Source organism: Uranotaenia lowii, chromosome 3 (genome assembly GCF_029784155.1).
Source record: "Uranotaenia lowii strain MFRU-FL chromosome 3, ASM2978415v1, whole genome shotgun sequence".
In the NCBI taxonomy this organism is placed as follows: Eukaryota; Metazoa; Arthropoda; class Insecta; order Diptera; family Culicidae; genus Uranotaenia; species Uranotaenia lowii.
In genome coordinates, this window is record NC_073693.1 from 153727334 (window position 1) to 153789384 (window position 62051).

At 38.3% G+C, this 62051-nt stretch overlaps 4 protein-coding genes across 4 annotated transcripts; 3 read left to right on the forward strand and 1 right to left on the reverse strand.

Moving 5' to 3' along the window:
* The first annotated feature begins 17682 nt into the window (after positions 1 to 17682).
* On the forward strand, positions 17683 to 18568 carry LOC129752748 (zinc metalloproteinase nas-13-like). The gene is made up of 3 exons (XM_055748518.1): positions 17683 to 17779; positions 18172 to 18317; positions 18392 to 18568. Exons 1-3 carry the CDS (start codon positions 17683 to 17685, stop codon positions 18566 to 18568), a joined length of 420 nt encoding a protein of 139 aa, XP_055604493.1.
* Positions 18569 to 42078: 23510 nt separating this feature from the next.
* On the forward strand, positions 42079 to 43340 carry LOC129757711 (hatching enzyme 1.2-like). The gene is made up of 5 exons (XM_055755001.1): positions 42079 to 42229; positions 42296 to 42484; positions 42547 to 42867; positions 42923 to 43068; positions 43132 to 43340. The coding sequence occupies exons 1-5, from the start codon at positions 42142 to 42144 to the stop codon at positions 43279 to 43281; spliced, it is 894 nt and encodes a 297-aa protein (XP_055610976.1). The 5' UTR covers positions 42079 to 42141; the 3' UTR covers positions 43282 to 43340.
* Positions 43341 to 51165: 7825 nt separating this feature from the next.
* Positions 51166 to 52692, reverse strand: LOC129757239 (astacin-like). The gene is made up of 5 exons (XM_055754393.1): positions 52413 to 52692; positions 52160 to 52348; positions 51780 to 52100; positions 51571 to 51716; positions 51166 to 51503 (listed from the first exon to the last, which is right to left on the reverse strand). Exons 1-5 carry the CDS (start codon positions 52498 to 52500, stop codon positions 51342 to 51344), a joined length of 906 nt encoding a protein of 301 aa, XP_055610368.1. The 5' UTR covers positions 52501 to 52692; the 3' UTR covers positions 51166 to 51341.
* A 1060-nt stretch (positions 52693 to 53752) lies between these two features.
* LOC129751097 (astacin-like) lies at positions 53753 to 58187 on the forward strand. Its single transcript, XM_055746389.1, has 5 exons — positions 53753 to 53896; positions 53962 to 54150; positions 57192 to 57512; positions 57574 to 57719; positions 57920 to 58187. Exons 1-5 carry the CDS (start codon positions 53809 to 53811, stop codon positions 58076 to 58078), a joined length of 903 nt encoding a protein of 300 aa, XP_055602364.1. The 5' UTR covers positions 53753 to 53808; the 3' UTR covers positions 58079 to 58187.
* Positions 58188 to 62051: the final 3864 nt, after the last annotated feature.

Genomic DNA, 62051 nt, shown 5'->3' on the forward strand with positions numbered 1-62051 from the left:
TAGGACATCACATCCCCCCTTTTCTTAAAAGTCAGATACTTCAGCCACGTAGTCCTTTAGGTAACCTGGTTTCTGCAGTGCTCGTGTTGGTCGTTGTTCTCTCGTTGGTTGGGGTTCAAATGAAGATGTTTCTTGGTTGATTGTCTGGTCTGTTTGTCCGGAATCCTGAGACATCGGTTTTAAGTGAGCAACATTCCGATGATAAACTTTCCCCGTTTCTTCGGATTGCAGCTCCACGTCTGTATTCGTACGGCTTAAAATCTTGAGTTTTTCAGGATGGAAGTTACTGGACAATTTATGATCCTTCTGCATACGTTTTGCAACTACCACGTCTCCCTCTTTCAAAGCTGACGGTTTGGCTCCCCTTCGGATATCAACGGTTTCAGCAACTTGCAGTTTTCGTTCCCAATCGCGGTCTCTGATACTTTCATCTGTTATCTTTGGATCCGTGTATATAGTTGGAAGCTTATCCCGCAAGACTCTCCCAAACATCAAGGCAGAAGGAGCGGTCCCAGTGATTGAGTGAGGCGTTGAGTTATACATAAGCAGAAAGTTTCTAAGTTCCCATTTCCAATCAGCTTTAACAATTTCTTGACAAATCTTCAAACGTTTTAATATACTTCTGTTAAACCTCTCTACTTCCCCATTTGCTTGGGGCCAATAGGGTGTTGTTTTCTGATGTGATATGCCATATTCTTTGCAGAATGTTGCCAAAACTTCGCTTACGAACTGCGGCCCTTGATCCGTACGCAATGTTTCAGGTATTCCAAATCGACTGAACGTTTCGAATAAAGCCTTTATCGTTAAATCAGCTGTTATTTGTTTCATAACTACCACTTCGGCGAATCGGCTGTAGTAATCTATCATGACGAGTAAGTTGTGACCACTTGGAAGAGGACCTAAAAAATCTACTGCTACTGCTGCCCAAGGCCTAGATGGCATTTTTGATCTTCTCATAGGTTCTGGAGGTCCTGATGAGGATACCAACGTGCATGGATGGCATTTTTTCACAAAACTTTCTATTTGATCATCCATTTTAGGCCACCACACTTTCTGTCGCAGTCTCCTTTTCATTAAACAAATTCCTGGGTGACCATCATGTGCACACGCTAGTATCTGTTGCTGAAGCTTCGATGGTATAACCAAACGATCGCCTCGCATTATTGCGCCTTGGGAGGAATGAATTTCTGATTTAAATGGTTTAAAATGCTTTACGTTGTCAGTCCATGTTTCCGAGTTCAAATTTTTCAAAAGTTCCTGAAGCAGCTCATCTTCTCCTGTGGCTTGTACAACATCTTCTAAACTAATAGCATGAGGGACGGCATGTGTTGCTAATTGGTGTACGTAAAGTTCGGCTTTGGTATCGAAAGGTTCTGCTTTTGTTGACGAAAGACGCGATAAAGCATCTGCGAGGTTCGTCGCACCCGGTTCATAGATGACCTCATAGTCGAAAGATTGGATACGCAGCACCCAGCGTTCAATACGGGGACAAGGACGTGAGCGTGGACTAAATAAAAATTTCAATGCTTTGCAGTCTGAGATGAGCTGAAACCGTTTTCCTAATAAATAAAGTTTGAACTTCTCCACTGCCCAAACTAGTGCCAGAGCTTCTCTTTCTGTTTGAAAGTATTTTTGCTCTAGCTCCGTTAGCGATTTACTAGCAAAAGCAATTATTTTTGTTTCTCCGTGCAAGTTCTCTTGAAATAGTATGGCTCCTAAACCCGTAGGGCTTGCGTCCGCTACAAGTTTTGTTTTGTCATCTCGGTTGAAAAATGCCAAATATCCAACATTTGAAGCCACAGTTTTGATATTTTCAAAAGCATCACTTTGTTCTTGGCCCCATGAAAAAGTATGTCCTTTAGTCAATAATCTCCTAAGTGGTTCGGTTTTCGTAGCCAAGTGAGGAACGAAACGACTTATGTACGTAACCAGCCCCAGAAAGCTGCGAAGCTCAGAAACATTTTTGGGCTGTCTGAAGCATTGAATTGATTTCATTCTATGCTCCGTTGGACGGACGCCTTCTGTGTTAAGTACGTGTCCCAAGAATTCTAGCTCATCAACCCCGTACATACACTTTTGATGGTTCAGCAACACACCGTATTCCTTCAACCGAACTAATAATTCCTTCAAACGGACATCATGTTCTTGTTTGGAAGCTCCGAAAACAACAATGTCGTCGAGATATATTAGAAGCCCTTTTAGTCCCGCCAAAACCGTTTCCATAGTTTTTTGAAAAAGCTCGGGCGCACAACTCACCCCAAACATGAGCCTTCGATATCTGGTGTAAAGTAAAACATGAGGTTATCAATTAACAGTTTTATTTGTTTATTTTACCAGGGAATTGCATCAAACAAGATATGTTTATAAGTAATTAGAAAAGTTCAGAGAATAGCAAAGAAAGAATTTACCTGTAAAGCCCATTTTTGGTTATAAACGTGGTTATTGGACGAGACTTCTCTGATATTTCCAATTGATGGTAGGCGTCTTTGATGTCTACCTTTGAGAACAGCTTTGCACCATTTACCGAACCTAGAAGTTCATCCACCGTTGGCAAAGGATGAGTTTCTCGCATCACAGCTTGGTTTGCACGCCGCATATCAATGCACAAGCGAACATCCCCAGAATCTTTTAGAATTGGGACCATTGGTGATACCCATGGTGATGGACCTTTCACACGTTCGATAATTCCTTGAGCAAGTAAGACGCGTAACTTTTCTTCTACTTTATCGTCTAGGGCATACGGAGCTCGACGATATGCTTGCTGCACCGGTTGTACAGATTCATTAATCGGAATCTCTACGATAACGCCTTTAAATTTGGGAAATTCTTTTTGCGGTTCTTGCGAGACACTCGCTATGTCAAAACCAACCTTTAACACCTTTAACAATTTAGCCGTTTCATCGCCGAGAAGACACTTCTGACCATGCTTTACAACATAGAACTTTGCTTCAGCTTGATTTTCTCCAGCTTTGATGATTGCTTCGAAACTGCCGGTTATCTCCAGAGGACATTCAGATGCATAGCCTTTAAAAACCCTATCTTGCTTTGTGGTCATTCCCCAGACTTGAACATTACGTTTTTTCATCTGACTCCAAACTGATTCTGTTACTATATTAGCAGCCGCCCCGGAGTCTATAATCATAGGAATATCTACCCCTCCCACGACAAATGAAAACGTATTTTCTCCCATTGCGTAAAAAAGATAGTCACTGTTTTGCTCGTTGACTTCCTCATCAATAGCCCTGATTCGTTTTGGTTGCTGCTGAAAAGGGCGTTCTTCATTGTTGGGGCGCTTACTACACTGACGAGTATAATGGCCTTGCCCCGAACATCTTCTGCAGGTAGCATTAAGTGCTGGACAACCTATAAAGCCTTTCACATGACCACGCCATCCACAACCAAAACAGACTGGTACTGATCCCGATGCCCTAGGAGCAGTTATATTTCGTCGATACTCATTCGGATGACTAAAGCCTACGCGCGTCTTATAATCATTTCGAAATCTAAAAAGGTTGCGAATGGATTAAAAATTAAAAACAACTGCAATGAAAACAAAGTAATGAAATTTCTGAACCTTGGATTTTGGAATCGAGGATTTCTATCTATTGTCTTCGTATTCCATTTGTCAACTTTGTTAACATCACCAGTTATCGGGGCTCGAAACTCTTTGCTTCTACGTTCACCTTCCTCCATGCTGATGCCAAGTGATTCCACTTCCGCCAGAGACATATCTTTTTTAAGCAATTTCTCCTTAAGCTTCTGTGATGAACAAGTTTCAGCGATTTGGTCCAAAATCATTTCTTCTGGCTCTAGGTATTCACAGCGCTTAACTTGTGTTCTCAACCGTAAGACAAAATCAGCGAATCTCTCAGATTGTTTCTGAGCAATTTTCCGAAACAAATGACGTTCGTATCTTCGGCGGCGAAATGGTTCAAAGTGTGCATCTAACTTGGAAATTGCTAAATCGTAGAATGGTGGATCCTTGAGAACATAGGAGACATTTTCGATACCAGGTAAATTATCATAAATATCGCGAAGGTCCGATCCACCCAGATACAATAGTTTTGATCTCCTGTCATGCTGAGAATTAATTTTCTCGGACTCGAAATAAGCTTCTAGATCTCTTTTCCATTTACTCCATGCTAACGGCAGTTGAGCAGACTCAATAGTCGTAACGAACGGCTTAATGCGACTATCACTTCCCGCCCTAAAATTTAAAACAACAAAATAGGTACTTTTTCCCCAATAAAATTTAATCGAATCATATGGGCATCATTCGTCAGGCATTTATTTTTTTTTTTTACAAAAATTTAAGCTGTTACTGAGGGGGTGTATTTTTTTTTCGGAACATAATCGGAAGTACCTATCTCTGGTTTGAATCATTGAAGCAGCGTTAAGACTAATAGTGGATCCCCACCTTTGTTCCTCTCTTTGGGCGATCCCGCGTTTCAACATATTTATTTCAGTTTTTCTCTTTAAACACTGTTGACGAACCCGTCTAGGATTTTTTTTACCTTTTCTCTTTAGTAACAGCAATGCTATTTCTTGTTAAAAATCCAGCGAACCCGCTGTCCACGCAAATAGCGATCCCGCTAATGAGAAACATTCATGAACACTTACCAAGCGATCCCGCTTCCATTTGATTTTTTTTCCTCATCTAGTTAGACATGACTACGAACCCGTAGTTTGTAAGCAACACATAAGTTAGGCGACCCCGCGCTAATTACAACTTATGCTTTTTCCTTATCCGGTTCTATTCAGCCATTAACTATAAAATTTTACACTGTTTTATTTTTTTGCGGAATACAAATAATTGATAAGAGAAAAAAACCAAATTGAATGGCTCACGAAAATTTAAAACAAATAAAAAGGAACCGGCATTAACACATTTTTTCTTTTAATTTCGGTGCACTTGTTATTATACTTTCTCATTTCAATACTAAGACGATCCCGTCTTGGTGATCCCACCATGCAATGACCTCGATTCCGAGTGACAAACAATCTCATAGACGATCCCGTCTGGGTGATTTCACCATACAAACACGAATCCTTTTTCTTCACTCAACACGACGACAAAAGTTTTTTTTTTGTGATCTCACCTTTTACATCATGATTCTCAGCTAAGGTGTGGGAAAGAAATAAAAATAACCAACATATGTTCTGGTAGTGTGTGTATTGTTAAGCCCGTAGAGCTGAATTCCACGGGTGAGAACGAACGGAACGTAGCCTGCTTTCCTTAATAAGTAAAAAAAAGGTACTCACCAGTTCAGATGTTCATACCACCTTTATTGTGAGCACACTCACACCAGTAATCAAGTTGCTCTCCTTGTGTCAACTTTCCTTCCCCCAATCCAATCGTGTAACACCCACAATATTAGCAGTTTAAACCATTCATCCGTTTTTTCTCATCATCCTCCCTTTCCCCTTACACAGAGAACTTCTTATAATTTTACCCTTCACTAGTGATCTAACCTTTCCACCCACACACCTTCAGAGAAAAAAAAAAAACTTCTCACCACTAACTTCCCTCTCTCACTTTTTCTCACACTTGTTAGAGGAATTTTTCATGCCACGTTTTTCTGGTGGCGTAGCGCTGACGAATAATGCCCGTTTTAAAATAAAAAACCCAAATATTTTCGGACCGGTTTCATCAAATTTGGTCAAGCTCGATAATCACTTACATTTTCCTGCGTCGCCACTATGAAATACGGACTTTCTCGAATAATAAAACACGCGTACTTTTATGAGCGATTATAAGTCGGACCTTTATTAGTGCACGTCAGTTGTGAACTGCTCTATCTTCACTTACACTCTTAACCTGTTGTATCCTACTTTGGGTAGTCCTTACCCAAAGCTCACGCTTAGGACATCACACCGCCCTCCCTAACTACGTCTTGATTGACGGAGTTTTGAGGCTTCCTGTGCGGCTCTTTGTGCCTCGACCGATGCAATGTAAAAATTGCATAAAATTGGGACACACAGCGTCCCACTGCTACAACAAGACGCGTTGTCCCAACTGTGGGGAGACTCATGGGGAAGGAGCGTGCTCAGCAATAGAGCAGAAATGTGTCTATTGCGGGGGCTCACCCCATGATATCTCCCTGTGCGAGGCATTCAAGAGCCGCTGGGATAAACAAAGGCGCTCTTTGAAGGAACGGTCAAAACGTTCCTATGCCGCAATTTTAAAGAGCGCGGCGCCTCCGACCCAACCCCAATGCAGTAACATCTTCTCAGTGCTGTCAGTTGACAGTGAAGACACTGATTCCACTGATCAGGATAGACCAGTTATCTTCGTTGGAAACTCCCGGAAACGGGCAAAACCTGCTCCTAAAACCCCCAAAGTTCCGGAAAAAATACCCTCAGTTAGCTCTACAATAAATAATAGACAAAAACCATCAAGTTCGAGAAATGCCAAAACAGGCCCTCCTGGATTCCCCATGAAATTTGTACCCCAGAGTAAACCAGAAGTGGCAGGATCTTCGAAGTCTCCAATATCCAACGTAGTTTCGGGAGAACCAACCTCCCAAGCGGGAATTTTCAAGCTAACTGATATAGTAAATGGAATATTATCGTTTTTCAACGTATCTGAATCCATAAGAGACATTGTTTTCGCAATGCTCCCCTTGGCAAAGACATTTTTGAAGCAATTGATGCAAACCTGGCCCCTTCTTTCAGTGTTTATCTCTCTCGATGGCTAATTTACGCCGAGAGGTCGGAGATATCACTGTTCTACAGTGGAATTGTCGTAGTCTAATTCCGAAAATGGATCCGTTCAAACATCTTCTTCATGAAATAAATTGTGACATTTTTGCGTTGTCCGAAACTTGGCTTTCTTCTCAATCGAACATTTCATTCCACGATTTTAATGTTATCCGTCTGGATCGTTACGATTCTTATGGAGGGGTGCTTTTGGGGATCAATAAGCGCCACTCCTTTTACAGAATCCACCTTCCATTATCAGGCGGAATTGAAGCTGTTGCGTGTCATACAACTATAAGAGGTAAGGACTTATGTGTTGTCAGTTTGTACTGGCCTCAGAGAGTTGCAGTGGATCGAAATCACCTAGAGGACCTGTGCTCAGTGCTCCCTGAGCCAAGGTTAATCCTGGGCGATTTCAATTCGCATGGAACTGTCTGGGGAGAACAAATTGACGATAGTCGTTCTACTCTTATCTATGACATTTGTGATAGTTTCAATTTAACAGTTTTGAACACGGGAGAAAAAACACGAATACCTAAACCACCTGCAAGACACAGTGCAATTGACCTCTCACTCTGCTCAAATTCACTATCATTGGATTGCCAGTGGAAGGTAATCCCTGATCCCAATGGTAGTGATCATTTGCCTATCAAAATTACAATCACCAATGGGGTCAGCTCTTCAAACACAATAAATATGACATATGACCTTACAAGACACATCGACTGGAAAAAGTACACGGACGAAATAACATCAGCTATCGGTTCTACGAATGTTTTACCTCCTACCGAGGAGTACCACTTTCTTTCACGATTAATACATGAAAGTGCACTTCGTGCTCAAACAAAACCCATCCCAGACTCATCAGTTCCTCGAAGGCCTCCAAACCCATGGTGGGACCAGCAGTGTTCCAAGCTTTATAAGGACAAATCAAAAGCATTCAAAGATTTTCGGAAATATGGATCTCTCGCCCTTTTTGAAGTATATGTTTCCCTTGAAAATAAGTTTAAAAAATTGATCAAGGGGAAGAAAAAGGCGTACTGGAGGAATTTTGTGGGTGGCTTATCACGAGAAACATCCTTGAGTACCTTGTGGAGAGTGGCACGCAGCATGCGTAATCGATCATCTACGAATGAAAGTGAGGAATATTCACATAGATGGATATTTAACTTCGCACGGAAAGTCTGTCCAGACTCTACGCCTGTACAAAAAATAATACGGGATGTGCCTCCAGATAGGTGTGGTATGGATTCCAGCTTTTCGATGGTCGAATTCTCACTTGCCCTCCTCTCTTGCAACAATTCAGCTCCGGGTATTGATAAAATCAAATTTAACTTGTTGAAAAACCTTCCGGACGCTGCCAAATTTCGCTTGTTAAATTTATTTAATCAATTCTTGGAGCATAACATTGTTCCCCAAGAGTGGAGACAAGTGAGAGTTATCGCTATCCAAAAGCCCGGAAAACCAGCGTCCGATGCGAATTCGTACCGTCCAATAGCGATGTTGTCTTGTATACGCAAATTGATGGAGAAAATGATTTTGTTTCGTTTGGATAAATGGGTTGAAACAAATGGTCTCCTTTCAGATACTCAATTTGGGTTTCGAAGGGGCAGAGGGACAAACGATTGTCTTGCTTTGCTGTCGTCAGAGATACAAATGGCGTACGCAAAACGTGAGCAAATGGCTTCAGTGTTTCTGGACATAAAGGGAGCTTTTGATGCAGTTTCAATAGAGGTGTTGTCAGACAAGTTGCACTCCCGGGGTCTGCCTCCTCTCTTGAACAACATCTTATACAGCTTGCTTTGTGAGAAACATCTGAACTTTGCTCACGGAGATATTGCAATTAGAAGAACCTCTTACATGGGCCTCCCGCAGGGTTCATGTTTAAGTCCACTTTTGTACAACTTTTACGTAAGTGACATCGACAGTTGTCTCTCTGAAGGCTGCACTCTAAGACAACTTGCAGATGACGGCGTGGTGTCTGTCACAGGATCTTCCGAGTCTCATCTGCACAGACCTTTACAAGATACTTTAGACAGATTGTCTGTGGCTCTGCGAAGTAGTTCCAGCTCTGCGAAGTAGTTCCACCTCCTCGTGGTGCAGAGTGGAAACGTGTCTGCTTTATGCAGATGTACGGCCGAGAGAACTACAACCCCACCCCCCCTTATGAAGACCCACGCAACGACCACGGAAATCGAAAATGGAAAAACTATCGGAAACCGACTCCATTTGGTGAAGGTGTTATGCTGAACCGTGCCGACGTACCTGGAAGGCTGGCGGGTCGCTAAATCACGCCAGTCTCTAACGGTAGCCTGTGGGGCACCGGGACACACCCCACAGTATCCCAGTCCTTACTGCGCTAAGCAGGTCACTGGCGCAGTGGACCGTATACTTACCTCGCGACTCGTGGGATCAACATGACAACAAATAATAACAATCGAAACAACAGAACGCGGATGGATGTGAATGAGGCGGAGAGGGACACCTGTCCCAATCCGTTTGGTAGAAGCGGGCTAAGGCGCTCGCCGGTTAGGCAACCCGCCGAGCCGGTGAGGACGCCAGTCGAAAGTGGTGAGGGCGGTGACCCCCTTGCAGAGGTTCAGCAGGCAGTCGAGGAACTCCTAAGCTCTCCGGAGCTTCAGGACCCTGAGACCCCTGCTGAACTGGCCGTAGCGATGGCCGGGATGGAAGACCTCGTGGACTGCGTTAGGAAAAAATCTAACATCCACAAAGAGGTGCGAGAGAAGCTCGCAAATGTGATGGCCCTGTTTGTGAAAGCAAACAGGGCGGTGGTGAGCTTGCTCACAGCTCCGGAATGCCGGACGAGGGCACGCGAAGACGCTGCGACTCCCCTTCGGGCAGATACAACCCGCCCGAAGAAGGTCAGCGTCTGTGTACAAACGGATGGCAATACAGAGGTAGCCGGAAACGGCAAGAGGAAAAGGGGGTCACCAGGCGAGACGAGGCCAGGAGCCCCAAAAAAGCGGGCCCGGGATCCTACGGTCCGGCAGGATCCGGGCGATGATAATGAGAGTGTTGGAGACGCGGGCGGCCAAGTTCCTGATGCGCCAACAGGGTGGCAGACAGTTGGGCGTAAGAGGAAAAGGACCACCAAGGCCAAACCCAAACCCAAGCCCAAGCCCAAACGGGTCAGGGACAAGGGGGAGGCTTTGGTGGTAAAGGCCCCCGAAGGCACCTACGCTGACGTCCTCCGTCAAATGAGGACGAGCGATAGGCTGGTGGGCCTTGGAGGGGATGTGAGGAGAATCCGTCGAACTCGTTCCGGCGAGATGATCCTCGAGCTCCGACGTGGCTCCCAGATTAAGAGCTCGGAATACAGCGCCCTCACGCAAGAGATTGTGGGGGGTGCTGCAGAAATCCGTGCCCTCAGCACCACGGTTACCGTCAGGGTGAAAAACCTTGACGAGATAGCCACGGATGTTGAGGTGCAGAACGCGCTGAGGGATCTCTGTAATATCGGGACTGACCAGATCTCGGTCAGGATGCGCGACGGCCCTCCCAAATCCGGGACACAGGTGGCCTTTGTGAAGCTTCCGGTTGCAGCAGCAAACGCCGCACTCAAGTGTGGGCGGCTAAAGGTGGGTTGGTCTATCTGCCAGATAGCCATCCCCCAGCAGCCGGAAAGATGCTTCAGATGTGTGGAATATGGGCACAAATCTTTTGCGTGCAAGGGCGCTGACAGAAGCGGGTTATGTTGGCGGTGTGGCGAAGCTGGCCATCAGGCGGCTAGCTGCACCAAAGACGCGAAGTGTCTCCACTGCGGTGGAGGACACAGGGCTGGCAACCCTAGGTGCCCCGCCTTTCAAAAGGCGTCGGCTGCACCTTCGCGGGGATAGAAGCGGTTCAGCTCAACCTCAACCACTGCCAATCAGCACACCAGCTGTTGCGGCAGTTGGCATTTGAGGAAAAGTTGGACCTGGCGTTAGTGGCAGACCCGTATCGCAGGACCACGGATGGCAGCAATTGGGTAACCGATAGAGCCAAACTGGCCGCGATATGGGTTACAGGAAGATACCCCATACAAGAGGTGGTTTCCGCTGGTGAGGAAGGCTTCGTTATAGCCAAGGTCAACGGGATCTTCGTCTGTAGCTGCTACGCCCCCCCGCGGTGGTCTCTGGAGAGATTCGGCGTCATGATGGACAGAATCGTCGAAGGTCTCACGGGTCGGAGCCCCGTGGTCATAGGCGGGGACTTCAACGCGTGGGCCGTAGAATGGGGTAGTCGCCTTACAAACCCCAGGGGACAGCTTCTGCTGGAAGCCCTGGCGAGGCTGGACGTTGACCTGGGGAATGTAGGCAACACGAGGACCTACCACAGGAATGGGAGCGAGTCCATCATCGACGTCACCTTCAGCAGTCCGGGCTGGACGAGCGACTGGAGGGTAAGCGACGTGTTCACCGATAGCGATCACTTCGCGATCCGTTATCGTGTGGGCACAAGTTCGCGGGCAGGTAGAAGAGGTACGACAACAGGAGCACGTCTCTGGAAGACAACACAATTCGACCGGAACGTCTTTGTCGAGGTGTTAAACTGGGAGCGGACCTTGGAAAACCTGTCCGCGGAAAATCTAACGAGGGTACTCGCACGTGCATGCGACGCTGCGATGACGAGAAGGGCGAAGCGGAAGGACACTCGACAACCCGTCTACTGGTGGACGACGGAAATCGCAGACCTGCGTACTAGCTGCCTTCGGGCTAGGCGACATATGCAGAGAGCGAGGTCCCCGTCAGCGAGAGCGGAGCGGAGAGTACCCTACGCAGTGGCGAGGTCTGCCCTCTGCAGGGCAATTAAGGCGAGCAAAAAGGCACGATTCAGGCAACTCTGCGAGGACGCCAACGACAACCCCTGGGGCGACGCTTACAGGATTGTCATGGCCAAAACGCGGAGCGGAGGTGCGCCACAGGAATCGTGTCCGATAAAACTGCGTGAGATCGTCAACGAGCTGTTCCCACAGCATGCGGAAGTGACATGGCCGAGGGTCCCATACGACTGGGATACGAGCGACGAGGAGAGGATTTCACTGGAGGAACTGCGCGACATCGCTAAGTCCCTTCAGCTGAACAAAGCTCCGGGTCCGGATGGCATCCCTAACGTTGCAGTGAAGGCCGCGCTAATGGAACATCCCGAAATGTTCCGGTCTTCACTGCAACAGTACGTGGATGATAGGGTCTTCCCAGATGAGTGGAAGCGGCAGCGATTGGTGCTCCTGCCAAAACCGGGCAAGCCACCTGGTGAACCTTCAGCGTATCGACCGATATGTCTGCTGGACACCGCTGGCAAGGTTCTAGAAAAGGTGTTGCAGAGTAGGATCCAGCTCTACACCGAAGGAGCGAACGGCCTATCCGACGAACAGTTCGGTTTCCGGAAAGGTCGTAGCACGGTGGATGCCATTCGACTGGTCATCGAAAGGGCAGATGAAGCCAGGTTGAGGAAACGGAGAGGAGATCGGTTTTGCGCAGTGGTCACTCTCGACGTTAAGAACGCGTTTAACAGCGTCAGTTGGGCAGCGATTGCGTCGTCGCTCATCAACATGAGGATTCCGGCATATATCTGTAGGATGGTGGAGTGTTACTTCCGTGACCGCCAACTACAGTATATGACCAGCGAGGGACTGGAAACAGTGAGAGTCTCGGCAGGGGTTCCACAAGGATCGATACTTGGCCCGGTATTGTGGAACATCGTCTACGACGAACTGCTGAGACTGCGTCTCCCCACTGGAGTGAGACTCGTGGGATTCGCCGACGACGTAGTTCTCCTGGCAACGGGCCCGTCCACGGAGGAAGTACAGCTACTTGCCACAGTAGCCATCGCGAGGGTGGAAAACTGGATGCGCTCTAAGAGCCTACGCCTAGCACACCACAAGACCGAGATGGTGCTGATCACTAACTTGATTTCGGCACAATCCGGGACGATCGCAGTTGGACCGTGTGCAATCGAGTCCAAACGTGCGGTGAAATACCTGGGGGTGATGATCGACGACCGGCTGAGCTTTACGGCCCACGTCGACTATGCCTGCAAAAGAGCGGCAATGGCGACAGCAGCCCTCTCACGGGCCATGTCGAACAACTCGGCGATCCGCTGCAGCAGAAGGAGGGTCCTGGCGAGCGTGACCTCGTCCATTCTGCGTTACGGAGTGGCAGCCTGGAAGGCAGCCTTGAGTAGGCAGTGTAATCTGCAACAGCTCTGCAGAGTGCAGCGGCTGATGAACCTGCGTGTAATCAGCGCATACCGAACGGTGTCCTCGGTAGCTGCTGATGTTGTGGCGGGGGTCATGCCCATCTCGGTCTTGCTAGAGGAAGATGCCTTCTGCTACGAGAACAGGCACGTGCCCGACGTGCGGAAACATGCCAGAGAGAACTCGCTGTCCAACTGGCAGCACCAGTGGGACAGCTCGGAACGTGGCCGGTGGACCCATCGCTTGATCCCTAATATCGGATCCTGGATGGACCGAAGACATGGTGAGGTGGACTTCTGCATGACACAGTTCCTGACTGGTCACGGATGTTTCATGCAGTACCACCATCGGTTTGGACACGTGGCTTCGCCATCTTGTCTAACCTGCGGAGACATAGTAGAGACGCCAGAACACGTAGTGTTCAGCTGTCCAAGGTTCGAGGAGGTACGTGCTAACATGCTTGCCGCCTGCGGACCAGACACGACAGCCGACAACATCGTGCAGAGGATGTGCGAGGACGCCAACACTTGGCGCGTGGTCAGCGATGGGTTCACCCGGATCATGACTGCCCTGCAGAGGAGTTGGAACCAGCACCAGTCCGCGAACGGTGTAGGGTGACTCCTTCGCCGGGGAGCTCCTGAGTAGTGTGCGTCCGACCCTGGCAGTAAAGCATACAAAGATAAGACAATACCTTCTGCGTATGCCGAGCTGCTAGGTACGTCGCGCGTCTGTGTGTAGGATACCTCCAACGTAACCGTCGCGGAGTATCCGAGTCGAACGCGCTCCCTGCGACGAAAGCTGTGGGGATAAGACAATACCTTCTCCACAGTGGAAATCGTAGGGGGAAGAGTATTCACGCCGCGGAATACTCTCGGGTAGAGTGGTCTCACGTCGCCGCCGGATGAGCCACTCGAGTCGGGTAGGATGACATCACCGTCGGGATTCATCTGAGTCGCAAGCGTCTAAGACCCGTACGTGTGCTGTGACAGGCGCGAGTCTAGGATAAGCTGCTCTCGATTCGGCACACGGCGGGCAAAAACCCTAGGGTTGCCAGCCAAAAAGGGAGGAGGAAGACCGGACCACGGTCGGAGTAGAACGTCCTTTCGGCGGGGGGCATTCGAGTAGAGTGCGTCCGATCCTAGCAGTAAAGCATACAAAGATAAGACTCTACCTTCTGCGTATGCCGAGCTGTTTAGGTACGTCGCGATCGTTGTGTAGGATACCTCCACCGCCGCGGAGTATCTGAGTAGAACGCGCTCCCTACGAGGGAGGCTGCGGGGATAAGACTTGACCTTCTTCGTAGTCGAACTCGTAGGGGGAAGAGTATTTACGCCGCGAAATACTCTCGGGTAGGGTGACTTCACGTCGTCGGCGGGTGAGTCATCTGAGTCGGTGTAGGATGAATTCTTCGCCGGGAATCATCCGAGTAGTTTTTTCGTAAAGCCCCGGACGTGTGCTGTGCCAGGCGCGTGTCTAGGATAAGCTGCTCTCGATCGGCACACGGACGGGCAAAGAGGTGAGGGCCTCGAGCCAAACCAAGCGGAGCCAAGACCTCGAGTCGCTAGAGGAGAGGTCGTTGGTCTCTTGCAGTGGTCTCGAACAGAGGCGGAGCGCACGATTTTCGTGGGAACCAAGCTAGTCTCGAGTTGCGAGTAAAGGCCGGATCTCGAGTCGTTAGAGGAGAGGTCCTTAGTCTTGAATCGTAACGAGAGGCAGGGTATATATGCTGGAGTTTGACTCGAACTGGAGTTTGCCGAAGAGCGCTTAAGCGCGGACTTGGTCTCCCATCTTGGGTACAGCCTTCGTTGCAGGTCCGGATGGGAATTATGGCCAGAGGCCCCAGGTGGATTTTATGGCGTAGGGGTACTTAGTATCATGAGTCGTCCAATTGCACCCATGGACCCAGAGTAGCATACTGGGGAGACTCGGTCGCTCGCCGTGCCTTGGAATGCAATCCGTAAAAAGGATTTACCACCTGGGTGATCAACTAATAAAAAAAAAAGATTGTCTTCCTGGGCTTTAGGGCTTGGGATTGAGTTTTCCCCTCAGAAAACGGAGATGGTGGTTTTCTCTAAGAAACATAGACCTGCTCAACCTAAGCTTCAACTCCTAGGCAGAACGATCACTCAATCGAGGTGTTTCAAGTATCTTGGGGTTTGGTTTGATTCCAAGTGTACCTGGAGAGCCCACATTGAGTATCTGAAAGGAAAATGCCAACAAAGAATCAATTTTCTCCGATCAATCACTGGCACCTGGTGGGGAGCCCATCCAGAAGATCTTTTAAAATTGTATCGAACAACTATTCTTTCAGTGATGGAGTATGGTAGCTTCTGTTTCCAGTCAGCTGCTAAAACTCACCTCATCAAACTCGAGCGTATCCAATATCGTTGTCTCCGCATAGCGTTGGGCTGTATGCCCTCAACGCATAACATGAGTCTTAAAGTTTTAGCAGGCATACTCCCACTGAAAGATCGATTTAATTTATTATCTCTCCGGTTCCTCATCAGGTGTGAGGTCATGAACCCATTGGTGATCGTAAATTTTGAAAGGCTACTTGAGCAAAATCTTCAAATAAGATTTATGTCTATATATCATGTCTTTATGTCCATGCAGTTTAATCCTTCTTCGTACTCTCCAACTCGTGTTTTCATCCATGACTACGACACCTCTTCTGTCCAGTTTGATTTGTCTATGCAGCAAGAAATTCGTGGAATCCCGGAATCGCATCGTCCACTTTTGATTCCAAGAATTTTCGATGCTAAATATAGACACGTCGATGCTGATAAAATGTACTTTACCGATGGGTCTCTAATAGAGGAATCAACGGGATTTGGAGTTTTCAACGAAATAGCTAGCGCCTCATATAATCTCCAGTCACCATGTTCTGTATACATTGCAGAGTTAGCAGCCATTTTTTGGGCGTTGGAAAGCGTCGCATCACGGCCAACAGAACACTACTATATTGTAACGGACAGTCTTAGTTCTGTTGAAGCAATCCGTTCAATAAGATCGGGAAAGCACTCGCCGTATTTCCTCGGGAAGATACGAGATATTCTGAGTGCTTTATCAAAACGTTGCTTTGCCATCACCTTTGTTTGGGTCCCCTCACATTGCTCGATAATGGGTAATGAGAGGGCAGACTCTCTGGCAAAAGTGGGGGCGACAGAAGGCGACACGTATCACCGTGAAATCGTCTTCGACGAATTTTACTTCTTGGCACGAAGGAACTCTGTTGTCAACTGGCAGCGCAAATGGAAAGAGGATGATATGGGTCGGTGGCTCCACTCGATTATTCCAAAGGTAAGCCTCAAACCCTGGTTTAATAGATTGGACCTGAGTCGGGATTTTATTCGTATATTCTCCCGTCTCATGTCCAATCATTATTCCATGGATGCGGTACTCTATCGTTTAAATATTGCTGGCAGCAATTTGTGTGGCTGTGGCCAAGGTTACCACGACATCGAGCATATTGTTTGGTCGTGCGAGGTCCATCTTGTCGCTAGAACGAATTTGATAGACTCCCTTCGGGCCCGAGGAAAACCACCCTATGTTCCAGTGAGGGATGTGTTAGCTGTGCTAGATTTGGACTACATGTTCGAAATTTATCTTTTTCTAAAAGCTATCGATCTCCGTCTATAATTCTTTTCAATTTCCTATTTCCCTTTCTATCTTTTTCTCCTCTTGAAACAAAAAGTGCTAGACCTAAGTAATCAATTGTTATAAACACAAAAACGAGTTTGGCTCCTTAAAACTCAAAGGTATGAGCCGTTTCAAATAAAGTAATTTATAAAAAAAAAAAAAAAAAGTGTTCACTTCTGCTCCAATATACTTTTGGGTCACTAACATTTATTCTGTTTGTGAACGATTTATGCAACCATTAATCTAAACGCTGTTATGAGATGCATGTTGAATAGAATGTTAATGAATGTCGAAAACTGAAGATTAGTCAATTTCAATTAAACTCCAACACGATTACACAATCAACTATCCTCCCACGAAAATCAAATCAGTTTATCCCTTCATAAAGGGTGCCTAATCAGGATTACGTATGACATCTTTTCAAATACCTAATACAACTTCAAATCAAAATCATCAATTCCCGTCCACTTCGAAATCCACAGTTCCTCTGGATTATTCAACTCCATTAACACCTGGGATCGTGTGTATTAGCAGTTTTCAATTCGAACTTTCGAAACAGATGCATAAAATAGGTATTTTTTTTAAGTCTCAGCTGAATACTATCCGGAGAAATGTATGAGATTTTTTTCTACCAAATAAAAAGTCTTGTTAATAACACTAAAACAAAAGCCTTCATTTTAAGTATTCAACGTCTTTATTTAGTTTAAATCGTCCTGGGATAGATGCATATTTTTGTTTAAAAAATTGAATCATGATCATGTAAGTTTTATCGTATATTTGTCAAATGATTTCCAATCTTCTTTGTACAACCCTGTTATCTGTTCCTTGTGATTCCACCTTTGATTTCCAAATTGATTCTTGACAGATTAACAATATCATTAGTTAAATTATTCAATAAATTACATCTTAATACATTTTTTCCAGCTCAAGATCAGCTGAGAATGATAAACAATGCAATGGCAGAGTTCAATCGAAACACGTGCGTACGATTTGTGAAGAAAACGCCAGCTGATCGGCATTGGATAAAAATTTTAAGCAACAACACTGGCTGCTACTCGTATGTGGGCAGGCAGAACAACAACCAGTACAATGAGATAAACCTTCAGCCACCCTTTTGCACAAATTCTTTGGGAACACCCGTGCACGAAATGATGCACGCACTAGGATTCTATCACGAGTTCACCAGGCCGGATCGGGACGACTGGGTCTCAATCAATCGGAGCGCTCTGCATCCCCAGTATCAAAGTAAGTTTATTTTGGCTCGACTAGAAAAGTTTGGCAAACATCGTATGTGAATGTGTGGTTTGTATGAACATATGCCTTTTAAATGTAGTTGAGTGGGTTTCATAAAAAATATCACCCCGTCATGAGCCATCTTACATTGAATAACTTTAAAAGAAATATTTTCTGACGAAAAAAAGTACTTTAAAATTGGGTGAACCGGGACAGTTTTTTAATGCTGCTCTCTCGGCCCACGATAGATTTCAAAGGATGTAGGTACAGTATTTTTTATTTTTAAATATTTAGCTCCGAATTATAGATCATTTAAAAACTGTTACGGGATATCGTGTATTTTGAAAATCTATGTACCTTTTAGTCAAACTCTTCAACTATTTTTTTTATGTTCTTCTCCCAAGACGACGGATTTTTCAGGGCCAATTTTGGCAAATTCGAAGCAAACGATGTGGACACCTACGGAATTCCTTACAACTACGGAAGCGTGATGCATTATTCAAAATTTGCTGGAGCTCGAAGCAATCAAAGTCCAGTCATGAACAACAGGGTATGTATACCTAGATGAGTATATCGGTATAAAGCACTTTTATATTCTCGCTTTGTTTTTCCTTCCAATTCCAGCAAATGTGGAATGGCGATTTCGGAAACGAAAGTGGATTTTCTCAATCTGACATAGATGCGGTCAATATCCGGTACAACTGTGGATCTAATAATAAAAAATCCAGGAAGCCGAAACAGAAACAGAAACCAAAGGATAAAACTAAAGCGGCAACAGCAGAGCTCACAATACGTGGATAAACTGTTGTTACTCGCATTCCTCATGCCAAAGCTCTCAAACATGTCACTGACATTCATCATTAAAAACTCAAAACAATGATAAGTTAATATTTTGATTAATATAAAAGCACACTTTATATGCACATTTTAGAAAAAGAAATATTTTTATAAATTTTGAAATTATTATTTTTTAAATACCAAATGTTGATAAATATTGATAAGAATGAGCTTATTCTAAATATCATCATTTAATTAAAAACCAAAAGAAAAAAATTATTACCTTTATTTAAGCGTCTTATAATTTTCTAATCCTTATGCAGCAAAGCACTGGTCCATTTGTATATTTCTGTAGTCGTCAGTTGGATTACAAGAGTTCATTTTCTTTACGGAAAAATTCTAGTAGGATCCCAGCTGATGTCGCTTACTCTGGTAGACCACGAGAATCATTCGAGCATTGTACTAAATAATCTGTTCGTCGAGTTTTTTCAATCAGTCTTCCAAAATGAAAACGAACGGAAGAGTAGGCGTTGGTTGAAAATGTCAGACGTGTTTTTTCGGAGCTGGAAAATTTCTTTTTGGAAAATTTAAATATATTCAAAATTTTTATACGAAATTTAGTGCGAAACTGTTTATCGAAAATATATTTTGAGTCGGCTGGCGTTTAATTCAAGCGCATCACAATTCTTGATCGCAGGCGCTGCGCCCTTAGATTACAGACGTATTTTCAGTGGAAGAAAATTTTAAGAAAAAAGGTCTAATTATTCCGGAAAGTTGTGTGAAGTAAAATAAATTAAAAAATTGAAGAGCATGTAGCACAGACATATAGCTTTTCCCAAAAGATTTCATGCAAGAGAAATCAGATCTTTGGATCGGATGGTCAGAATGAAGTCAAATTTTAAAAGGGCCTGGGGTTACAGCACCATGGATTCAAAGCTAAGTATAAATCTTTACTTTCAACGTTATTTTTTTAAGGATTTTATGGATAAGGTATGAATCTGAAAGCATGGCGCCTTGTTTTGAATCGTTTTAAATCGGGAATTGTCGGAAACGGCGGATCGTGTGGTCTAGATCTTTATAGAGCGCCGGTTGTTCTTATAAGGGGAGAGGTTTTTTTTCTTATTTTATTTTTCGATACTAGCTTTATCCAACCATTCATTTATTCTTCAATTTGGTCGGGGTTTGGCTAGATCTAAACGAATGACATCAGCATTTTTTTCGAATTACTATATACAAATATTTTCAGCTGTTGAGAAATTTTGAAAGCTTACCGACCAGAATCAGTAGTTAATAATCAAATATCTATTTTTCTTGCTATGCCTTTTTTCTGTTTTTGGTTGTTATTTATTTTTTGTGTTGTTTACACTCTGTTACAGAAAAACAGTTTAGAATCATAAGGGTTAAAATGTGATTATTTAAACCTCACAGAGATCAATCGTTCATTAGTCATGTTCATGCGAATTCATCTAAAGGCCTCGTTACCCAGCAAGAAAAAAATTCATTCCCGTTCATTATTCCGCCTCCAAATGAATAAATGGGTGATTTTCCGAAGGCGCACCGGCTTTGAGATTCCGAACTTAGAATATTTTCGGTCTTTCTTCTGCCGAGGTGGGCCTCGGCAGTGAAGATGGGTCTTCACGCACCAACACAGTTTTAAATTTTATGTTCCTTTCCTATGGAAATGGATGGACGCAATTGCTTTTCAATGTATTGGAACTGGGCGACCCGCTTGTTCAATGCTGGCTGTTTTTGTTGATATTGTTTGAATGGAGTTCAGTTTAAATTTATTTTTGAAAGAGGTGTGAAAGTTGTTGTTGTGGTGTTGAAAGTGATTAGTGAAATCAGAATTCCAGAACATATCCAACAACGGTTTTTCTATGTAAGTAACTTGAGAATCTGTTTTTTACCCATATTCTGAATTCCGAATTCACATTAAATCAAAATGCAATGTGGATTCGGAACTTTGAATTTCATATTATTATTCCTAAATTGATTTCTAACTTAACAATAGTGCATAATACCTAAATCTTAAACCTTAGAAATATCAATTTTTTAATTCAGAATTTCGGGTCGGGGTCGGAATTTCCTATCTAAGAATATAATTTCCGAATGCCAAGAGCTGATTTTAGTTTTCCAGATTCTTGTTTCTGAAGTAGACAATTTTAATTTTCAATTCGTTATTTTCATTTCTACTGTTTTGTGATGGCAGCCGGGCAGCTTTCTGAAAACAATTTTTTCAAATCTGTCGATTTAATTCTGTTATCCTTTTCTCAAGCCTTTACTAGTGTAAAGTTGAACAATAAAATTTGAACAGTGCAAAATAAAATCAGTTATGGATTTTTTGCAAACTGGTCCGTTTAAATAAACAAATCCGTTAAAAACCTCAATTCTTATGTCTGAATTTAAAACAAGATTTGAAGACGAGAAAAAACCTAAAAAATCTGAAATCATAGCCTGATTTGAAATCCCAGAAAAAAAGGAAGAGTTAAGTTAAAAAGAGATTAAAAAATAAAAAATCTGAATCTAAAATCTAAATCTGAAATCTGAATCTAAAATCTGAATCTGAAATCTGAATCTAAAATCTGATTCTGAAATCTGAATCCGAAATCTGAATCTTAAATCTTAATCTTAATCTGAGATCGGAATTTGAAATCTGAATCTGAAATCTAAATCTGAAATCTTAATTTATGTTTGAAATGTGAATATTGAATCTGAAATCCATCTGAATTTCGAATCTAAATCTGACATCTGAATCTCAGTTTTGTGAAAATTGAATCTGAGATCCATCTGAATCTAAATTTTGATTCCTAAAATAACTTTATGTATTTGATGCAGTCAAATCACTGGATTTACCTTGTTTTTGCGATTTTGATTATTGATAAATGTATACATTATTTTTTTGTATTCATACATTATTCATGTTTTTGTCCATTTTCAGATGAGTTTAACATGAATTATTTTAAATAATTAAAAATCTTTTATTATTTAAGAATATATTTAAACTTTTATTAAAAGAATATTTAAATAAATAAAGTTAATTTTACAGTGAATCAGCATTTCGTTCGTATCAAATCCGAAATTCCTTTTTTATGTCCTGGCAATGGTTATATTCATGTATTTATTGTATTTCTTTTTTTGCCATTGAAATAAAAAGAAACTAAAAAAATACTCTTTTAAATTCTCCTTCCTTTTTTTCTACTTGCTTTTAAAATGTTGGAATCCGAAACTCCTTCTTCAATAAATTTATAAAAAATAAGAAATGATAAATTCAGAAAAAACTTTTGTATATAAAAATGTAGCAAAAAATTTTTAAATGACAAATCAAACAAATTTTACTGATGAAATTTTATTGCAAAGTTCTTAGAAAAAACATTTTGGAAATCTTATTATTTTATAAACATAAAATTATTGAAACTTTGATTCCTTTTTTCAATATAAAATGTCTTTGAAATACAATAATTTCAACAGAGTGTGTTTAAGATATTTTTCAAAAGATTTTTAAAACGATAGAAGATAGTTATTATCTTCTATCGTTTTAAAAATCTTTTGAAAAACATCTTAAACACACTCTGTTAAAATTTTCATAAGATTTATTTTAAATTTTATTCACCGTCAAAATCAATTTGAAATTTTTTATATTTATTTATTATTGAATTCAAACGATCACAATTATTTTCAGTGGGCTCTGCAGAAAAGTATAGAAAAAAACGACGAAAAACTGTAACTGCGCAGCTCGGATCCGAATCCCATCCCATGTATGCACCCTTCGGGCATCGTGCTCTGGTACGATGTCCGAGGGGCGTTTCTTCCGCTTTCGGAGCTTTCGGATGAATCACAAGGAACTCACTCAAAGATCGCGTTCACTTTCGGCGACTCCGGCTGCAATTTTTGTTTCAACTGCTATTTCGCAGTTGCGCTCCGGATTTATTTCGCTGCGAAGCGGAAAATTCATTTCAAAAATCACTGGGTAGGAGCAAATAGGAGTTTTAATAGGAAACGTAGGAAGTATAGGAGACTAGGAGCATAGGTTCAAAGTGGTTATTTAACCTACCAAGGTAATCTCACATACCACATTACCTTTTCCTAAACATTAAGCGTGGAGATTTGTGGAGGGATGGCGTACAGCCGACCTCCGCTGAACAAATGGCCACATGTGCTGCACTTCCCTTTCCTTCTATCGACTACATGGACTCGGCCGGCGTCGTTATAGGTTCAAATAAAAGTAGGAGATTCTCAAAACTGCACAGTTGTGATGCTTGTTCCCAGCACCTTTCATTTGGTTCATTGTGCAATGGTGATTATCTCGAACCAATCACGGAGTGCAACCATGATGCCATTGCCCAGCAAACATAAAATCGCATTAAAAATGATAACTCAAGTCATTAAAAACGTTACCGCGAATCGTAATTCCAACTAACGCAAGTAAAAGGTCATAAACATCGCTACTCAAGGTCGGATTAAACGGTTTAAATCGGATATGATAATATGATATGAATGAATGATATGAAGACGATTTCGTCCCTTTTTTTTCTCCCGCGTGGGTCAAGTGAGAGAAGAGCTTCGTTGTTCTCTCTGCGACCATCAGTGCAACCAGATTGCTCTAAATCAGATGATACATATATTTGCAAGAATTGCCCAATGACATAGGCAGCAAATATTGTCGCTGACAACGGCTCGCATGCACTGAAAGAAAAAAAACCTTGTTCTCTCTAGCATGTATGAATATGGTGTCGAATATCGTCCAAATCATATACTCTAATCGCTTAAGCTAGAAGTTGAAAATATGTATGTATACTGCCTCCACTTTGGTAGGTAAATACTGTTTTTTCGAGTTTCAAACGATCATTCTAGTGATTCTACATATAATGTATATAAAACGTATAACAAAGTTGTTGAGAAATATACCTACAAAAATGTTTGCTGGTTGGCCAGGAAGGGCCGTAGGTGGACCGTAGTTGATAGTAAGCTCAAGCTAAAGCTCAGTTTTTCAAATTGAAAACGAACTACCCTCGGATCTACCCTCTGCATTTTGACCGCCATATAACGTGAATATTCCTAGTCTTAGACTATCTGTTACTGAAGTCTATGAAGATGCATTGATCGCAGTGAACGTTTCAATCTGCCACCGTTGTTTGTAAAAAACTGCCATAGCGATTCTTCTTACAAAAATTTTTAACTTGTCTCTGTCCTCTAGAATGTTCCCTCAAGTGTGGAAAACGGCGTCGATTACGCCTGTCCATAAGAATGGAAGCACTCATTGTGTCGGAAATTATCGTCCTTTTTCTATTCTTAACTCTTTGACGAAAGTGTTTGAGACCTTAGTATACGATGTTGTTTACCCGTTCGTGAAACAATTAATTAGTGAGGTCCAGCACGGTTTCATGAAAAAAAAACGATCAACCACCTCGAACCTGATGACATTTATTAATTTTTTGATGCCAGAAATCGAGAAACGTCAGCAGGTAGAAGTTGTTTCCATTAATTTCTCTAAAGCCTCTGATCGAGTGCCTCACAGATTACTAATAGAGAAACTCCGACGCTTGGGACTACCTGTATGGATTACAACTTGGTTTTTTAAATACCATCGCGTACCAGAAGGAAGTCATCTTGGACCGTTACTATTCATTCTTTTTGTGAATGATTTGGGCGATCAAATGACCTCACAAATGCTATTCTATGCAGATGATCTGCAGCTTTTCCGGTCAATCACGTCACCGCTAGACTTTACTACAGAATGATATAAACGCTGTTACGAGATGGTGCATGACAAACGGTATGCTGGTGAATGTCGACAAATATGTAAATTGATGAGTTTCTCAAGATCACCCAACTTACTTCGTTATGATTACTCTATGAGTAACCATCCCCTGGAAAGGATTGAAACAATCAAGCACCTAGGAGTTACATTTGATAGTCGGTTGAGATCCCACACGCACATTACTACCATAACTGCAAAGGCTTATGCAATGCTTGGTTGCCTTCGTCGAAATACAGTTAATTTCAACGATGTAAACACCCACAAAACGCTTTATTGCTCAATTGTCAGAAGCATTCTTGAATACACAGCTCCTGTTTGGACCCCCTACCAATCGACCTTAAGTCAATCCATTGAAGGTGTTCAACGTGCCTTTATCTGCTTCGCTCTTCAGAAAACTAGAGGAAATCCTGAAATCGCTACTCCATACGAACATCGCTGCAAGCTTATACATTTAGATACGCTATCTCGGAGAAGAAAAATTCTACAGCGTTTGTTCACATACGACGTATTGAGCGGAAACATCGACAATAGCGAACTCTTACAAAATATTAATTTGTCCGCCCCTACACGGTCACTCCGACACCAGCAGTTCTTCTGGATTCCCAGACATCGGACTACTTATGGTATCTACAACCCATTGGACACGTGGTTGCCAGATATCAGATGAATAAACATATGAATGATTTGATGTGAATAATGGTCAGTGAACTGTGATGCTCTGGTTTTACTAATATGGCTTATTATATGTCGAATATTGAATTGAAGATTTTTTTAGGTATTGAAACCTTTAAAAACTATTAATAAAATAAATAAGAACAGTCGACTCTTTAATCTTAATGCATAGTGTTCTTTAAAACAACAGTGTTTAAAACAACATTAATCAAAATCCAAATTTCTCAGAAAAGCTTGGATATATTTAAGTGATGTTTTTGCAAAAAATATTTAAGGAATTAAAAGGAGTTAGCCTATTGTATTTTTATTGTGACATTTTAATGTACATATGTATGTTGATTGAAGCCAACTTGGGAATGAAAGAACGTTCTTCTGAAATTTGTAATCGGTTTATTACAGGACGATTAAAATTCTCATTTAGTGTTCATTTATGTTCCTTTCATAAGTTTTTTCCCATCGACTCGGGATGTAAAGGGTCCGTATCGTGAAGTGATAACCACTATGCACAACTATCCTGAACTTTATAACTCCTCTCGCAGCCTCGGTCTTAACGAATATAAACTTTAATGCAGATAGCTTTGAAATATAGAAGAATGTAAATTTTATAAACTAGACACGTTATTTGCTGAGCCTTTGCCCATCCGAAAACTATTCTCTCCTCTTTGCTTCCGTCGCGATCATTTGACGTTTTCCACGTCTTGACGTCTCGATGTCGATGATCGACAGCCACCGGCCGAGGGATTCGACACGGCGCTTGCAACAGTCCCCCTGGTAGTGCGGACAGGTTCCTCCTGGGATGCACTAGATGAAACGCCAACGTCGAGTACCGCGATCTTGACTGCGGGCCGCTCATATATACCATGCGCCGTTTGAACGACGGCCCATCTAACTTGTCCGTCTTTGGCATGACTTGTCCCGATTTCTCTACCCTTACGCCACGAATTCCGGGGAGAGTTGGGATCCGTAATTACTACGATGTCTCCTTCGGCAATCGGACGAATCTGGTTGAACCACTTAGATCTTCGTGTAATACACAGAAGATAATCGTTGAGCCAGTGTCTCCAGAAAATGTTCGCGATCAACTGAGAGGTATGCCAGGATTTCTTCAACGCCTTCGAACTATCGTCAAATAGGGCTAAAAGTTTCAGACCATCCGACGATCCAAGGATGAAATGATTCGGCGTAAGAACAGATGAGTCTTCGTCGTCCAATGCAACAAACGTTAGAGGCCTGGAGTTGACGGTTCCTTCAATTTCGGCCAATGCACACCGTAGAACTTCATCAGACGGTAGTCTCATCAACGTCATATTTTGCAGGTTCTTTTTCACAGTCTGGATTAATCTCTCCCAGGAACCACCCATGTGGGGAGAAGCTGGCGGATTGAATTCCCACTTGGTGTCTGGAGAGACGGTTGCTTCTATCAGTTTGTGCTGATTCATTTTATTGAGCTCAATTGACAACTCTTTCGCAGCTCCTATAAAATTCGTTCCACGGTCACTGTAGATGGCTGCAGGAACACCTCGTCGAACCATGAAGACCCTCAAGGCCATTATACAGGAATCTGTTGTTAAGGAATGAGCAAGCTCGATGTAGATTGCTCGGGTTGTTAGACAGGTTACTAACACGCCCCATGTTTTCTCCGAACGACGACCAACCGAGACTATCATCGGTCCGAAATAATCTACGCCTACATATGTGAACGGTCGACAAAAGGCAGCCAATCTTGAAATGGGGAGATCACCCATTGCTGGTGGTTGAGGCTTGGCGTTTGCGATTTTACATTGTTGGCAATCACCTCTCAATCTACGGAAAAGAACTCGTAATTTTGGGATATGGTAACGTAGACGAAGGCAATTTATAGCGGTTTCATGATTACGGTGTAGTAGATTTTGATGGAAATGCTCTGCGATCAGTTTGGTAAGATGGTGTGTGGGTGGCAAAACTATGGGATTTTTGGGATTCTAGATCAGTGTGTTGGCAATTTTTTGCGCGATTATGAATGCGCATAACTTGATGTTCATCTAAGAATGGTGATACGCGGAACAGTGGACTACGTTTCGGTAGGCAAGTATTTGTGGACTTCTCTAGAAAGGCATACTCTTCGGGGTAGACATAACTTTGGACTTGGCGATATAGAAGGTTTTGTGCAGCGACAAGCTCGTCTCGACTAAGCGGTAATAAATCACATGGTTTCTGCGACTCCCTTTTGATGGTCAAGAATACAATAAACTTTTGAACAGCTCTCAAGAACATAGCAGTCGATCGATACAGTTTGACCCAGTTGGAGGAATTTTCAACTGGAATGATTGGTTGGCAGCTAGCGTAGTGCAGCATCAATCTCGGTCGCAGTTCTTCTTCGGTAGCTCCTAGAGTCGATTGAGTTTTAGGCCACTCTTGTCTTGGCTGGTAGATAAATGGGGGGCCTCTGAACCATCGGCTGTCTTCGGAGATATCAGGAATACCTCGCCATTTCGTTCCGTCGTCAGAAACATTGTCCTTCGTTGGAACCCAATTCCATTCACCAATGTCTGTCAGCTCCAATATTTCACTCACGCGCGTGCCGACAAACTGACTGTATCGACGATGGTCGGATTTGAGCCAGCATAACAGATTTCTGGAGTCAGTACAGTAAAAACGTTGCGAAATGGAGATAGATAGAGACTTGATGACACTCGAAGCGAATCTTGCTCCTAGAACTCCTGCTTGCAGCTCAGATCTAGGAATGGTCAAAAACTTTAATGGTGAGACGCGTGTTTTGGTACCAACTAACGAACATTCTACGTATTTGCCCTCTTCGAATCTCAGGAACACAGCTGCAGCAAATCCGCTCTCGCTGGCATCTACGAACGTATGAAGTTGCACTTGTGTTGTACGCGAGGCGGAGGTCAATGCGCGAAAGCAGCGAGGAATACGAACATTTTCCAAGTTAGGCAGGACTTTCAACCAATGCAACCATTTATCGAACAGATCTTTATCTATAGCTTCGTCCCAAGCTGTACCGGCTCGCCAAATCTCCTGGAGGATCACTTTTAAGTACATTAGGACATGTCCAATTAGTCCGAGAGGGTCGAATATCATCATTAGAGTTCTCAAGACTTCTCTTTTGGTTGGTACACGTTCTCCTGCCAATAGTTCAGGATCGTGGCGTGCGGATAGCTTAAATCTGAACATATCGGATGCCGTGTCCCAATACATTCCTAATATTTTCTCGGTGGCAAGTTGTGAGCAAATATTTAAGTTTTTTTCAGAATTAATTTGAATTTGATTTGAATTGAATTTGAAATCCAATTCCTGATTTCAAACCATCCTGATCGGTGAATTTCATACACTTCTCTCGCTATTCTTATAGCATCTTCTTCGTCTTCTACGCTCACTAACGCATCGTCTACGTAATGCTTATTAAGGATCACGTCAACTGCATCAGGAAATTGTTCGCTAAATTTCTTCGCATGGGTATTTTTTATAAATTGGGCACAACTTGGCGAGCAACTGGCCCCAAAGGTCATTACACGCATTACAAAGACGCTAGGCTCAAGAGCTGAAGGATCATCCTTCCAAAAAAACCTCTGGCATTGCTGGTCGGTTTCGGTTACCATCACTTGGTGATACATCTCGCGGATGTCACCTGAGAATGCCACCCGGAATTCCCGAAATTTTAGTAGAACTGATAGGAGCGAACTTAGCTGATCAGGCCCTTTTAATAAAACTGAGTTTAACGATACATTGTGGGCCTTCGCCGCGGCATCCCAAACTATTCTGACCTTATTTGGTTTATTCGGGTTGATCACCGGGAAAATCGGAAGATACCAAACCCGTGAGAAACGGGATTCTAGTTCCGATTTCGTTAACTTGCGAATATACTTCTTTTCTAAATAATCCTCAATTTTTTCTTTCAATATACGAGCGAGCGATTGATCTTTGGACATTCGTTTCTCTAAACATTCCCATCTACGAAGTGCCATCGCCTTACTGTCTGGTAGCCTGACATTTTCATACTTCCACAAGAGACAAACTCCATACTTTTCAGGTAGTCGAATGGTTTTCGATTGGAGTAGATGAAGTGCCCTCTGATCGTCTGCTGAAAGCAGAGCTTCTCGTTCCATTACTCCCATGCTGTCCAAAGAAAAATAATTCTTAATTGCGTTGTGCAGTCCTTCATCATCTATGCATTCGCATCGCGGGAGGTAGTGAACATTAGCATAGACACTTGCAGGTTTGCGCTCCACACAGCTTCCAAAAACTAGCCACCCTAGTCTGCATTTTGCAGCGATCGGTTGGTTGATACTGCCTTCGCGTAGTTTGAGAGTATTTCCCAAATGAGCGTAATCTAAACCAATGAGGATACGCGGAACGGCGCCGTGATAAGATTGGATTGGTAGTCCTTTTAGATAGGGATACTTCTCTATTAGCTCTTCTACAACTAACGACTGCGGTGGCAAATTCAGCTCTTGTACAGTTCGAACTCCCGGCACCAGAAATGCAAAGGTTCACAACCCTCGAGTTCTCCTCGTAGCGTCGAGTATCGCCTGTCCACTTCAAACAAAGCGCCTTACGTGAACCTTCCAACTGCAACTGCTCAGGTACAACCCTAAACAACACCTCGCTAGATCGATTTAAATGTATATTGCAGTTTATCTCGTCGTAGTTCCGTGGAGCTGGTGCCGGTGCTGCTGATGGTGTCAACGCCTTATGCATCAATGAATGGTGCTTAGAATTGCAACCATTCACTCCGCAAACGGATCGTGCTCTACAAATTCCGGTGTGACGTCGAAGACATTTTTTGCACAGATGCAGTTCACGGATCACTGCCCATTTCGAATCATAATCTAGTCCGATGAACCTCTGACACTTGGCAATCGAAGCACACGAGCCTTTACATACGCCACATTCCTTGGGCTGAAACGGCCTTACGCTCTGACTACTATGCTGTTGGGAATTGGACACCGTCACGGTGTCTCTGGGAGAAAACTATATTTTTCTAAAATTAGCATCGCTAATTTTTGCACCATTCGAAAGCTGGGACTTTCCCCTTTCATTTGAGCCCAAATTTGAAATAATCCACCGGGGGGTCTAGAACATTTTATTTTTTTGAAGATTTTTTAACCTTTTTAATGGTTTTTTCAAAGACAAAATCATACTAATCACTGTGAAAACGCTCGTTTTCCCTTAAGCATAAATCCAACATCATATGTAAATTAAATGATTTCATAGGAAATTTCCCTGGCTACAATTTTGTGGAAAGCATCAAAGTGATACAAATTGAGAGAAAAGAGTTGGAATGTCACGAACAGAGTGATTATTATTTAGTTTGGAAAATCTAATAAAACTTCCCTACACTGATTGTACTAAGACCAGAAAAAGTATACTACGAGCTTTGTTATTGATTGTATAGTGTATAAATGTTCAAACCGGTTTATTTACATTGAACAATAAATCTTTTACATGAAATTTAGTCGGATTATCTGTAGTTATAAGCATTTGAAAGGTTTTATTCTAGAAAAATTGTCTGCCGCGTCTTGAAAATTTAGTTATTTATATTTTGAGCTAATTTAGTTTGAATACTTTATGAACAAACATCTAGGACTAGAAAAAAATAGATGTTCTTCTTACATTTAAGCCCAAACTTTAAATAATTCACCTGGATTTCATAATCCATCATCTTTGTTGGAAATCTTTCATCCTTTTTGATGATTTCTGAAGGTTTTCATAGTTTTCACTTTTGATTGATTGTAAAACCTTAGACACGGGTATCACAAGCATGATAAAGTGTCATATATAAAATTTTAAAAAAAAATTAACCTATTGTTTATGTTTTATTGCATAAATTAGTGTTTTTGGAGGCACTCGTGTATGTAAAAATGTGGTCTAGATTTGTAAAACAAAATTCTAGATTGTTCATTTTTCTCAAAAGTACATGAACTGAACCTAATGTCTTTCATTGATTTCTTTATAAAAAGAAAAAAAGAAGATTACAATATCTCAACATCAACTTTGTTTTCAACAATTTCAAGAGGTTGATTAGATGTAGTACTATTATCCGAAAATATTTTCTCAATTCACTTTGAGTTGTCAGATCTGAAATTATACTTTTTTTTATTTCGTTTTCTGAAAATTTTCATTTGTTTTTATTGATGATTTTTTTTTCAAATTTCCTAAACAGAATAAAAAAACATGGGTTTAAAAATAAAAATTAATTCAAATTTTCAATACATTGGAGAAAAAATTGAACCAAAGCTGGCTTGCAACAAACTTGTATGCAATGTACATTGCACGAAATCAAACAATCGAGAAAATTAAGATCAAACAGTTGAAAAAAATTCTAAATGACAGGTAATATTACTCCCCTCTTCTACAGTTTGTTTTTCGCTCTCTCAACTGTTTGAATTTTCGAAGAATGTATCAAACTTTATTTAAAATATCTTAAAATTTATTTATTCCCCACTTAGGGATTTTTAGAAAAATCGGAGTGACAAAAAAAAAGTATTTGATATTTGATCCGGAATAATAAAACCCCAAAAATGCTCATAACTTCAGATAATCCTGATCAATTTTATGTAAAAGATTGATTTTTCAATTTAAATAAATCGTTCGAACATTTATACACGCTACAATCAATAACAAAGCCCGTAGAATACTTTTTTTGGTCTTAGTACAATCAGTGGTGAGAAGTTTTATTAGATTTTTCAAATGAAATAATAATAACTCTGTTTGTGACATTCCAACTCCTTTCTCTCAATTCGTATCACTTTTATGTCTTCTACAAAATTGTAGCCAAGGAAATTTCCTCTTAAGTCATTTAATTTACATATGATGTTGGATTTATGCTTAAGGGAAGACGAGCGTTTTCACAGCTATAAGCATGATTTTGTCTTTGAAAGATGCCATTAAAAAGGTTAAAAAATCTTCAAAAAAAATCAAATGTTCTAGACCCCCCGGTGGATTATTTCAAATTTGGGCTCAAATGAAAGGGGAAAGTTCCAGCTTTCGAATGGTGCAAAAATTAGCGATGCTAATTTTCGATAAATAAAATTGTTCCATCAGAGACACCGTGACCGTACTTGAAGGCAATGAGCTATGGTATTCTAAATTGGCATGAATGTTGATGCATTTATCATTCTTTCTTGGTTTTCGAATTGGCGACGAAGATGTCAAAACCGAACTAGCATCTTCAGCTACAGAGTACAGCCACGTGCTTAAATCAGCCAACGTTTGAGACTTTAATTCGCGTGCATGTTTCGCCCACTGCATTGCTAAAATTGAAGATAGTTTGTTAATTAGTTCGTTTCTCAAGGATGCATTATGCATGAAATTGTTGACCTCACATGCCTCTATCGTAGCACGCAAATTTTCAACAGAGAGAGCCAAATCGACTAACGTTTCAAGCCGATTCATATCAGAGGGAGGGAGACTTCTGATTTTAAAGGTTATCGCTTGTACAATTAACTCAGGTTGATGAAAGGAATGAAAGGATGAAGGTGCCGTAAAACAACGGCCAGTCCTCTGGGTCACCACTAAACTCCTGCAAATCTCTGGATACCGCTTGGCGGGCTGCCAGTTGGCTTCGGTTCAGCACGAAGGATTCCAACTCGTGCTGCTCAGGTGGTACGCTGACACCAACCAGTCTGCGATTATTTGGCGTAGACCTCTGCTCGGGAAGGAAATGTCGACCGCTAGTATCATCGCCCACAAGCTGCTTACGCTGATTTTGACTCTGAACATTCACAAACGGCGCGAAGGTTAGAGAGTCCCCAACACTAGGAATGCCAGTTCCCATTCGTGAAATTTGGTTGTCTTGATAACCGCTTTGCCTCACAAAAGACTTTTCCGAACAAGGATTTTCCGGTGCAACTGTTTGTTCGACATTATGGGCGATGGAATCGAAAAGTTATTCTTTCTCTCCTTAAGAAAAACCCGTAAGATCTGTCAAAAGTTGGGTGAAATTTTAGCTGCATCCCGCTTGCACTAATGCAAAACCATCACCCAAATTCGGCAGCGCTTCCATCGCCTATTGATCCAATCCTTAATTCGCTGCCTACTATTTCCTCGCTCGGAGACTTCGCTTTCCACTATGCTGCAATCATCATCACCATTAATGCCTAACAATGGGGTGAGTTTTTTTGAACACTAGTTCCATTTCCCAATAAGAGATGGCACTGATCAAAATGGTTCCTTTAGACAAAAAATTGTATGGGAAAATTGAGAGTCACATTTTTTAAATTTTTTTGACGTACCTGGCACACTTTTTTAAAACTTCTAAAGGTTCCCACACACATCGTATTTGTACTCGCCAATTTTGTAGTCTATGGCCCGCTTTACACATAAACATATGAAGAAAATTTTAATATTGGATTTGTTTATTTTAATGATACCAGTTTAAGTAATTCGTAAAGGCTGATGTTAAGCTGTCCTGATAAATTCATGATAGTACTGTTACAAGGATGTGATTGACCTTGGTAAATTGTAAACGAATTGTTTACAATCAGATTTGTAACTTACAATCGACTCCCAGTTATTGATTTAATATTGACTTCTACGATGTATTTTAACCATACGCTCGTATGGTTCTCTTAGAATTCATTAATAGACCATATTAAAGCTCTAAATCTATTCATTATTTGAATCAATTATGTAATATGAATATCGTCAATATTGTTTGAATAAAATCTATAATTTTTTTTATACGAGGTTGAAAGTTTTTTTTTTACTAATCACATTTTTTTTTTTAATTTCACATTTTACAAACCAATTCCGACCGTTCGCACAAAAGTTCGTGAATAGACTCCCAATCCAGCACAATTTTGTTTTTTTTTATTTTATCTCCCTCTCGGCATTAGGTCTTAAGGTATCGAACTTTAAATACATTCATATTTATTTAACTCTAAGTTGGTGACACCCAGGATTAATATCTCAACTACATCTTCTCGGATTTAAAGTTTTAATACAATTTTTGGATCAGTAGCTCAATCTTCAGGTTATTATTTTCGGCTGACGTTTGAAATTCAGATTTAAAATTTCAAAATTATTGTCACGAATACCGATTAAATCCTTTGAATCGTTTTAATCATTTCTATATGAATTGTCTTGTATTTCATAGGCACTAATAGTTTCCTCAAAAGTGGCCATCGTTTGGCTGAGGTTACGACACCGGTATCGGCAAGAAAACTTTTGGGTTTGAATCCCAGTAGTAACCGATAGGTAAGATAGTGTTTCCTCATATAACCGACTATATAATAAGAATGTTCAATCAGTGGCCAGCTGGCCAGGTATATACACGGATGCCGAGTAGTAAACTAGCCCACCTGATTGATTCGTTCTTCCAAAATAAACCTACATAAACACAAATACATTCACCACATAACAGTTCATACGAAGCCGTGGGGTCCGGGTATGATGTACGCATTGCATTGGAGATTTGTCGAACTTAATAGTATAAAGAATGCATGTGAACACATACTTAGGCAAAAACTGCGGTGAATCCGTGCACCCACGGTGGATAACCAACATAACATACCATAACATAAAAATCTTTGAAAGGGAAAAAATCTACCGAGAATGCTTCGACTCTCAGTTATTATTTTTTTATTGACGTTTAAGGTATATCAAAATAAGAAGCTGTTTAAATGATCTAAGAATTCGTTTAAAGACTGATAACAGCTTTAAATCTATTTTATATTTGTACCAATTTTTTACCTAATATGATTTTTGTCAAAAAAGATTGGATAAAATTGGTTTTATAGTAATTTTTATAAAAAAAAAAAAAACATACGCACGACATATAAAAAACTTGAGTAACATGATTGAATGGCTCACGAGCAAAATGAGAGAGTTGAGAATAGTTGCAGCTACCTATATTATTCAACCGACACTTCTACGTAATTAATTTACGAAAGTAGTACTTTTCATATTAAAAAAAAAGGGTTAAATAAAATAATTTGGCATCCCTTTCGCTTCCAATTCATTTTTGTTTTGCCTCATTCTACGTTTATACACGCTTTTAAATTAGCAAAAAAAAACATAAATTTTAACCATCACACACTCACATGGCACTTAAAATCAACGACCTCGTTTTACGCGTCATGGAATATAAATAGAAGAACTTCGTTTTCGGGTCCTTTGCCTCTGAAGGAATATATGGAACGGATAATATTTGTAGCTTTGTGATAAAGTAGCTTTTGTGTTTCTTTCGATAACTAAACCACACTAATATCGATCGGATATCGAAAGGCAAGCTTGATGTGAATATACATTGGTCGATGTTTAAAACCAATTTTATTTTTAAATGCTTTTCGATTTAAATTTCTTATATTTTGTTTATATTTTTAATGAACAGTTTCTTCAATTTTTTTTACTTGTCAATGTAAATTTTCTTTGCCACCCTTTGTAACACATCAATTTGGTTCATACAAGGTCTTTCAGCAAATTGGAGCAAATAATTGAATGAATTCAATCAGAAATTAGGTTTATATAAGAGTGGAATCAAAATAAAATAAGAAAACCATAAACATTTACATTTTTTAAAGGATTTATTAATGGCACTTTGCCATACTTGTGGATTCATGTCACAAACATTTACGTTTTGTTTTTTTTTCTTTGTCAAATCAACGCTTATGATAAAGCAATATAACTTCAATGAAATACCTATAAAAGTTAATTGAACATCGTATTGTAATAAGTATGATTTAAAAAATTAACAGTCACTATGAGCACTCGGGTAAGGCTTATCGATTTATTCACATCCATTTGTTTGTTTTATCGAACATCGATGTACGTCAAAAAATCACCTGTGAAAAATACATATACTTTATTGACAATATTTTCGAATGCGTCACAATCAAGCATTTTAAGAAATGGTCAGAATGATGAAGTTGAAATTTATAAAAATCTTAATTCGTTTTGGCGGTTTTGACTTGTCATCTAGTTCACTATGAGTTTTATTCGATAAGCGTATTTGTTTTTATATTCGTTTGTTTTTTCTGCTGCATCTTCGTCACACTTCATTGCTCTCCGGTTCTAGGTTCGGATTTATTTTTTGGCTGTTTTTTTCCTGTCGCCTCCATCGAGCGGCACGATCGTTTGTAGGAAATTGTTTTGATTCGATGCTGCTTACCATGTTGTATTTCCTGATAAAATACTTGGCCCCTGGGGACGTACCAAACGGGATGTGCATTTCATTCGACGCGGTTGAACCTGGAAGAAGAAAATGAGTGATGTGATACGAACTTTGTGGGGCTTCAAAAATCACCTTTTTCATCATACTTTTCACGGTCCAAACCTTAATCTCAGTACCACATCCACATTCACTTCCTGAGCTGAAGACCAAATCCAATACAGCACCATAAACGTATAAACCGAAAAATTCGTTTTGACCTGCTGCTCAGCCGGGATGTACATCTCATCCTGCGTCGTTAGAACTGAAACAAAAAAAAAACAAAATGTATTGATTAAAACGCGTTATATTTAGTACTCACTCGTAGAGAATACTTAAAAAAAACTTCAGACCTCAATATACTTACGTAAAACTGAACAACAGAGAAAAATTTCGGATATTTTTCTGCCACTTATTTTTCATATATGCAAAATCAAAACGGAAAATCAAGACCAAAACAGAACGGAGTAAATTTTCTCCCTTTCAACAGATTCTCTCTCTTCACTGAGAGGGGAATTTCAACTTCACTAGTGGCGGCTCCAAGCGGTCGATATTTACAGGCGCTTGCCGACAAAGGCCATTGAATTAACTGATCGCGATTGCAGCTCGAGCTCTGAGCATCCCTATTGCCACCCACTCTAGATTTGTTTACATGTAAATCGATTCTCCCTTTCTCTACGCATTTCGTACATACCCATGGTCTGTCGCATACGCCTTGTGTTTCATCCACACATACGTAGTGATGCCATAAACTGCAAGAATCACACATTACCATATCCTTATTATCCGGCCACTTGCATAGTGCACAGCTGAAAGTGGGTGCTTTCTTGCCCTTCGGTTTCGCACCAGTTTTCTTTTTTGGATCTTTAGCAGAACGATCATCAATCAATTCCACTATCGTGTTCTCCGATGATTGTTTACCATCTTCTATCGAGGTTATGATCTCAATCGCAGGAATAATTGCATCATCATCGCCGTCAGTTTCCTTCTGCGCTGATCGGGATGATTTCTTCGAACCGGGACCCGGCATCTCAACCGTTAAATTTTAAAATTGTTGATTGAAGCCAACTTGGGAATGAAAGAACGTTCTTCTGGAATTTGTAATCGGTTTATTACAGGACGATTAAAATTCTCATTTAGTGTTCATTTATGTTCCTTTCATAAGTTTTTTCCCATCGACTCGGGATGTAAAGGGTCCGTATCGTGAAGTGATAACCACTATGCACAACTATCCTGAACTTTATAACTCCTCTCGCAGCCTCGGTCTTAACGAATATAAACTTTAATGCAGATAGCTTCGAAATATAGAAGAATGTAAATTTTATAAACTAGACACGTTATTTGCTGAGCCTTTGCCCATCCGAAAACTATTCTCTCCTCTTTGCTTCCGTCGCGATCATTTGACGTTTTCCACGTCTTGACGTCTCGATGTCGATGATCGACAGCCACCGGCCGAGGGATTCGACACGGCGCTTGCAACATGTATGTGTGAGATATCGAACAAAGTATTCGGAAAAATTGCAAAAATCAAATTTATTTATTTATTTTTTTTTTGAAAATGTAGTTTTTGGAAAAACACTTTTATTTGTATAGATTTGCAAATTCTAACATTTTTTAATTTTAATCAATCACAAACACCTACCTGCACCTAATTGATTAGTTTGAAAGAAATTTGACAATCGCATTGGAATGAATTAAGAATTTCTAAACTTTGATGGGCCATAACTTTTATAATACTGAAAATAACGACTTCAAACCTGCTCAGTTGTATTATTCGAATTAAAATGTTATTACTTTACTGAATCAATAACTTCTATTCTCATTTTAAAAAAAAGTAATACATTAAAGGCATGCATTCCACTTAGTTTTGTCCGGACTTTGTGCTGAAAAATTCGAAACCAAATGCCCAGATTATGCTTTATTTTGAAAAGTATGTTCTTGATTTGCTAAGCACATATAAATTCGGGAAAATTCTCCAATAGTAACTCTAAGGGGAGGTCTTAGCTGTTATATTTTACGATTTAATTCTGAATTCTGATTCTCCTCCCACTTAATCCAGTTTAGAACTTATACCTACATATCCAATAAACCTTTTTGCCTTTCTAACAGAAAGGTTTGGTTATCGGTCGATTTGAGAGATCATTAATTATGGGTCTTAGACATACCTTTATAGGTACCTATCGACTCAGCTCGACGAGTTCTGTTGATGTCCGTGGATTTGTATGTGCCATTTTAAAAATGTCTAGAACGTTTTTGCGAAACTGGGCTGCACAATTAAAATGATTTTAGTCTCAAAAGAATGCATTTTTTTTTCTACACAACCCTTTCAAAAACGGGAAAAAAACAAAATAGTTGAAACCGTTTTCTTTACCAAATACATATCATACTTATTATGGCATAAAAAAAAGTTGCTAGTGGCGCCTCGAAGCAGCAGCACCAGCAATCATTTATAAATTGAAGATAATCAAAATAAAAAAATAATATTTTTATTAACTCGAGAATTGAACCAAAACCCTTCAGATCCCAAGTTGCAAGCGCTATCCAATAAACCATCGGCACGCTTGATTGAAAGCGGCTCAAACTCAAATAGGTAAAAGGCATTACTAAGACGCACCGTGGTCTGGGCAGTTTCTCAGTCTGCTGGGGCAAATACGGCAACAGTGTTTATATCTTACACTTCTTGCTTTTCAATGCAGCAAATGGCGGATGGGCGTTTCCTTCAGAGTCCGCCATGCCTATAGACATTATAATTTCATTTATGAAATTATAGTGTCTAAAGCCATGCCGGGTGTCAACAAAATGCAGAGCCGTACAGGAAACTGCGTTGGGGGGGAATTTATATGAAGATCTTATGACCCTCGTTTTTTTTACTCGTGTTGAAGAATGAATTTATGTTTTTTTTTTCATTTCTACATACTCATACATAATTTAGATTCAATTTCAGATGCAGAATTCAGATTCAGTTTTCAAATTCAGGATACAGGTTTAGGAATCAGAATTCAGGATTCAAAATTCAGAATTCAAAATTCAGATTCAGAACTCATATTCAGATTCAGAATTTAGATTCAGAATTCAGATTCAGAATTCAGATTAAGAATTCAGATTCAGAATTCAGATTCAGAATTCAGATTCAGAATTCAGATTCAGAATTCAGATTCAGAATTCAGATTCAGAATTCAGATTCAGAATTCAGATTCAGAATTCAGATTCAGAATTCAGATTCAGAATTCAGATTCAGAATTCAGATTCAGAATTCAGATTCAGAATTCAGATTCAGAATTCAGATTCAGAATTCAGATTCAGAATTCAGATTCAGAATTCAGATTCAGAATTCAGATTCAGAATTCAGATTCAGAATTCAGATTCAGAATTCAGATTCAGAATTCAGATTCAGAATTCAGATTCAGAATTCAGATTCAGAATTCAGATTCAGAATTCAGATTCAGAATTCAGATTCAGAATTCAGATTCAGAATTCAGATTCAGAATTCAGATTCAGAATTCAGATTCAGAATTCAGATTCAGAATTCAGATTCAGAATTCAGATTCAGATTCAGAATTCAGATTCAGAATTCAGATTCAGAATTCAGATTCAGAATTCAGATTCAGAATTCAGATTCAGAATTCAGATTCAGAATTCAGATTCAGAATTCAGATTCAGAATTCAGATTCAGAATTCAGAATCAGAATTCAGATTCAGAATTCAGATTCAGAATTCAGATTCAGAATTCAGAATCAGAATTCAGATTCAGAATTCAGATTCAGAATTTTTGTAAATTTATTTTCGGCATATCGGTGAAAAATTTAGATTCATGGAGAAAGAATATCAGAATTAAAAATTGATGAAGCTGGATGTTGCGAGGTAAAGTATGGTGTACGTTAATAAATTTTCCTTGCAAAAATGTTCTTTCGCTCTTTTCATCATCCGTAAAATTTCTCCTCACTTTATCAATTTTCAATTCTGGAATTGTTTCTCCAAGAATACCAATTTGCACAGTTTTTGATAAATTTGCGATGACTTAAAGATCATTACGCATGAAAACACGATTTTGTTTTGTGAAAACTTTTTGTCACAATTTTTCTGAAATTAAGTTTGCTGCATACTTTTAGGGGTAAAACCATACTATTAAAAGTTGTAAAATCCGAAATCATAAAAAAAAATTTGGATGAAAGAAATTTCAATGTTGAAAACCGTGTGATGCAAAACAATCAAAATGAGATTTACAAGATTAAGAATTCAGATTCAGAATTCAGATTCAGAATTCAGATTCAGAATTCAGATTCAGAATTCAGATTCAGAATTCAGATTCAGAATTCAGATTCAGAATTCAGATTCAGAATTCAGATTCAGAATTCAGATTCAGAATTCAGATTCAGAATTCAGATTCAGAATTCAGATTCAGAATTCAGATCCAGAATTCAGATTCAGAATTCATATTCAGAATTCAGATTCAGAATTCAGATTCAGAATTCCGATTCAGAATTCAGATTCAGAATTCAGATTCAGAATTCAGATTCAGAATTCAGATTCAGAATTCAGATTCAGAATTCAGATTCAGAATTCAGATTCAGAATTCAGATTCAGAATTTAGATTCAGAATTCAGATTCAGAATTCAGATTCAGAATTCAGATTCAGAATTCAGATTCAGAATTCAGATTCAGAATTCAGATTCAGAATTAAGATTCAGAATTCAGATTCAGAATTCAGAATTCAGATTCAGAATTCAGATTCAGAATTCAGATTCAGAACTCAGATTCAGAATTCAGATTCAGAATTCAGATTCAGAATTCAGATTCAGAATTCAGATTCAGAATTCAGATTCAGAATTCAGATTCAGAATACAGATTTAGAATTCAAATTCAGAGTTCAGATTCAGAATTCAGATTGAGAATTCAGATTTAGAATTCTGATTAAGAATTTGGATTAAAGATCAACCTGGAATTTGAAATTGGAACTTATATTCAAATATTAGACTAAGTGTTGTAACTCAAAATTCAAACTTTAGAATCAGAATAAGATTTCAGATTTAGTTTACAGAATGAGATTAATCATTTAATAGTCATATTACTTTCCCCTCCTTTTGTGGGAATTTTTCCTCTATGCATGGTTGAGCTCTAAAAAAGGTATCATGCTAGGGCACGCGTCACGGCTATCCATCAATATTGTAGTTGGTTTTACTTATTCAGTAAAAAAAAAGCATAAAAAAACAGTAAGATTCGAACCGTGACCAGCAACGTGAAAGTTCTGGTTGCTACCACGGCACCATTTCAGCGTGTTATAAATCTTGGAAATTCTACTGTTTAAATACCATTCTTTCCATACATAAAATGAGCTCCTTACATACCAGTTCGCTTTTCCCCAAAAAAACGTATCAGGCATCATTTTTTTATATTGAGATTGGAATTTTTCGTGTTTGAATATCTGAAATCATACTTATATGATTCAGAGGGAAGGAATCTATCATGTATATTCTATATTATTTTATATATTTCCAAATATAATTTAAACTCTGTTAGAAAGGCTCCAATCCACTGTTAAGTGTATTAAATCGGGTTTTTATTTCATATATTTTAAACTTGGAAGATGCTTTACATATCTAACTAGAAGAGTGCCAACGTACTAAATAAGAACTCGTTAACGAACGCAGCCGTTAGGATAAAGTTTGTTATTCACAAATCACGCGGGAAACCCCGCTGAGTTGGCTGAGGGAAATAATGCGAACACTATCTTACTTTCTAATCATAATAAAATTAGGGGTTAATTATAACTGCTGCGAATATATTGATGGATACCGCACTATTTATGAGAAATTTTACGCACACGAGCGATGTCAAGCAATAATTTTGTCAAGCCTTTTCAATTAAGCGTAAATTGATGGTCTACCATTTGTTTACCACCAGGTGTCGTATGGATTTAATGACAGTTCTAAAGTTTGGTGAAATTGTAGGAAACTGCTTTCTTTCAATGATATAAAAAGTAAACACGAATGAAACGATCTTAACAGTTCCATTCATCTCACAATGTATCTCAAGTGTATTCTCCTTTTATGTGCGGCGGAATTGATCTGGACAGTTCTGGGAGAATACCACACTCCTAGTGAAGAAGTCGGTGAGTGAATGTTTAGCTAAAATATTAGAGGATTATTTTTTTATAATTTTAAATTCAACATCCTAGGCAAAAGAGTAGCAAATTATGACCCGAAAGTTAGCCGCGGTTATCCCTTCGAGCTGGGATTAGGCTACTACTTCCAGGGAGACATAATGCTTGAGCCTCCCAAGAAGGGAAGAGTGTCTGTCTCTGAAAGATACGTCGCCAAGATTTGGCCCAGAGGAAGGGTTCCATACCAAATAAGTGGAAATTTCAGTAAGTGTACAAAGACAGATGTTGTTATTTCTGATTAAAACTCTTCATTGTTTCGATTCCAGCTCAAGATGAGATAAGCACAATCCATGCTGCCATTGCAATGTACAACGAACACACCTGCGTTCGCTTTGTGCGAAGAGGTATTTTCGACGCTCAGTACATAAAAATCGTCAACAGCAATGCCGGATGCTACTCGTATGTGGGAAGAAGTACCAACAATCAATACAACTTGATAAATCTCCAAACACCGTCATGTTTGTATTCTGTGGGCACACCAGTACACGAAATGATGCACGCCATTGGCTTTTATCACGAATTCACCAGGCCAGATCGTGACGATTGGATCACCATCAACCGCAGTGCTCTTGTGCCTGAATACCAAAGTAGATATTTCAAGATATTGAAAAAAGATTTTTTCTAAGCGTTAACCTTTTACAGCCGATCAATTCTTCAATGCAAACTGGGGCAAAGTGGATGCCAACGAAGTGGACCTCTACAATATTACTTACAATTATGGCAGTGTAATGCATTACTCAAAGTATGCAGGAGCTGCAAGCGCCGAATATCCGGTGATGGATAATAAGGTGAAATCATCTTGTAATGTGAACTAAAGATGTAACTAACCTGTACATTTTCTTTTTTTACAGCAACCCTGGGATGGAGATTTCGGAAATGAACAAGGCTTTGCACAAACAGATATCGATTCAATTAACATTAGATATAAATGTGCTCAAAGAAAAAATAGTAACAAATCGAAGTCCAATAAGAAGTTGACCAAATCAAAAATCACACAATGAGTATGATTTGTACTAAAATATCAAAATCGTTTGTATAGTGACATGTTATTTATAAATAAAAAGAAATCGATTTCAAGTAACAACGCATTTGAGTTACTATTTATTATAGTTTTTTAATTCTATTAAACATACAATCATATACATTCAATTTTTCTATGAAAAATCATCCAAGAGAAAATGTCTCATTGAGCCAACAGTATTGATGCACCTGTAACTTATACACATTGGCAAGAGGTATCATATTTCATCGTTAGACTTCTCTGTTAAGTAAGACACATATCAAACTGATCTAGACTCAATATGTTTGATAACAAATCCAAAATAGCCTAATTTATATTCAGAATACGGAACCAATATCTGTTAAAATATCATTAACACTCAAATACGTGTAGTACAAAACCTGCTTCAGATGAAATTGTAACAAAAACAATTGCCTGTATTTCAGTTATTTATTATCTTTTTAAAAACAAATGTAGCGTTTTCCTCATATTTTTAATAAAAAATATGGATAAAATTATTCGTCAAGTTTTCGGAGGAATTCTCGAATTTTGGCTGTAACACGGCTGCACCTTATGCACCTTATAAGCGATCAAAATTATTTGCGGACAAACGGTAAACGATAGACATTTGATGTCTTCACATCATTTTCATATTTTTTGATGATCTATCGAATTCTTGAAAGAAAAAAGTAATTTTTCCAGCTGGAAAGAAAATAAAAAAAAATCTGTAAAATAATTAGTTTAGAGACTTGATGTGTTGACAAAAGTTGCAGATCTTATTATTTAAAGAAATTTTGTTGAAGACACCATCAAGATCACATGAAAATCATAAAAGTTACGAGCATTTTTAAAATAATACAAGTAATTTCGAGTTTCTATTTAATTTTTTTTTTTGAGTTGGTATATTTGAAAAAGTTCTTCAAATTGTTAAAACATACAATTTTGTGGAACATTTCAAATACATATTTCAACTAAGAAAGGCGTCCAGGGATGAAGAGATATACGTTTGATGTCTTCAGCAACATTGTTCAATTTTACATGGAGCATATTCTTGCATTAAAATTTTGGCCGAAGGGTCCACCGATAGCGAGATAAAAATGCTATCTTTTTTATTTTTCAAATTATGGCTTTGATGTCTCGACAAAGTTGTTCATCTGATCAAAATACCTAAGTTTTTTTTGAATATGTCACCCAGGGCCGTTGGAAGAAATGCCTCATGGAGGGAGGGGGGGGGGGAGGGGGGTTTGATGAATTTTTTTTCCTATAACATTTCTGCTGGAAAAATGCATACATAAAAAATAGTAAAAAAAGTTTCACTAAGAGTATTTCATTATTCGGGTTTAAGTTCTTTTATAGTATTAGTTATACATTTAAAATTATAGCTTTCGAAAAAAAGACCTTAAAGTGTTCAGTGTTTTTGAAGCTTAAAAAAATAAATGAGGGATCTTGAAGGTTACTTGTTTGGGATTCAAATAAGATTTATTTTCAACTCTTGTAAACTATACATTTAGATTTTTGTTTGAATCTTTGTTTTTAAAGTTAAAACAATATTTATAATGCTAAACAACAAACCAATAAAATATATTTCCAGTTGAATTTTCCTCACCTTAAGATTAAGTTATTTTATCAACTGTAAATCATCAATAATAATTTATTTCATCTTTAAAATTCAAATAAAACAATTTAATTTTAAATTTAGATTTTTCAAAGAACACAATTTTTAACATGAGTTCAGATCTTATTTTATAATTGTGGTTTTCGTCTGTTTGAGTTTTGGGCAATGTTGAATTTTTATTCCGAATCTAAATTCTACATTTTTAACCTAAATAAAAATGAAGAATTCCTAATTTGTAATTGATTTCTGAATATAAATTCCATACAAAAATTTCCAATAATTATGATCCGAACAGACATAATCCTCAACCAGAAATCTCTTTTTTAAATATGGAATCTCTGATTTTCTATATGATTTTTTTCTTCAATTATTAATTCGTAATTTAACAAGTGAATCTGAATGTAAATTCCGAATGTGAAAATCTGATATTTAATTTCTGTACCATTATGGAACTTTTTTAAGTTTTAGTTCTGCATAAGAATTAAGTGTAAAAATTTCAAATTGAAATATTTTAAATGGCTTGTTATTCTATTTTTTTTCTTCTAAAGAACTACTAATACTAGTAATACTATAGTATTACGGAATGATGAGTTTCGAACATAGAAATTGAATCAAATTTTGTTCTGAATGCAAATCTAAATATCGAATCAGGATTTCGTCCCAATGATGAACCGAACTAAAAATCAAGAAAAATAAACTGGATACAGATTCCACAATCTGGTCACAGGCAACAAATTTAGATTTAATAAAAAAATATGGAATAAGAACATCGGAAATGATTCAAACAAAAGCTCACCAGATATTTTTCCGCACTTATCCGGGTAGGGTAAATCTAGGCTATTTTATTCAAAAACCTTGCGAAATCCGGGCATTAAATTTCAAAGTTTAACCCAAAATCTTGACAATTTCCGGAAAAATTAAGGAATTTTTCAATTAAAATCAAGAAGAAAAAAAAAACTCAGAAAATCTTTTTTTATCGAAAAACGTCATAATGGATAAACTATAATGGAAAAAAAATATTTGGACGCAAAATACATTATTGTTATCACGCAATTTAAATTTCTCTTTAATTTTGCAAATAAAGTAAAAATATTCGGCCAAAATCAGGGCAATCAGGCAACCTTATTGAGTCTAATCTTATTGAAAAGACGATACTCGAGAGGACTGTACCCAAAATTCATGCACCAACTTCATTTGTACATAACAACAAATGAGCTGGGGAATCGGTGGAACTAATCTGGATTTGAACGATTGAAAATACACTTTTTATATAAAAATCAACTATTTTACTTAAAGTAGAAATGTTGAAAACATTTATTTTATTTATAAAGTGTTGCAGTTTTTTTTTAATATATTTTGTTTTATTAAAAGACAATAAAATTCGATTTTTCAAATAATTTAAACTCAAAAAAAATGGAACTAATCTCTTAAATTTGGTAGAGCACTAAATTCGTATTTGATACCACATAAATGAATAATAGAACCGGTTTTGCCAGTACACAGTACTGCTCTGCCAAATTTAATAGATTAGTTTCATTAATTGTTTTGGAGTTTAAATTATTTGAAAAATCGAATTTCAATGTCTTTTAGCCTTCCAAAATTGCCAATAAAATACACTAAATGCTTTCTGTAGGGCTTCAGCAACTTCTAAAACCATTATAATATATGAGACAATTGTAGATCGTGGCTTGGTACAACTTTGTTTCGAAGACTGCGAACCATTTTATTCAATCTTCAACGTGTCAGGTTTAAATATCTGTTTTTTCAAGAGATTTTTTTTACTTTGACTGTAACTCCAGAGAGTGATGTGATAGGACTTTGACATATTCAACAAACTTATGTACTTTGATCAGATGAACAACTTTGTCGAAAACATCAAAGCCCTAATTTGAAAAATAAAAAAGTATTTTTATCTCGCTATCGGTGAACCCCTCGGCAAAAATTTTAATGCAAGAATATGCTCCATGTAAAATTGAACAATGTTGCTGAAGACATCAAACGTATATCTCTTCATCCCTGGACGCTATTAATTTCGTACAGCTAGATTGATGTTCTGCACCACTGTGCAATAATAGCTAAGACTATGTAAACAAAGACTACGAGGGGTCGTTCAATACTGTTTCGTGTGTAACGAAATAATTACTGTTGAAGTAATGAGCAGCTCAATTGCCGGACCCTGTAGTATATGCGGAAGCAGATCCATCCTTTCGGAGGCGTATTTATAAGATATATTGGCGTAACGGTGAAATTTCACGAACTTCCCATCTTAAAAACTTGATATCTCCGAAACGGCTCATATTGTTTTGAGTGAATGAGTGATTCTTATGTAAAATTTCACGCTGAATCCATTGACGCCATCAAATCAAAAATAAAAGTGGGGGCATTTTGATATAATCGCAATTTAAGTTTTAAAATGCAAAATTTTCTAGTTTGACAATATTGCCGAAAACTTCCTATCATTTCATTCGATAGCTTATAATATGTTCTTTATAGCCATGGTCTTATCTTATCTGTAGCTTCTACCGTTTTTGAGATATTAAAAAAACAAAAACAGTTTTTTTGGCAAAAATTGCCAAATTTTCAAAAAAGGAGGGGCTGCCATTTGAGGAAGGGTGGTCCGATTCCCCCAAAACTTTGGATTTTTCTTATTGTGTTCTTAATGTTGTTCGTTTATTGTCAAAACACAATGTTAAATAAAAGAGTTATGTTTATGATTATGATAACAATGGTGCTAATTTAAAGCTTTGTATGTTAGGCCACATTTTAAGTTATAGATATGGGAGAGTGGGAAATCATGGGCTACTCTTTTTTCTTTGTTTCATAACTTCTTTACTATTAAAGATAAAATGAAAATAAAAAATGGTATGGTTTTTACATTTTTAAGGTATCATGCACCATTTTTTTTAATAAGTGATTTTCCCCAAGTTCCAACTGTTTTGAAAAAAAGCTATATTTTTGGGATTTTGAATTTTTTTTGATGGGGAACCGTAGGCCACTAAATTTAAATTTACCAAATAACATGCAAAGTTTATGAGCTGACCCAAAACTGTAAGTGAAAATTCATTTCGTTATTTTTGATCAATTTCAGATGATGAAATAAAAAAAGAGAGTTGTATATGATCTAATAAATTCAAAAACCTGGCTCGCGATCGTTTTGGCAAAATTCCTTATATAGGATGGACAACATATTTTTCAAAACTTTTCATTTGGCATAAAAAAAACTTTACATGTAGGGAAATAGTATTTTAAGTTCTGAATGTGTATCAAAACATAGAAATATTGGTGGTTTAAGATGTGTGGCCTACGATTCCCCACAAGCTATGATTTGCAAATTTGTTGCGTTTGTGTGACTTATTGATGTTTCATCAAAAAATCCTTATCCACGTGAAAGAACATGACAATACTAAGATCATAAGCGTATGAGCATACTTTTGTTATGAACTTCAGGTTCCCCATCGATGCATTTAGCGGGTGATGTTTTAATTATGTAATTAATTTTTTTAAATTTTTTAAAGCTAGATAAATAAAAGAAGCATATGATGCGTTTTTAAGTTAACAACGTGTAGAAAAATATGCTTAGAGTGGCCCACGTTGCCCCATGGCCCACGCCAAGGCCGTGCGAAAGGGGGGGGGGGGGTTAGGGGTTTAACCCCCCCATGGAGATTTTTTCCAAGTAAAATTTTCACTGTAGTATTTTTTTGATTAACCTTTTGTATTGAAACTATAAACATGAATTACAAAAACCCTACCTAGTCTTTAGTGTAGAATTGTAACTTAACAAGAACAGAGTTTCAAACGAACCATTTTAACTTCAAAATTAATTATTTGAACACTAATCTTATACATCGACAAGTTGGAAACCATGTAAAAAGCGTTTTACTCTCACAGAACTAGCAGAAAAAATCTAAAGCTCTTCACCTTATTACTAAAAATTTGATTGAAATAGAATCATTTATGTCTTTAAAAATTTTATGCTGATATGAAATTTTGTTCAAGAAACCAATTTTAGTCTCAATTTTATATTGTTTTTTGTTTTTCTCTGCATCACATTTGAGCAGGTTTTGATAAATTACCCAAGGCCAAAAATATAGGGGAGAGTGGGGATACTTGATCCCCTTTTCTTATTTTCACCATATCTTTTTGGAAAAAGTTAGCAACTCGTCGTCTTCGACATTTTCTGACAGCTTGTAACTTCAAGTTTCTATGCTCCAAAAATTAGAACGATACTTGAACCCGTTGATGAACAAGAAGCATTGGGAGCGTGGGAGTAAAAAATTGCGATTTTTCTGAAGTTAGGGGAGACTTGATCCCCTATTGAAGGAGACTTGATCTTTTATTCAGGAAGCCCTAATCCTTGTATAAAAATCAAACAAAACCTCAAGATAGAATGTAAATTGACTATTTTGGTCAACAAATATGACCAAAATAGTCAATTTACATTCTATCTTGGGGTTTTCATTTCACAATTTATAGCAGACATAAGAAGAAAATTCTAGAACTTTGTCTCAACGCTAAAATATTGCATACTTAAAGGCGCTATTTTTTATAATTATAGAGAAAATTAATTATTTTTGCTCTTTTCTTCAGACAAATGTTTGTTAAATATTAGTTTTTGGATAAATATTAGTAATTTCGTAATCAGCAATCATAACGATCAATTCAGAAGAAGAATATGCCGTTTGGAAGGGGGATCAATTGTACCCAACTCTAGGGAATCAATTGTACCCATAATCAACATTTTAGAAAACTTTTTCTGAAAAAAGGTGAGAGTTTTCCATTGCTTTGAAAATATGGAATTATGAAGTTCATTTTACGCTCGAACGATTGATACATTGGAACAAACATTTTTTTCTTAATTTTCCCATGTAAGGAACATTTTAAAGTGATGAAAAAAGATCTTCAAGTTACATTTTGTGAAATTTTTCAAAAGAATTTCAATTACTCAAACAATTATTTTGTTAAAAAATTTTAAACTACAAGCATTGTTATTTTGCTCATTTTGGCACATTTTTCTAGAACATTTGATCTTTGTAAGACATTCCAGTTTCGAGATATAGCTAAGGAATCAAGTATCCCCAGGGATCAAGTATCCTCATTCTCCCCTACATTTTTCCGAGGTGCAATGTATTCAAAATGTAATTTTGACTAATTTGAGTGCCCTGAATCTAAAATCTAAATATGTAATTTTTCTATCAGCTTTTGTTATTGAAGTAACTTTTCAAAATAGGTTTAAATTATTTAAGAAAGCAAAACTTGAAAACAAAATATATGGTTCTGACAATTATGTCAAAACTACTTGTAATATCTTTCCAAAGTTTTAAAAACTGTTGAATATTACATCATCATCAAAATATTATTTCTTATTTGAAACAATAAACGAAATCAGAATCAGATTTCTTCTTAAATGATAGTTCAAATTTGACAAAAGATCCGAGTTCAGGACGCTAAAATGTACCAAATCAGTTTTTAAAACATAAGCCCTAAAATGCTGTTTGCTAATTTTTCAATTAAATTCTATAAATAATTTTTTAACGTTAAAAACCCCATCATTTTCTACCTCAATTTTTTTTTTAATTTTCAAATTATTTTACCAAATTTTGTAGTACAGTTTTTTAAAAATTATGAAATAAATTTATCGAATTTTAAAGACAAGTTATTTAAATTTTAAGAATTATTTTCGATTAGTTTGTCTATGTTTTTCAATTTTGAATTTTTTTATTCTAGGAACATACACTTGATTTTTTTCTTATTAAAAACTCATATTTCAAATCGCGATTAAATTTTTTTTTCAAATTCATAACACTATAGCGGGTTTTTTCAATCAACCTTTCAGTTGAAAATGAAGAAAAGAAATGTTAATTAAGACGAATAGTAAATAACAGTTATTGTCATTTTCCTAACAATTTATCATGGTTAATGTTTTACCTGACCTGACATTTATTTAAGGATTCAGTTTTTTTTAATCTTCGTTATGGAAATATTTACTTCAAATTAGAAAACTAAACTGCTCAAAAACTATTTTGAAGCAAATTTCTAGTTCAGCCTTAGGAACAACATTTTGAACACTTTATCAATGACTTACCGAAAATATCATTCATTGTTATTTGTGTTGAAAAATTTAGATTTTAGAACAACTCTTTATTTGGAACTATTTCGCCGATTCCAAGAGCTGATGCTGAAGCTATGGATTCTTCTCTTTCATTCATCAAGAATTTAGTAAAGGTGTTCGTTCAAATCGGAAAAAAATATCTTTTTTTTTAAGTGTGTATTGTTGTATGAAACTTATTTTGAAATCTACAAAAAGAATGACAACGAGTCAGCTACTAACTTAAGGTAGACTGATTTTTTTTGACACTTGGTGCGTTCCGGTAGAATATCGACCAGTAGCTCGCATGACACCAATGTCAAAAAAAAGTAATAATAAGATTTACAAAAATGAAATCAATTTAGGTCGATTTTAGGATCTTCGATTTGTTCAACTTCTTCCTTCTCGCTCTTCGGTTTGGTGACGTCTTTTTTCTAGAACATTTGTATCTTATGTTAACCTGCTCTATATCCGATTCTGCAAATCCGTCATCATTTCCGAAATCTCCCCCATTCCATGGTTGCTGAAAAGAAAATTTAAATTTAGTTCAATGTAAGATTCCAGCATGTTTGTTCTAGATATTGGGTTACCTTATTAGTAAGAACTGGGTATTCAAAACTTTTGGCACCGGCATACATGGAATAATGCATCACACTTCCATAGTTGTAGGATACATTATAGGTATCAACCTCATTTGCATCTAATTTGCCGAAGTTTGTGTCAAATTCAGAATTTGCTAAAAAGAATTTAAAATAAAGTAAGAATATTTTGAACTTGTTTTTATTTTCAATGAGATTACTTTGTAATTCTTCCCGGAGGGCGGACCGGTTGATGTTAATCCAATCATCACGGTCTGGACGCGTAAACTCGTGATAAAAACCAATTGCGTGCATCATTTCATGGACCGGAGTCCCAGTAGTGTACAGACAGGACGGTGTTTGAAGGTTGATCAAGTTGTAAGCATTGTCCATTTGTCTGCCAACATATGAGAAACATCCGGTATCGTTGTTCACAATTTTAACCCACAAATCGTCGGCTTCAGTTTTTTTCACGAATCGTACACATGTGTGCTCTTCGAACATATCCATTGCATCTTGGATAGTTTGTAAGTCTATCGGATCTACGAACAGAAATCACCTTTGTGTTCAAGTTTAAGCTAATGCTTTATAAGATACTTACAAAAATCTCCCAAGATTTCGTATGGTACCCTTCCATTGGGCCATATCTGGTCAACTTTGCTCTCAGAAACGGACACTCTTCCTTTTTTGGGAGGCACCAACATTATATCCCCCTGATAGTAATAACCTAAGCCCAATTCAAAGGGATAGCCGCGACTTTTTTTTCGATCATATTTGGCTACCCTCCTTCCTGCAATTTTGAACTTACTTTTAACAACAGAAATGTACGCGGTATTATCGGTCTCTTAGCTTACCCACAACTCTACTGGGTGTGTAGAAGTTTGCTATAACAACTCCTAACAACTCTGTAACACAGAGCAAAATAACACACTTCAAATACATTGCGAGACAAATGGCTGAGCTGCAGTCAAAACAATCTTTTATAAGACTCTGTTGAAAAGTGCCTAGCGAGATGAATGCTAATTTAATAAGTTTCGATAGTTTAATTAGTACTGTACAACATGGAATTAAAACATTCGACGTTCTAGTTATAATTACTTATTTAAATTTTCAGAATAGTTTTACTAGATCATAATGCTTTACAAAGTTCACCAATTTCTTGCAATTGACTCACTTTAGACTCGAAAAAATGCTTAGATCAAACGCTTGCTAAAGCCGCTTCTTGATCGCTATTTTTAAACCGAAATAAATTGTGTTAATGTAACGCACTGAGCATTTTGTAATCGGAATTGAAGTTTAATTTACATACAATTGTATTTATCAGAAACCCCAGCAAAAGGTGATAATTATAAGAACCGTTGCTTTGTGATTTACCGTTTAGAGTTGAGTCAAATTATCATTATCAAGGAAAGTTCACCGATAACGGGCTAATCTGGAGTTAGCTGTTGGGGAAAACGAGTCGCTTTGAAGTTAGGTATGTAGGTTGTTTTTAAATTGCTTAGGGGTGCAGGAACGGAAATACTGGAATGATTCTGAATCATATCGATGGTTAATCTGATTCCTAAATGAACAGTTAAAAGTCAAATTTGCCTTAAAATAGCAACTCATCATTTATTCGCTCATCCACATGAGTATAGGGGAATATACGCTGCAGGTTTGAGGTGACGCGGTAGCTTTCGATGCTCGTTAGTAGATGAAGAATCTCACGTGGTCGAGAGTCTCTTCACCAGCTAATTGAGATCTTCACCCAGCTGAACACAGTAATGAGCTAATCTCATTTTTAAGCCTCGGAAGTGTCGACGATCACGTGTCTCAATTCAAATCAATTGTGTGGGATGCATTTCTTTATTACTTCATTCGTAAAAGTATGCACCTTGAGTCTTGACTCTTGAGGTACACAACTAGCATATGTTGCACTACTCGTCTAGGCTGACGATAATTATTGTCACGTGTAACAAATTATAGTCTTTCGGACAAAACCATAAAATCATGTAATAATAAGCAATTGTTTGGAAATTTACACTTCAATGGCATTCGCAATCACTAAAGAATTAAACTATCTTTGACGGATACCTAACTAATGAAAATAATAATCAAGCAATCTTTATTTTCTAAGAATAACATTGTTGCCTTTTCGTCTTTAACCATTAGCATATCTTGCGTGAATTTGAGAATTCTAACAATGTGAGATTCATTTTATTGAACCATATAAATGCCCGGCACTTCTCAAAATATGTCATTGGCTGTAAAATGTACATCAAGTTGGTTCTTGTCATCTGCACGGCAAGCGTGCTCGGGTCTGTGAATGGGGACTATTTCACTCCCAGTGCGGAAGTTGGTAGGTTTTTTTAGCAGCATTCTCAGATAACATTTGATTAGCTGATTTTTTTTTTCAATACACAGGTAGAAGGGTGGCTAAGTTCGACCCGAAAGTAAGCCGGGGATACCCCTTCGAGCTAGGACTAGGTATCTACTACCAGGGTGACATAATGCTTGCGCCAACCGAGAAAACGAGAGTATCTGTTTCCGAACGATACGCTTCTAGATTCTGGCCAGGTGGACGCGTCCCATACGAAATTTTGGGAAGCTTCGGTGAGTATTCAAACTTATATTAACCCCAATCCGCTCTTGAGTGTCAATATGACACTATTAAAAGTTTGGCCGTAACTTTATTTGGGTGAATCCAAAACAAAATTCTTCGGAGACCCTCAATTAACTCTTGAAATCTTGAATTTTGCATCATTACTTTTTTATGGACACACCCTGAAATCCCAGGAAAAAAAACTTCCTAATCAAAACTCCCTAATCCTTGAGTGTCTGATTGTCATTTCTCGCTTAAAACAGCTATACCTTTCTTGTTTCTCAAATGATTTTTTCAAAATTTATAGTTTTGGAAACCTTGTAAAAAATGGTGTAAAACCGTAGAGAAGAGAATGGATACTTAATCCTCTTTTTCTTATTTTCATCATATCTTTTTGAGGAAATTTAGCAACTCGCCGTCTTTTTCTGACAGCGTGTGAAGCTTCGTGAGACTAAAAAATGATATCTTCAAAATTACGGGAGAATTGAACCTTTACTAAAGGACTTTATCCTCAATTCAGGGTGCCCTGGCCCTTGGCAGAAATCTAGTAGAAGGCGAAGATAAAAGGTCCATTGACTGTTTTGTGTCATATCAGTTCTCATTTCACAGTTTGTAAGTATCAGACAAAGAGAATTCCAAAAGTTTGTCTACTGCCCTAGAGTTATTGTATACTTTAAGGCGTAATTTTCTAGTTTTTAGATAAATACAGTATTTTTAGTCCTTTTTTACAGATAATTACTGGATAAACATTAGTTAGTGGACAGATATTAGTAATTTTATGATAACCATTGATAACTATCCATTCAGAACAAAAATATATCTTTTTAAACTACTTATACCAATAACATACATTTTGGAAAACTTCTTCTTGAAAAAATTGAAAGTTTCCTATTGCTTTAAAAATATGGCATTATGAAGTTCAAATCATACTCTAACGATTGACAGATTGGAATAAATATTTATTATAATTTTTTCATGTGAGAAACATTTTAAAGAGATAAAAAAAGATCTACAAATCACATTTTGTTAAATTTTTCAAACAAAGTTCAATTACTCAATTACATTTTTTGCAATTTGTTGAGATAACAGCGTTGTTGTTATGTTGGCTCATTTTTCTTGAGCATTTGATATTTGTAACACATTTCTGTTTAGAGATATAGCGAAAGAATCAATCAAGTTCCCCAGGGATCAAGTATCCTCATTCTCCCCTACTTTTCAATCAATGAACCATCAAAATTGTTTAAGTCATACCACATATATTTAGAAAAGAGGATTTAAAAGTTGTCGTAATTTGGCACATTTTCGCATCATTAGATTTAAAAAACACGAAACTCAAAATTTTTGACGAATTTGCAAAAGTAGCTGTTTTTAGAATTTTTTGACCATCTGAAATTTCTTAAATTTTCTTGCACTTAAATTAAAATTTTCACTGGATGTTGAGTATATTCACGCATGGAAACAAGATTTACGAGGTGTCTCTCTAATTTGCATTTTGTTGCATCTTACCTCAAGCAGGTAACTGAAATATAGAAAATATTATTCATAAAATGGCGAATGTCCGGAAAATATTTTTACACCATCAATGTTGGTAAAGGATAATAAAATTAATATAAAGTGTGTAGGTCATGTCATATCAATACAATAAGATCTGTGTTTCATCTAAATACATAAATCATTGCCGTATTGTAAACAAAATGAATGGTTTGAAATAAATCAGAAAGTCTCGAAGATTTAGCAATGGTAGTGCACAAGTAATTTTGCAGGTGTTTATTTTCATTTCAAGTCCCTTCTTATAGGAAAAAGTAAATGATTAGAAACAGGGATTTTAAATAATTGTGAAGAGCACTGGAAATTGATGAAGGTGGTATACATTCAGATTACAACGATGTGTTAAATTGAGAAGGCTACAAAGCACACTCTTACAAAGAACCTAAGGATTTTTTTTTTGGAGAGTAGCACACCTAGAATTTAAATTACTGTTTGAGTGTACTACTCAAATTATTCAATCAAACTTCTAAATATTTTAGACGAGCTATTGCCCAAATTCTTACATAGGTAATACATAGGGGAGAGTGGGGATACTTGATTCCCTTTTCTTATTTTCACCATATCTTTTTGGAAAAACTTTAGCAACTCGCCGTCTTTAACATTTTCTGACAGCTTGTAACTTCAAGTTTCTATGCTCCAAAAATTAGAACGATACTTGAACCCGTTGATGAACTAGAAGCATTTTCGTGGGAGTAAAAAATTGCGATTTTTCTGAAGTTAGGGAAAACTTGATCCCCTATTAAAGGAGGCTTGATCTTTTATTCAGGAAGCCCTAATCCTTGTATAAAAATCAAACAAAACCCCAAGATAGAATGTTAATTGACTATTTTGGTCATGTTTGTTCTCATTTCACAATTTATAGCAGACATAAGAAGAAAATTCTATAACTTTGTCTCAACGCTAATAACATTGCATACTTAAAGGCGTATTTTTCATAATTAAGAGAAAATTAATTATTTTTGTTTTTTCTTCAGACAAATGTTTGATAAATATTAGTTTTTGGATAAATATTAGTAATTTCGTAATCAGCAATCATAACGATCAATTCAGAAGAAGAATATGCCGTTTGGAAGGGGGATCAATTGTACCCACAATCAACATTTTAAAAAACTTTTTCTGAAAAAAGTTGAGAGTTTCCATTGCTTTGAAAATATGGCATTATGAAGTTCATTTTACGCTCGAACGATTGGTACATTGGAACAAATATTTTTCATAATTTTCTCATGTAAGGAACATTTTAAAGTGATGGAAAAAGATCTTCAAGTTACATTTTGTGAAATTTTTCAAACAAAGGTCAATTACTCAAATAATTATTTTGTTAAAATTTTTTAAACTACAAGCATTGTTATTTTGCTCATTTTGGTACGTTTTTCTAAAACATTTGATCTTTGTAAGACATTCCAGTTTCGAGATATAGCTAAGGAATCAAGTATCTCCAGAGATCAAGTATCCTCATTCTCCCCTATATGTTAATCGTATTTCATCTGTGTTTTGCTTCCTACAGATGAGGCTCAGCTCAAAACTATCCAGGAGGGCATGGACATGTACAAAGAGCATACGTGTATCCGGTTCGTTCCGAAAACCGACGCTGACACCTCGTGGATTAAATTCTTGAACAACGATACAGGATGCTACTCGTATGTTGGAAGGCAACGGAATAACCAATATAATCTCATCAATCTCCAAACGCCAACGTGCCTGTATGCCGTAGGACCACCCGTCCATGAAATGATGCACGCCATTGGCTTTTATCACGAATTCACGCGACCCGATCGCGACGATTGGATTTCGCTCAACAAGAGTGCTCTGGTCGATGAACTGCAGGGTAAGTGAATTGAATATATGAGTATATTGTTGTTATTAAAAATTTCAAAACCTTCCAACAGAGGAGAGCGATTTCAATGCCAACTTTGGCAAGTTGGACCCCAACGAAGTAGATCTCTACGGTATAGCTTATAACTACGGCAGTGTAATGCATTACTCAAAGTACGCGGGAGCCAGAAGTGCCGATTATCCGGTGATGAATAATAAGGTAAATGAACCTCCACTGGCTTTAAATGAACTCTACAAATTTAAGGTAGTAGTGAATGATAAAAACTTATGGAAACCTTGGGTAATATCATGGATCCAATTAGTTTGATTGAGCTTAGCTAGGAAGTACTATCTGAACATAATATCTTTGGATTTAATAATTTATCCAATAATAAACTTATACCGTTTTCTACTCCACAGAAACCTTGGGACGGTGATTTCGGAAACGAAAAAGGATTTGCCGCTTCCGATATAGAATCAATCAATATACGATACAAGTGTTCCAAAAAGAAGAAATCAGCTGGTGGTAAACAGAAAAAGCAGAAGCTCAACAAATTGAAGGCATCGAAATCTGAATAAGAGTGATACCTCACTGTTTTTGACACTAATTCTTCTCAAATAAAATAGATTTACAAGGTTGCCGGGATTTAAAATAAATGGTGAATAAATAAAAGTCGTTTAGAATGGACGATTGCTTTTTGTCTTTTTTTTTTTTTTTCGAGGAACTTAACGGGTTAAACTCCTATCAAAAAGAAAAAAAAATTTTGTCTTTTTATAAACTAGCGTAATCGTAATAGAAATGATAATCCAAATCGACTATTAAGACATTTTCAATAACCATCGTAAACACGTTGGTATTGAGTGGTTTCAACTGACATTCACGACAAGCTTTGCCCAAAAAAAAATTGAATCGGACAGCAGTTTAGTTTATTCGTAAATATGTCTCCAAAATGTTGAGAATTCGACATTAACGATTTGAGCTATCTAAAAGAGACTGATTTACAATAAATGGGTGGTTCTTTAATTGACACTCTATCCCATTTCTTCCATTCTTCCTTTGACCGGTTTTTAAGAAGAAAATCTCACCTATAAAGCTTCAGCGTAGATCATCTGTTGAGATGCATCGTGGTAAGATATCGGACAGCAAACTCGGAGGACTGAAGTTCAAATCTCGGTCGACGACATTTTTTTCGTTTTCTCAAATTACTTAAAATCGTTTATTTTGCTCTCTGTGGGGAAATTGAATCGTTGGAATCTTGTCATTGCAGATCTACCGCCTCCACTTTTGTAGCTATATACTTTTTTGGTATGTTTAATACAATTTTTTCATCTGGTTTATTTGTTTGAATAATTATTTAGGTTCTACGATATACCTTCTTAAATGTTTTCTGGGGACTTTATCCACAACGGCTGCATACAAAAACCACCAAACAAGAATCCTGACAAGTGCTTGAGGCATTTGCGTAGTTGGCAGTTTCGTTTGATAACTACTCCGTTTTTTCGAGTGATTATGATGTGATTTGGAGAATTACAAATATTGTTGGTAAAAAAAGAACGTCAAGATTTAACTTATTTGGAGGAAAATCGGAACATATTCAAAACAATGGTCACGTGACATTACAACCGATGTGTTTCTATTACGTTAAACGTGAGACAATCAATATTTTGATTATTTATACGCTTTATTCTGCGAGTTGAATGAGGAGACGTCAAAATTTCTCGTCATAGTCAGGACTCCAGGAAATTCTTTAAGAGTCCATCGTAAGCTCCGATGAGCTCCGAAGTCCGATCGTCCGAACTAACATTTCAAGCCGTGAAAGGTTAATGGAGTCCCCAGATAAACTTTAGAAAGTCAACGTGACGTGCGACTGTTTTGCGAGCCGCGAGACTTGTCTTCTCAAATTTTATCTCGTAGTGGCGACTCCATTAACCTTTCAAGGCACTAGAGCTCAGAACTTCCACATTACTGGACTCATTGGAAAACGTGTCGTAAATTTGATTGTTTAAACCCCTGAATCTATACCAAAATTATTTCCTTTTTTCTCGAATAATAAATACCTATCACACAATTATCTGTCCCAATTTCTCAAAATAAAAATTAAAAGATACACAAAAATCAACGCATGTGGAATCTTAGCAATCAAACTTTGTAAGTTTTATTACTTGCTCGGAAGGAGGTCGCCAATAGCCCCTAGTTGCTGGTCAAGCCACGGCAACCGTCTGGGGTGGGCTTCATACGCCTCTTTTTCTGGGCCAGCTAGAGTACAAGAAACTTTTGAGCTCAAGGTCGGCTCTCGCTATAAGGGAACTGGTCGGATATTCAAGGAGAACACACAAATGATTTTTAAATGAAATATTGTCATGTATTACAAACTTACTCTGTGTAGTGTGGGTGTGTAGGGTGTGTTCTGCTTCGACTGCTGCTGCTGGTACCGGCCGGCCGTAACGGGTCTTCTTCGTCGCTGCACTTCCAATCGTGGTCATCAACTGACCATTCGAAGCAATGGAACCGGAGGGTAGTTGAATGAATTTTCACGAACCCGTTTGAAGGGATCAAACAACACCCTCTGGAACCAGTTCGAGCGCGTCGGTTTGGCGGTTATTGTTGTCCTTGTGATGGATGCCCAATTCCAGCTGGTGCTCTGGATGGTGCCCGCAGCGCTTACGCTCCGCAGGCTCCTCGACAGAGCAACGAAACCGATGGATTACTATGGGCTCTAGGTTGCTGGGATTTTCCGCTCTAGTTGTCCACTGTGTTCATTGGATCCTTTGCCTCTTGGGATGGCAATTTGGTGGACCCAACTAGCGGATGGACACGGGATGGTCGGGACCCTCTGACCAGTGCTTCGGCTCACCTGCCCAGTTGCCACGTGTAACCGGAGTTGGTTGAGTCGCCTTGGTAGGATTCGTTGCCTGGAATCTTCCTGACCCAGGATGGCAGTGGCAGAGTAGCGGATTGTAAAGCGGTGATTCACTGGCTCGTTTGCCTCGTGCGAACGGAAGCTTTGTTGAACCCACTTGGCGGGATTTTATGGCTCACTTGACTTAAATAATCTCGAAGCTTATGTTAACTTTTATTTAACGTTGTTAACTTTGCGCTCAATGCGTGTTTGCGCTTGCGTGGCCACAGGTGGAAAGGAAGTCTTCTAGGCTTTTGTCAATGAGTTAGCAACACCCCCCCCCCCCCCCCCCCCCCCCGCTCCCCTAACCCAACATCCGTTCCATTTTCCACTGACGTTTAGTTGCTGTCATTCCCGTTTCGTTGAATTTGAGCTTTGTGTGTGTTTGTGTATTTTAAATTTAAACCTGCTGAATGTTTTCCCTGATATCATTTTAATTTGGAGTGTTTTATTTATTTTTATTTTAACCTAGCTGAACCAATCTAATCTCGCTTATTACATATTTTGTTCCTACTAAAGTGAGTCCCATCGGAAAATTGTCGATGAACTACTTGATGGACTCTTAAAAGCTTTGAGTGTTCAGAAGGAACATTCTAATATGGCTTGCTCTGTGGGGGTTTAACGGGGCAAGATAACCTAAAGGTTACAGTTTCGTGTGCTTATTTTTTAGATGTGTTCATTATGTTCTAACAAAAAATGAACTTTTGTACTATATAAGGTACCGTAAACTGGGGGAACTTTGATCAACGGGGTAACTCTGATCAACATGAAATTTTTGCAAATAATCATCATTAACTAAGTAACTTGTAGTGACGTGTTGGGTAGCGGCGCGCGTGTTGTTTTTTCTAGGAAAAAGAAATTCAAATCGAATTGTGCTACAATTTGCGATTTTTCTTGGGTTGAGTTCGGTTTTACCAAGGATCAGGGTGAAAGGTGTAAATTCTTCGAAATAGTTCAATATTTGTTGGAATGACTTGCTCCAGGAAGGAAGAATTGTGTATGGAAATAAATTGGTTTTATACGGAGAAAGAGGAGATATGAGTGATAGTGTGTTGGCGCTGGTACAGAGGAATAAAGAAAGTTTTCAATTGAATGGATTCTAGAGGTTTGTGAAGGGAAAGTGGATGTTTTGAAGTGGTGAAAAATATAAAAAAGGTAGAGTTCTGAACTAATAAGCGTGTATCAACATGTTTCCGGAGGAGGCGCCGGCGAGAGAGACAGCTGAATTCGGTGAAAATTTCCAATCATATCTTCTTGCTTGTCTGTTTCGATGTTTGCTTTAGCGAAAGATTTTTTTAGGCATGGAGCATAACATCACCCATTTAAAATTTAAAAGCTATTAAAATGCACTTTTTGTAGATCAGATCTAAATTGTCAATCCTCAAATGAAATTTCATTCGTTTTTAATGATCAACTTTTAATCAGTTAGGTTACATAGTGTAAAGTGTTCTCAATTTATAGTCAATTTTTCATTCCACTGTATTGTACAATCATTTTCATCTGATGATTATTATTTGTATTACCTACTTTAGTGATTTCCCTTTAGAGAGTATATTCCATTTTAAAATCAGAAATGGTATGGGAGATTACAGAGAGTAGGGTGCTGCTGATGTTATTGATACCTTTTCCTTTTGGAACGTTTCCAGTTTCCA

Excerpts from the sequence above, each read along its gene's own strand:
- LOC129752748 (XM_055748518.1), top strand. The coding sequence starts at position 17,683 with ATGATGCACGCACTAGGATTCTATCACGAGTTCACCAGGCCGGATCGG. Across the intron at positions 17,780-18,171 it reads TCTGCATCCCCAGTATCAAA|ACGACGGATTTTTCAGGGCC; the intron begins GTAAGTTTATTT and ends TCTTCTCCCAAG. Across the intron at positions 18,318-18,391 it reads GTCCAGTCATGAACAACAGG|CAAATGTGGAATGGCGATTT; the intron begins GTATGTATACCT and ends TTCCAATTCCAG.
- LOC129757711 (XM_055755001.1), top strand. The coding sequence starts at position 42,142 with ATGTATCTCAAGTGTATTCTCCTTTTATGTGCGGCGGAATTGATCTGG. Across the intron at positions 42,230-42,295 it reads CACTCCTAGTGAAGAAGTCG|GCAAAAGAGTAGCAAATTAT; the intron begins GTGAGTGAATGT and ends TCAACATCCTAG. Across the intron at positions 42,868-42,922 it reads TCTTGTGCCTGAATACCAAA|CCGATCAATTCTTCAATGCA; the intron begins GTAGATATTTCA and ends AACCTTTTACAG.
- LOC129757239 (XM_055754393.1), bottom strand. The coding sequence starts at position 52,500 with ATGTATTTGAAGTGTGTTATTTTGCTCTGTGTTACAGAGTTGTTAGGA. Across the intron at positions 52,101-52,159 it reads CGAAATCTTGGGAGATTTTT|ATCCGATAGACTTACAAACT; the intron begins GTAAGTATCTTA and ends TTCTGTTCGTAG. Across the intron at positions 51,504-51,570 it reads ACCCAGTTCTTACTAATAAG|CAACCATGGAATGGGGGAGA; the intron begins GTAACCCAATAT and ends TTTTCTTTTCAG.
- LOC129751097 (XM_055746389.1), top strand. The coding sequence starts at position 53,809 with ATGTACATCAAGTTGGTTCTTGTCATCTGCACGGCAAGCGTGCTCGGG. Across the intron at positions 53,897-53,961 it reads CACTCCCAGTGCGGAAGTTG|GTAGAAGGGTGGCTAAGTTC; the intron begins GTAGGTTTTTTT and ends TTCAATACACAG. Across the intron at positions 57,720-57,919 it reads ATCCGGTGATGAATAATAAG|AAACCTTGGGACGGTGATTT; the intron begins GTAAATGAACCT and ends TCTACTCCACAG.